The sequence below is a fragment of the Pelobates fuscus genome, chromosome 2, assembly GCF_036172605.1.
Source record: "Pelobates fuscus isolate aPelFus1 chromosome 2, aPelFus1.pri, whole genome shotgun sequence".
Taxonomy (NCBI): domain Eukaryota; kingdom Metazoa; phylum Chordata; class Amphibia; order Anura; family Pelobatidae; genus Pelobates; species Pelobates fuscus.
Window position 1 is genome coordinate 2473639 of NC_086318.1, and position 72089 is coordinate 2545727.

A 72089-nucleotide genomic window follows, 5' to 3' on the forward strand; every position below is an offset into this window, starting at 1 on the left:
CGGGCTAATAGTTCAGACAAGCCAGCTGTCAGACACTGGGCAAGGGGGTGACTTTCTGACATTGGCTTCTTACGCTCAAACATGTCCTTGACAGATACCTGACTGTGGGCAGATGAGCGGGAACTGCTCAAGGCGAGAGACGGAGTGGCGGATGGTTGAGAGGGGGCAAGGAGGACAGCAGTGGTTGACGTGGCTGAAGATGCTGGACCAGGAGGAGGATGGCGGCTTTGAGTTTGTGTGCTGCTTGTACTCATGTGTTGATCCCATAGGCGTTTGTGATGTGCGATCATGTGCCTACGCAAAGCAGTTGTACCTAGGTGGGTGTTGGACTTCCCACGACTAAGTTTCTTTTGGCACAGGTTGCAAATGGCATCGCAGTTGTCAGAGGCAGACACACAAAAAAAATGCCACACTGCTGAGCTCTGCCCGGGTGCCGATGCATGCTGTCTGACTGTGCCACTAGCTCCTTGTGATGACCTCCCCCTGCTTCCAACTCGTCTCCTCCTCCTCTCTGTCTCCCCATCTGAACTTTCGCCCTGTTCTTCTTCTTGCCGAGCGGGCACCCACGTGACATCCATTGACGCATCGTCATCATCAACCGCTTTACTTGTATCTGACAACTCAGCAAAGGAAGCAGCAGCGGGTACAACATCATCATCATCACATCGTACGTCCATGTGTGTAATGCTGCCTGCCTGAGACATATCCCTGCTATCTACATCCTCTGGCAATAATGGTTGCGCATCACTCATTTCTTCAAACGGGTGTGTGAATAACTCCTCTGACATACCAAGTGAAGCGGCTGTGGTGCTAGAGTTGGTGGTGGCGGCAGGCAGGTGAGTGGTGTCTTGAGAGGTGCCCGAAGCTAAGCTGGAGGAGGATGGTGCGTCAAGGTTCCGAACGGAAGCTGTAGAAGATTGGGTGTCCTGAGTTAGCCAGTCAACTATGCCCTCTGAACTTTTCAAGTTCAGGGTACGTGGCCTCTGAAAACTGGGCATTATTCTAGGGCAAAACGGAATCACAGCACCACAACCACGATGGCCCCTGCAGGGTGGCCTGCCTCTGCCTGTCATTTTTTTTTTGATTAGTGGTACTATGCGTGCAAGCTACTGTGAGACCAGATATGAGTGGCAATGTGCACTTGCAGAGGTTGGCAGAGTACACGCTGAAGGCCTGACACCCGCTTTAAGGACACTGACTGCTATTAGCTTACAGTGAAAAACTTTTTTTCTTTTTAAAGGCAAGCTATAGTGACACCAGATATGAGTGGCAAAGTGCACTTGCAGAGGTTGGCAGAGTACACGCTGAAGGACAATGACTGCTATTAGCCTAAAGTTAAATTGTTTTTTTCTTTTTAAAGGCACGCTATTGTGACACCAGATATGAGTGGAAAAGTACACTGGCAGAGTACACGCTGAAGGCCTGACACCCAGACGCTTGCAGACAACTAACTGCTATTAGCTTACAGTGAAAAACTTTTTTTCTTTTTAAAGGCAAGCTATAGTGACACCAGATATGAGTGGCAAAGTGCACTTGCAGAGGTTGGCAGAGTACACGCTGAAGGCCTGACACCCGCTTTAAGGACACTGACTGCTATTAGCTTAAAGTGAAATTGTTTTTTTCTTTTTAAAGGCACGCAATTGTGACACCAGATATGAGTGGCAAAGTGCACTTGCAGAGCTTGGCAGAGTTCACGCTGAAGGCCTGACACCCAGACGCTTGCAGACAACTAACTGCTATTAGCTTACAGTGAAAAACTTTTTTCTTTTTAAAGGCACGCTATAGTGACACCAGATATGAGTGGCAAAGTGCGCTTGCAGAGGTTGGCTCTCCCTTCTTTTCCTCTGCCTAAGCTCCCCCTGCTTCTCTTCTGCCCCAAGTACGTATATGTATGTGTAATATGTTTAATTACACACACAGATAAACGTACACACACATTAAATCATACAGATATGAACACTGACATACATACAGATACACACACTGACCCCCCCTTTTTTGGGCAGCCATCTTTATACACCTTGGATCAGACTCCCAGTAATCCTAGCTAATACTCATACTTTTACAACCATTGGTTGCTCTTGAGAATTGTGTGCTCAGTCCTCCTGCAGCCGTCTCTGTCTGACGAGTATGAAAAGCAATGGGCGGTTACAAAATAAAGATAGCTGGACCCAAGGTGCGGTATGGATGGCTGACGGAAAGGTAGGCAAAGAATTTATTTAGAATCTTTATACGTGAATTAAAAACATTTAAGATATTTTTTGCTGATGCTACTAAGATATGTAACATGGTTGATGTTCCAGGAGGGATAAGCCAAATGGCAAATGATTTAGGTAAACTAGAAAAATGGTCAGAGTTGTGGCAACTGACATTTAATGTGGATGTTACGGTTACCCCCAGGCTAGCTGGAAGCTGGACCGCTTGGATAGTCTGGATCCAAATGCAGAGAGAGAGAGAAGCCGCTTCAGCTAGTCGACCAGAAGAATCCTGTAAATGTAGAACAATCCCACTAGCTATTGTACAGCTAGGATACCCTTTTCCCCACAAAACGAGTCAAGGCTGCGATTTGTAGGTCAAGCAAGAACTGGCTTTAATGGCACACAGGGATCGGTATTTATGCAAAATCTCAGCTCCAGGGACAGCCCCCTCTGGACCTGATGGGATACAGGGATAATACAAGTGGTAAACCAATAAGAATACATTGTATCGTTTGAATTTGTTAGCGCCCAGCTTGGAGATAATGAATCCAACGGCTATGACAATACAATTATCTCCAAGCACCCAAAATACCATGTTTTCATGCCACATTAAAAAACAGGTTAAAAATATATGACTTCAACATTTTCAGCTACAATTCGGGACTTCCACCATTCATTCTGTAGTCCAGGTCTGGGTGCAATAGTTAACCGAAGAGCGCCCCAAATCCACGAACCATACGCTTGGTTTCCTCGTTACAAAGTCTGTTCGTATATTTGGTCCCGAGCTTGAGATGGCGGCCATGTTTTTAAGTGAGTCAATAGGCAGCGGGACCTCGGCATCAAACTCGTGGAACGAGTAACGGCCAGAGTTGTGTGCGAATCCCCGCTCTCTCACTGGATGTTTCAGTTGTTCGGGAGACGAATGTAGACCGCCGTGAAGGGGGTACTTAACCTGCGGTTAACCGCAAAACCCAACGTTCTAATTGAGGCCACCTGCCAGGCTGTAGGTGGTCCTAGTTCGTGACCCTTTCGGTAGTTTGAAGATCGGGAGATAAGGCACGAACGGGAATGCCCTGAGGCCATCAATTAGCTTGCGGTTAACCGCAGACCGCAACTCCCTGGGCGATCAATTGGAGACACACTCCCCTCGCATGGTGGTCGGTCGTTTGACTGTTAGAAAGGTGACCGGGGTTAAGTGGCGGCACACGCCAGGGACCGGGTGGTTTAACGAAAAGGTGCAAGTAATCCGTTCGTGAGTTGGGTACAAAATTAGAGTACCGAAGCAAAACATAGCAAGGAAACAACATAACGCTTGTCTGTAGGGATTTTGTAACAGTGGATAAGTGCAAGATAATGCATCTTGGACGTAAAAACAGAATATTTTATAGAGTCCTAACCTCAACATCTGAGGAAAGGGATTTAGGGGTGATTATTTCTGATGACTTAAAGGTAGGCAGACAATGTAATAGAGCAGCAGGAAATGCTAGCAGAATGCTTGGTTGTATAGGGAGAGGTATTAGCAGTAGAAAGAGGGAAGTGCTCATGCCATTGTACAGAACACTGGTGAGACCTCACTTGGAGTATTGTACGCAGTACTGGAGACCGTATCTTCAGAAGGATATTGATACTTTAGAAAGAGTTCAGAGAAGGGCTACTAAACTGGTTCATGGATTGAAGTATAAAACTTACCAGGAAAGGTTAAAGGAACTTAATATGTATAGCTTGGAGGAAAGACGAGACGGGGGTGATATGATAGAAACATTTAAATACATAAAGGGAATCAACACAGTAAAGGAGGAGACTATATTTAAAAGAAGAAAAACTACCACAACAAGAGGACATAGTCTTAAATTAGAGGGGCAAAGGTTTAAAAATAATATCAGGAAGTATTACTTTACTGAGAGGGTAGTGGACGCATGGGACCGCCATCCAGCTGAAGTGGCAGAGATTAAGAGATGGCATGTGTATATAAATAGATTAAGATATTACTGTTATTGTAATTCTCTCTGGTACGCACTTTCCATGAAAAATAGACACCCAGCATTGTGTGGTCCTCACACCAGAACGTTCCCTTGGAGTCAGAACACGGAGACCCGTAACAGCCTGACCAAGTTTATATTATACACAGAATCCAACAACCTGTATTAAACAATGTTACTTTTATTAACAGTGAGCAAATCCACTATCTTGTTTTAATATATTAACTAGACTTGAGCATTCGGTTTCAAATGAAATCCTGGAACTACCGACAAACCATGGAACAAAGGATGTGGTTTATGGATGGACTGTTTCATGATTTGGAGTTCTGCCTCGACGTGAGCAAGCATCTTATAGATTTTATAAATATACAGATATTTCACAGCTTTCTTTTCCCCTCTATTGATTACTTCTCACTTGATACGTGTGCACCTGATAAACATACGTAATGTTTTGAATTTGCAGTACATTGATTGGCCCACTATCACACCTTTTTGGTTTATCTGAATCGGTCTTTCCATTATGATTGCATGGATTAAATTAGTCTGAACCAAAAGACCGCATTAACGAGTCCTGAATCGACTGGACCACATTTTGTAGTCATTTACAAGTCGAATATAGACTAAAGAGTGCGAGAGGAACTTATAATCCAACATTGTTTCAAATGGAAGCATTTTATAAACGATTATATACGGACATTATTTAGATATTTTCCTCTCCATTTTGCTTTATGATTTAAGAACAGAATATGTTTTTCGCGCTGTAGGAAGGCATGATGCAGTTCTGTTACGGAAACAGTTTGTCTACGATTTATTGAGATCTTTACCAAAGCAGTTTTACTGTAAGTATGAGGCACAGAGTGTCACTGAAAACCCCCCCTTTCTAGTGATTCAAATATAGCAAACTTTCATATTCAAACTCTTCAGCTCAGACTACAAGCAGATCGCCGGACACAGCCCTTCATTAACACAACTGGGGGAGAACAGAGACCATGGTATTAGAAATCCCAAAAAGGAGGAGATTTTTATTGATGTTGATGTAAGAATCCCGAACAGTTCCCCTGGGTTTACTGCTCCACACTCTTAACTCGAAGGACTACAGGTACAGAGGTACAGGGTATCATTCCCAAATCAGTGATCACCAGATCTACCAGGTCGGGAGGAGTAACGTCATACACCAGATTCAGAAGCCGCAGGGATGAGTTTTTCTCCCACTGCTTCAAGGTACATTGACCCTTCCTGGTTAGAATCAGGTCATCGGGATCATCTGAAACACAATACAACAAGTGAGGAGAAATATAGCATGCAGCAAACTAACATCTGGAATGATACCACAAGGACACGTACATCAAGCAACTATTTATCTGCATGTGCTAAAGCTACGGACAAGCAAATAATTCTGGGAAAATCTCACCTAGTTCGTTGGATACAAAGGAGTCTGTTTGCACCTTCTCACAGAACTTATAAGTTTCACAGCAAACCAGAACTGGCACATTGTGGGCTCTGGCTACCAGGGCAATCTGGGATGTGCCAACTCGGGACATCACATACCCATTGGCCAACAGAGCATGAGCCCCAAGGAACACCTTAGAGACCTGCCGGGACAAAACATCACACATTATACAGATACAGCCTGTTTTACTGAATCTCAGTATCTATGGCATCCTTAGTTTTACCTGTTTGCCACTCTACCTGACCAGCAGCAACCCCAAACCTCAATCTCACTCTTGCTGTCCTCTAAATCCAGCCACTTCCTTTAATCTCACTCTTGCTGTCCTCTAAATCCAGTCACTTCCTTTAATCTCTCTACTGTCCCCTAAATCCAGCCACTTCCTTTAATCTCACTCCTGCTCGCCCCTAAATCCAGTAACTTACTTTAATCTATCTGCTGTCCCCTAAATCCAGTCACTTCCTTTAATCTCACTGTCCCCTAAATCCAGCCACTTCCTTTAATCTCACTCCTGCTCGCCCCTAAATCCAGTCACTTCCTTTAATCTCACTGTCCCCTAAATCCAGCCACTTCCTTTAATCTCACTCCTGCTCGCCCCTAAATCCAGCCACTTACTTTAATCTCACTCCTGCTCGCCCCTAAATCCAGCCACTTCCTTTAATCTCACTCCTGCTGTGCCCTGAATCAAGTTACTTCCTTTAATCTCAATCCAGCTGTCCCCTAAATCAAGTCACCTTTTTCAATCTCACTCCTGCTTTCCCTAAATCCAGCCACTTCCTTTAATCTCACTCATGCTTTCCCTAAATCCAGCCACTTCCTTTAATCTCACTCCTGCTGTCCTCTAAATCCAGTCACCTTCCTCTTTACGCCATCCCACATCTAAACACTTCTACATTACTTCCATACTTTTCCTCCAAATCCAGTCACTGTTAGTGGTCTTGAGATGAATTAAATATTAGTGCTTTATTCGTCCCATTGCGGCCTCACCTCTGGTAGGATGTAGGAAATTGCTGTAATAAGGACGTATGTACAATGAATACCGCAGCTCACGAGTCGTCGAAGGGTTTCTTTCCCCTCCAACCGTGGACGGCTGTCGGCAACAATGACGCGGAACTTCTTCCCATTCTTATGTGCTTCACAAAGTGTGAAGGTTACCAGCGAGGAGCTGACAAAGGATAGTCTTGTTACTTATATTTGCCTTGAGTGTCCCTGCCTTGCCCACCACCCCGGTGAATCTGGCTCTCTGGGCACATACCATCCGTACACCAAAATGACATCATCCTCACTGATCTTCTCAGCTGCATATTTGGAGATGGCCTCAGCTGCCAAGTGGATCTTCTCATGGATGTAACGGTCAATACAGGAGAGCAATAACTCCTTTGCCTGAAACCAAGAGTGGACGATAAGTATATTGGCGAGGCTTACATGCCACTCATTAAATCAGTCAAAACCCACTTACCTCCTCCTCTCCTTTGGACCTGCTGATATTAGAGATTTCCTTTTTAATATATTTAATGGCATTTCCCATACTGGCTGAGAGGGGGCGACATTGATTCAGAAAACTGAAATAGAACCAAAAAAAGAAACACTAGATCACGTTCCCCTAATACTTCCCCACCTACCCGTCACCTCCTCCTAATACACAGACATCAGGACACCTACCTCTCACCTCCTCCTAATACACAGACATCAGGACACGTTCCTCTCACCTCCTCCTAATACACAGACATCAGGACACGTTCCTCTCACCTCCTCCTAATACACAGACATCAGGACACGTTCGTCTCACCTCCTCCTAATACACAGACATCAGGACACGTTCGTCTCACCTCCTCCTAATACACAGACATCAGGACACGTTCGTCTCACCTCCTCCTAATACACAGACATCAGGACACCTACCTCTCACCTCCTCCTAATACACAGACATCAGGACACCTACCTCTCACCTCCTCCTAATACACAGACATCAGGACACCTACCTCTCACCTCCTCCTAATACACAGACATCAGGACACGTTCGTCTCACCTCCTCCTAATACACAGACATCAGGACACGTTCGTCTCACCTCCTCCTAATACACAGACATCAGGACACGTTCGTCTCACCTCCTCCTAATACACAGACATCAGGACACGTTCGTCTCACCTCCTCCTAATACACAGACATCAGGACACGTTCGTCTCACCTCCTCCTAATACACAGACATCAGGACACGTTCGTCTCACCTCCTCCTAATACACAGACATCAGGACACGTAGCTCTCACCTCCTCCCAATACACAGACATCAGGACACTTACCTCTCACCTCCTAATACATGGACATCAGGACATGTATTTTTCACCCATCCTAATACACAGACACTTAGAAAGATACCGCTCACTTTACAATTAATTTAAAGGATATATCACCTAATATAAGGCTTCAGTTTGTTCACAAGGTCCCGTGAAAGCTCCTCGTGTGGTGGAGTAGTGTAATCTTTAATTACCTGGCAGAGAACAGGAAGGAGTATGAGAGATTTATCTTTCTTTGTATCCATCAACCTAAAATTATCCAATTCGACTTGTACGCCTCCATCTCCCTATCCATCACTCTCTGTATACACATTTATTTTTATCAACAATGGTTTCTGACCTTCTTTTGTACTTTCATATCAATAACTTCCTCCCAATCCCATCTCCAGGACTTCTCTCGTATTGCCCCTAACCAGCTCTATCATCACTCCAGCTCTGTGATTACTTCCTCCTGTGACGAGAGCAATCTTGCCACATTGCATTGGAGAAGCCTGGTTGCCCGCCTGCTGCCTTTGGACTATGGCCCTGGGAGATTGAGCCCTTTAAAAAACGTATTCGGCCCTAACAGAGTGCATGTCACTCATTCTGGCCCTTTAAATACAGTGGGGTCATTCGGTACTTGCCCTGTGTGAGCGGTGATACCCCCAGATAGCTATGCCATGGAGCCCATTCATATAATGAAAGACTATGGGAAAGACTTTAGCTCCATGGCAATTGAACTGTATATGTGTGTGGTCTGAGCGCCATTCAATAATATGCGCTCAGATCTAAGCTATCTGGGGATATGTTGCATGTCTTTATTTTATGTAGTAAATGTAACCTTGTGTATTTTATTGTATTTTATGTCTTTTTGCAACCATGTGCTCAATGGAGTCTGCCTCTATCCCTGGATATAATTGGATTATTTTCCAGTCCCCAGGAAAGAGGGCTCTGTAAAACCGGTCTGGGCCAGATAGCCATGTGCCAGCCAGGCCCAAAATATATTTTACTAACTTTTGAACCCCTGGTCTGATTCATGCCATTTTTTAATATGTTGTTCCCCTGAATGGATTGATTGTGAATATGTAAAATGTGATGTATGGTTTTAGAGTTATGAAAGTTGGGTAGAAAGTATGTTTAACTGTATGTGTAATTGAGTTTCCTCTCAGGATAAGGGGAGGGAATATGTGGGATGTAACTGTGATGTGATTGGTTGTTTTATACCTCCCTGTGGGCGGTCCTGTATTTGCAACAACTGTAATAAAAACCAGGCTGGGTGTGCCAGCACCTCAGATTCTGCTTGACCCTCAAAACGAAGTGTCGTCTCGTTATTGGGGGGGATTCACTGTATGCTGATAGGGACTGACTGCCAGGAGTGTAAGCCGCTTGGGAGCTTTTCCTGTTCGTCTGCTAGCAGCTATTCGTGAGGTTCCAGTTCGGGAGTTTGGAGTGCGACCTTATTCCCTTGTATGCAGTTCGGGAGTTTGGTGCATTCACTTATATCCAATTCGTGAGTTTTGGTGATTCTACAGTAGCTGTGCCTGTCTTTGAAAAGGGGATTATCGCCTAAACGATTTTAACCCCTTGTCTGCTGAAACGGTCCGTTACACCTCCCATCTCCAGGACATCTCCCGTACTGCCCCAGTCTAACTAAATCATTACTTCCTCTCGTTTCCAGGATTCTCTAGTATTGCCCCTATCCAGCTGTTATTACTTCCTCCCATCTCGAGGTCATTTCCCATGTTGACCTAACCTGCTCTATCACTACTTCCTTCTATCTCCAGGACATCTCCTGTACTGCCCCAGTCTGACTCAATCATTACTTTCTCTTGTCTCCAGGATTCTCCCGTACTGCCCATATCCAGGACTTCTGCCGTGCTGCCCTAACCAGCTCTATCATTACTGCCTGCCATCTCCAGAACTGTCCCAGTCTTACTCTAGCATTATTTCCTCTCATCACCAGGACATTCCCAGTTATGCCCAAGTCTAGCTATATTATTACTACCTCTTGTCTCCAAGACTTTTCCCATACTGCCCAAATTCAGCTCCCATCTCCAGGACTTCTCCCATGCTGCCCCAACCAGCTCTAACACAACTTCCTCCCACTCCAGCCTTCGAGGACTTCTCCCAGTACTACCCCAATCTAGCTCTATAATTACTTCCTCTCATCTCCAGAACTTCTCCCATGCTGCCCCTAACCATATCATTACTTCCTCTAGTCTCCAGGACTTCTCCCATGCTGCCCCTAACCATATCATTACTTCCTCTAGTCTCCAGGACTTCTCCCATGCTGCCTCTAACCATATCATTACTTCCTCTAGTCTCCAGGACTTCTCTCATGCTGCCCATGACCAGCTCTATCATTACTTCCTCCCACACCAGTCTCTAGGACTTCTCCCATACTGCCCCAATCCAGGTTTATCATTACGTCCTCTCGTTCCCTGGACTTCTTCTGTACTGCAACAAACCATCTCTATCACTATTTCCTCTCATCTTCAGGACTTCTCCTGTACTGCCTCAATCCAGCCCTCTCAGAAAGGGGTAGTGAAAAAGTACAGGAAGTGCAGGGACTGTATAAAGGGGGATATATGTCTGAAAGAGGAAGCAGGAAGTACCTGTTTGAAGCAGTGCAGCAACGCGATGCAGCGAGAGTTGGAGCCGCTGATGATTCCCTGAGAGTACTGGAGGCCAAGTCTTACAACCACCGGATGGATCACAGACGAGGGGATACTGGGGACAAAAGCCAGAAATAACCAAAATAAAATCCTGTATGTTTTATTTAGTAAATAGCTTATAATAATCTGGGGATTATGTATTGCCTGGCTACAGATACACATTAAAGGATCACTGCAACTTGCATGTCAGTGGTTATGGTGTCACTGGTTATGTAGTGATTATTTTAGAACATGTACATAGTGTTTATCTTATAATAACCGGAAGTGTATAAATTCCACAGATTTAGATACGTAACAAGATCCTGAATGAAACCGATATATGTATGGTAGGCAATATTTGTATAAATAAAATGAGAGCACACAATAACCACAGACAACGTTTAATTACTTTTCAATTGGCTTGGTTTATTTAAAGCTCAAGGGGCCCACAGCCATCATTATGTAACCATAACCAGATTTCATATGGTTCAACAGCTTTTAAAACTTTTAACTTTATCAAAGGGACACTCCAGGCACCCAAACCACTTCTGCCCATTGGGGTGGTCTGGGTGCCAACTCCCACTACCCTTAACCAGTTTTCATAAACTGCAATATTTACATTGCAGGGTTAACTCCTCCTCTAATGGCTGTCTACTAGACAGCCACTAGAGGGCACTTACGTGATTATAGCACTGTGCTCTAGCGTCGCTGGACGTCCTCACGCTGTGTGAGAACCTCCAGCGTCGCTTAAATCCCGATAAGAAAGCACTGAAAGCATTTTTCAATGCTTTCCTATGGGGAGGTCTAATGCGCGTGCGCGGCATTGCCGGACATGCGACTTAGGTCTCCCTGCCGGTTGACTTCAGCAAGGGAGGAGCATGGGCGGACCCGGACTCAGCGCCAAGGGACATCGTCATTGAAGGGGTTTTAAACCCTTCAGCAACCTGGGATGGGAGGGAGAGGGGACCTGCAGTGCCAGGAAAACGGATAACCACCAAATAGCCAGTCAGTCCTAACTAACCTGACCGCCTTTTATTTAAACCCTATAACTTTATCAACCGCCATATTGCCAGTCAGTCTTAACTAACCTGACCGCCTTTTATTTAAACCCTATAACTTTATTAACCGCCATATTGCCAGTCAGTCTTAACTAACCTGACCGCCTTTTATTTAAACCCTATAACTTTATTAACCACCAAATAGCCAGTCAGTCCTAACTAACCTGACCGCCTTTTATTTAAACCCTATAACTTTATTAACCGCCATATTGCCAGTCTTATCTAACCTGACCGCCTTTTATTTAAACCCTATCACTTTATTAACCGCCATATTGCCAGTCAGTCTTAACTAACCTGACCGCCTTTTATTTAAACCCTATCACTTTATTAACCGCCATATTGCCAGTCAGTCTTAACTAACCTGACCGCCTTTTATTTAAACCCTATAACTTTATTAACCACCATATTGCCAGTCAGTCTTATCTAACCTGACCGCCTTTTATTTAAACCCTATAACTTTATTAACCACCATATTGCCAGTCAGTCTTATCTAACCTGACCGCCTTTTATTTAAACCCTATAACTTTATTAACCGCCATATTGCCAGTCAGTCTTATCTAACCTGACCGCCTTTTATTTAAACCCTATAACTTTATTAACCGCCATATTGCCAGTCAGTCTTAGCTAACCTGACCGCCTTTTATATAAACCCTATAACTTTATTAACCGCCATATTGCCAGTCAGTCTTAACTAACCTGGCCGCCTTTTATTTAAACCCTATAACTTTATTAACCGCCATATTGCCAGTCTTATCTAACCTGACCGCCTTTTATTTAAACCCTATCACTTTATTAACCGCCATATTGCCAGTCAGTCTTAGCTAACCTGACCGCCTTTTATTTAAACCCTATAACTTTATTAACCGCCATATTGCCAGTCAGTCCTAACTAACCTGACCGCCTTTTATTTAAACCCTATAACTTTATTAACCACCAAATAGCCAGTCAGTCTTAGCTAACCTGGCCGCCTTTTATTTAAACCCTATAACTTTATTAACCGCCATATTGCCAGTCTTATCTAACCTGACCGCCTTTTATTTAAACCCTATCACTTTATTAACCGCCATATTGCCAGTCAGTCTTAGCTAACCTGACCGCCTTTTATTTAAACCCTATAACTTTATTAAACGCCATATTGCCAGTCAGTCCTAACTAACCTGACCGCCTTTTATTTAAACCCTATAACTTTATTAACCGCCATATTGCCAGTCAGTCTTAGCTAACCTGGCCGCCTTTTATTTAAACCCTATAACTTTATTAACCGCCATATTGCCAGTCTTATCTAACCTGGCCGCCTTTTATTTAAACCCTATAACTTTATTAACCGCCATATTGCCAGTCAGTCTTAGCTAACCTGACCGCCTTTTATTTAAACCCTATAACTTTATTAACCACCAAATAGCCAGTCAGTCTTAACTAACCTGACCGCCTTTTATTTAAACCCTATAACTTTATTAACCACCAAATAGCCAGTCAGTCTTAACTAACCTGACCGCCTTTTATTTAAACCCTATAACTTTATTAACCGCCATATTGCCAGTCAGTCTTAGCTAACCTGACCGCCTTTTATTTAAACCCTATAACTTTATTAACCGCCATATTGCCAGTCAGTCTTAGCTAACCTGACCGCCTTTTATTTAAACCCTATAACTTTATTAACCGCCATATTGCCAGTCAGTCTTAGCTAACCTGACCGCCTTTTATTTAAACCCTATAACTTTATTAACCGCCATATTGCCAGTCAGTCTTAGCTAACCTGACCGCCTTTTATTTAAACCCTATAACTTTATTAACCGCCATATTGCCAGTCAGTCTTAGCTAACCTGACCGCCTTTTATTTAAACCCTATAACTTTATTAACCACCATATTGCCAGTCAGTCTTAGCTAACCTGACCGCCTTTTATTTAAACCCTATAACTTTATTAACCGCCATATTGCCAGTCAGTCTTAGCTAACCTGACCGCCTTTTATTTAAACCCTATAACTTTATTAAACGCCATATTGCCAGTCAGTCCTAACTAACCTGACCGCCTTTTATTTAAACCCTATAACTTTATTAACCGCCATATTGCCAGTCAGTCCTAACTAACCTGACCGCCTTTTATTTAAACCCTATAACTTTATTAACCGCCATATTGCCAGTCAGTCTTAACTAACCTGGCCGCCTTTTATTTAAACCCTATAACTTTATTAACCGCCATATTGCCAGTCAGTCTTAACTAACCTGGCCGCCTTTTATTTAAACCCTATAACTTTATTAACCGCGATATTGCCAGTCAGTCTTAGCTAACCTGACCGCCTTTTATTTAAACCCTATAACTTTATTAACCGCCATATTGCCAGTCAGTCTTAGCTAACCTGACCGCCTTTTATTTAAACCCTATAACTTTATTAAACACCATATTGCCAGTCAGTCCTAACTAACCTGACCGCCTTTTATTTAAACCCTATAACTTTATTAACCACTAAATAGCCAGTCAGTCTTAACTAACCTGACCGCCTTTTATTTAAACCCTATAACTTTATTAACCGCCATATTGCCAGTCAGTCTTAGCTAACCTGACCGCCTTTTATTTAAACCCTATAACTTTATTAACCACTAAATAGCCAGTCAGTCTTAACTAACCTGGCCGCCTTTTATTTAAACCCTATAACTTTATTAACCGCCATATTGCCAGTCAGTCCTAACTAACCTGACCGCCTTTTATTTAAACCCTATAACTTTATTAACCGCCATATTGCCAGTCAGTCCTAACTAACCTGACCGCCTTTTATTTAAAACCTATAACTTTATTAACCGCCATATTGCCAGTCAGTCTTAACTAACCTGACCGCCTTTTATTTAAAACCTATAACTTTATTAACCGCCATATTGCCAGTCAGTCTTAGCTAACCTGACCGCCTTTTATTTAAACCCTATAACTTTATTAACCGCCATATTGCCAGTCAGTCTTAACTAACCTGACCGCCTTTTATTTAAACCCTATAACTTTATTAACCGCCATATTGCCAGTCAGTCTTAGCTAACCTGACCGCCTTTTATTTAAACCCTATAACTTTATTAACCGCCATATTGCCAGTCAGTCTTAACTAACCTGACCGCCTTTTATTTAAACCCTATAACTTTATTTACCGCCATATTGCCAGTCAGTCCTAACTAACCTGACCGCCTTTTATTTAAACCCTATAACTTTATTAAACGCCATATTGCCAGTCAGTCTTAACTAACCTGACCGCCTTTTATTTAAACCCTATAACTTTATTAACCGCCATATTGCCAGTCAGTCCTAACTAACCTGACCGCCTTTTATTTAAACCCTATAACTTTATTAACCACCAAATAGCCAGTCAGTCTTAGCTAACCTGACCGCCTTTTATTTAAACCCTATAACTTTATTAAACGCCATATTGCCAGTCAGTCCTAACTAACCTGACCGCCTTTTATTTAAACCCTATAACTTTATTAACCGCCATATTGCCAGTCAGTCTTATCTAACCTGACCGCCTTTTATTTAAACCCTATAACTTTATTAACCGCCATATTGCCAGTCAGTCCTAACTAACCTGACCGCCTTTTATTTAAACCCTATAACTTTATTAAACGCCATATTGCCAGTCAGTCTTAGCTAACCTGACCGCCTTTTATTTAAACCCTATAACTTTATTAACCGCCATATTGCCAGTCAGTCTTAACTAACCTGACCGCCTTTTATTTAAACCCTATAACTTTATTAACTGCCATATTGCCAGTCAGTCCTAACTAACCTGACCGCCTTTTATTTAAACCCTATAACTTTATTAAACGCCATATTGCCAGTCAGTCTTAACTAACCTGACCGCCTTTTATTTAAACCCTATAACTTTATTAACCGCCATATTGCCAGTCAGTCCTAACTAACCTGACCGCCTTTTATTTAAACCCTATAACTTTATTAACTGCCATATTGCCAGTCAGTCCTAACTAACCTGACCGCCTTTTATTTAAACCCTATAACTTTATTAAACGCCATATTGCCAGTCAGTCTTAACTAACCTGACCGCCTTTTATTTAAACCCTATAACTTTATTAACCGCCATATTGCCAGTCAGTCCTAACTAACCTGACCGCCTTTTATTTAAACCCTATAACTTTATTAACCGCCATATTGCCAGTCAGTCCTAACTAACCTGACCGCCTTTTATTTAAACCCTATAACTTTATTAAACGCCATATTGCCAGTCAGTCTTAACTAACCTGACCGCCTTTTATTTAAACCCTATAACTTTATTAACCGCCATATTGCCAGTCAGTCCTAACTAACCTGACCGCCTTTTATTTAAACCCTATAACTTTATTAACTGCCATATTGCCAGTCAGTCCTAACTAACCTGACCGCCTTTTATTTAAACCCTATAACTTTATTAAACGCCATATTGCCAGTCAGTCTTAACTAACCTGACCGCCTTTTATTTAAACCCTATAACTTTATTAACCGCCATATTGCCAGTCAGTCCTAACTAACCTGACCGCCTTTTATTTAAACCCTATAACTTTATTAACCGCCATATTGCCAGTCAGTCTTAACTAACCTGGCCGCCTTTTATTTAAACCCTATAACTTTATTAACCGCCATATTGCCAGTCAGTCTTAGCTAACCTGACCGCCTTTTATTTAAACCCTATAACTTTATTAACCGCCATATTGCCAGTCAGTCTTAACTAACCTGACCGCCTTTTATTTAAACCCTATAACTTTATTAACCGCCATATTGCCAGTCAGTCTTAGCTAACCTGACCGCCTTTTATTTAAACCCTATAACTTTATTAACCGCCATATTGCCAGTCAGTCTTAACTAACCTGACCGCCTTTTATTTAAACCCTATAACTTTATTAACCGCCATATTGCCAGTCAGTCTTAACTAACCTGACCGCCTTTTATTTAAACCCTATAACTTTATTAACCGCCATATTGCCAGTCAGTCTTAACTAACCTGACCGCCTTTTATTTAAACCCTATAACTTTATTAACCGCCATATTGCCAGTCAGTCTTAGCTAACCTGACCGCCTTTTATTTAAACCCTATAACTTTATTAACCGCCATATTGTCAGTCAGTCCTAACTAACCTGACCGCCTTTTATTTAAACCCTATAACATATAAACAGATTAACTCCTTCACTGCCACCGTACATATAAACAGAGTAACTCCTTCACTGTCACCGTACATATAAACAGAGTCACTCCTTCACTGCCACCGTACATATAAACAGAGTAACTCCTTCACTGTCACCGTACATATAAACAGAGTCACTCCTTCACTGCCACCGTACATATAAACAGAGTAACTCCTTCACTGTCACCGTACATATAAACAGAGTAACTCCTTCACTGCCACCGTACATATAAACAGATTAACTCCTTCACTGCCACCGTACATATAAACAGATTAACTCCTTCACTGCCACCGTACATATAAACAGAGTAACTCCTTCACTGTCACCGTACATATAAACAGATTAACTCCTTCACTGCCACCGTACATATAAACAGAGTAACTCCTTCACTGCCACCGTACATATAAACAGAGTAACTCCTTCACTGTCACCGTACATATAAACAGATTAACTCCTTCATTGCCACCGTACATATAAACAGAGTAACTCCTTCATTGCCACCGTACATATAAACAGAGTAACTCCTTCACTGCCACCGTACATATAAACAGAGTAACTCCTTCACTGCCACCGTACATATAAACAGATTAACCCCTTCACTGCCACCGTGCATATAAACAGAGTAACTCCTTCATTGCCACCGTACATATAAACAGATTAACTCCTTCACTGCCACCGTACATATAAACAGAGTAACTCCTTCACTGTCACCGTACATATAAACAGAGTAACTCCTTCACTGTCACCGTACATATAAACAGATTAACTCCTTCACTGCCACCGTACATATAAACAGAGTAACTCCTTCACTGTCACCGTACATATAAACAGATTAACTCCTTCACTGCCACCGTACATATAAACAGAGTAACTCCTTCACTGTCACCGTACATATAAACAGATTAACTCCTTCACTGTCACCGTACATATAAACAGAGTAACTCCTTCACTGTCACCGTACATATAAACAGATTAACTCCTTCACTGCCACCGTACATATAAACAGATTAACTCATTCATTGCCACCGTGCATATAAACAGAGTAACTCCTTCACTGCCACCGTACATATAAACAGATTAACCCCTTCACTGCCACCGTACATATAAACAGATTAACCCCTTCACTGCCACCGTACATATAAACAGAGTAACTCCTTCACTGCCACCGTGCATATAAACAGAGTAACTCCTTCACTGCCACCGTACATATAAACAGATTAACGCCTTCATTGCCACCGTGCATATAAACAGATTAACTCCTTCACTGCCACCATACATATAAACAGATTAACTCCTTCACTGCCACCGTGCATATAAACAGATTAACGCCTTCATTGCCACCGTGCATATAAACAGATTAACTCCTTCACTGCCACCGTACATATATGCCACAGTGCTTAGTGCCTGGGGCTTCTATATTGTACATTGCTATAATAATACAGAATAATAACGTGGCTGGACTCACCTCATCTGCTGGGTAAGAGGAAGGTTTCGGCTGTACTGGTGGAGGTGAGAAAACAGACTGACCTTAGGAGCGTAATCCTGGCGGAGAGGAACCTGAACGGAGAATGGGGAGTGTGAGTGAGTGTAATATAGAAAGTCTAGGTTACACTACAGAAAACACCGCAAACAGACAGCCGTGTCCGAGCTCCCCACTACACATTGTACATAATGGCATCGACCTCGGAGATCTGTGCAGGGAGCGGGAGGTGGAGGCATAACCTCTACATACATCAATATAATATATGAGAGAGAGAGAGAGAGAGAGAGAGAGAGAGAGAGGAGGAGCTAATACAGAGAGAGAGAGAGAGAGAGAGAGGAGGAGCTAATACAGAGAGAGAGAGAGAGAGAGAGAGAGAGAGAGAGAGAAGAGAGAGAGAGAGAGAGAGAGAGAGAGAGAAGAGAGAGAGAGGAGGAGCTAATACAGAGAGAGAGAGAGAGAGAGAGAGAGAGAGAGAGAGAGAGAGAGAGAGAGAGAGGAGGAGCTAATACAGACAGAGAGAGAGAGAGAGAGAGAGAGAGAGAGAGAGAGAGGCTAATACAGACAGAGAGAGAAGCTAATACAGACAGAGAGAGAGAGAGAGAGAAGCTAATACAGACAGAGAGAGAGAGAGGCTAATACAGACAGAGAGAGAGAGAGAGAGAAGCTAATACAGACAGAGAGAGAGAGAGAGAGAGAGAAGCTAATACAGACAGAGAGAGAGAGAGAGAGAGAGAGGGAGCTAATACAGAGAGAGAGAGAGAGAGAGCTAATACAGAGAGAGCTAAGAAGAGAGAGAGCTAATACAGAGAGAGAGAGCTAATACAAGAGAGAGAGAGAGACTAATACAGATCGAGATAGAGGACTAATACAGATCGAGATAGAGGACGAGCTAATACAGAGAGAGAGAGAGAGGACGAGCTAATACAGAGAGAGAGAGAGAGAGGGGAGCTAATAGAGAGAGAGAGAGAGAGAGAGAGAGAGAGAGAGAGGAGCTAATACAGATCGAGATAGAGGAGGAGCTAATACAGAGAGAGAGAAAGGAGGAGCCAATACAGAGAGAGAGAGGAGGAGCTAATACAGAGAGAGAGAGAGAGAGAGAGAGAGAGGAGGAGCTATTTGTCAGGATCGGGACAGGGATCCAACACGCAGAGTCCAAACAGTAGAAAGGTACGTGTACCGGGCCTTAGAATGGCCGGACTAACGTACAGAGAATAACAGAGAATGGTCAGAGACAAGCCGAGGTCGAGGGAACGAGAAGACAGGTAAGCGAGAGACAAGCCGGGTCAGAGGGATAACAGAGATAAGCAGAATAGTACAACAAGCCGGGTCAGAACCAAAGAGAATACTAGAATACAAGAGCACTGAGTGACTAGACAAGCTAGAACCACGACAGGGCAATGAGCTGAAGAGAGAAGCAAGCTTAAATACCCTGACTCCGGAGAGTAGACACGCCTCCGACAAGTCCTGATTTGATATCGGACAATTGAGTGACAGGTCACTCGGGATGGGCGTCATGACGTCACGTACTGAGCGTCATGTTAGAAAAGGAAACGGATCCCTCGCGGCCAGCGTTTAAGTGACTGGATGGACCGCGAGGAACGGAGGAAACGGCTCGTCTAGACGGATAAACGACTAAGTCTCTACCTCTCTCAGAGGTAGAGACCTCAGGTACCCTGACAGTACCCCCCCTCTCAGATACGCCCACCGGGCGGAAGGAACCGGGACGAGATGGAAAGCGGGAGTGAAACGCCCTGCGGAGGCGAGGGGCATGAACATCCTCCTGAGGTACCCAACTCCTCTCCTCAGGACCATATCCCTTCCAGTTGACTAGATATTGTAGCTTCCCCCGGGAGACTCGGGAATCGATAATGGAGTTGACCTCGTACTCCTCCTGACCCTCCACCTGAACTGAACGAGGTGAGGAAACCGTAGAGGAAAATCTGTTGCAAATTAGCGGTTTCAGCAAAGACACATGGAAGGAGTTGGGGATGCGTAAGGCAGATGGCAGAGCTAGGCGATACGCAACCGGGTTGATACGAGTCAGAACCCTGTAAGGACCTATGTAACGAGGAGCAAACTTCATAGAGGGAACTTTTAAACGAATGTTCTTAGTACTCAGCCATACTCTATCCCCAGGAACAAAAACTGGAGCCGCCCTTCTGTGCTTATCAGCGTGTTTTTTGAACAACATAGAATTATGCAGAAGAATTTGACGAGTCTGATCCCACAACTTCTTCAGATTGGCGACATGATCATCAACCGACGGTACTCCTTGGGAAGAAGAGACCGAAGGAAAAATGGAAGGATGAAAGCCATAGTTCATGAAGAAGGGGCTAGAACGAGTAGAATCACAAACGAGATTATTGTGTGCGAACTCCGCCCAAGGAATCAAACCGACCCAATCATCCTGGTGTTCGGAAACAAAGCAGCGCAGATATTGTTCAATCTTTTGATTGGTACGTTCAGCAGCCCCGTTAGACTGGGGGTGATAGGCAGAGGAAAAGTTCAATTTGATGCCTAATTGAGAACAGAAGGATCTCCAGAATCGTGAGACAAATTGAGAACCTCTATCAGAAACAATTTCAGAAGGTATCCCATGTAAGCGAAAAACCTCTCTCGCGAAAATCTCCGCCAATTCAGGAGAAGTCGGGAGTTTAGGTAACGGCACAAAATGAGCCATCTTAGTAAATCTATCAACCACCGTGAGAATAACAGTCTGTCTCTTGGAAGCAGGTAAATCCACAATAAAGTCCATGGCCAAGCAGGACCATGGTTTCTCAGGAATGTCCAAAGGGTGTAATAGACCACATGGCGATGTGTGAGGCTGTTTAGTCTTGGTACAAATCTCACAAGCTCCGATGAACTCCTTAATATCCTTTCGTAAGGAAGGCCACCAGAAATCCTTGGAGATCAGGGAATAAGTCTTGCGAATGCCAGGATGACCAGCCACCTTACTTTCGTGGAAACACTGTAAGAGCTCCAATTGGAGTTCAGGAGGAACAAAGTTTCTTCCCTCAGGAGTCTGTCCAGGTGCCAGATGTTGTGACTTCATGATCTGGGCAAGCAACGGAGAATGGATTTTGAGACTTGTGTTAGCAATAATATTGCATTTAGGTACAATAGAGGACAGAACCGGTTCAGATGAAGCAGAAGGTTCATATTGGCGAGATAGGGCATCGGCTTTAGAATTTTTCGAACCAGGCCTATAAGTGAGAACGTAATTGAAATGGGTGAGGAATAACGACCAACGAGCTTGCCTGGAGGACAATCGCTTGGCCTCTCCAATATAGGACAAGTTCTTGTGATCCGTTAAAATAGTAACAGGATGTAATGTCCCTTCCAATAAATGTCTCCATTCTTTTAAAGCCTTGATAACAGCTAGTAGTTCTCTGTCACCAATGTCATATCTGCTCTCAGCACCAGACAATTTTTTAGAAAAAAATCCACATGGGTGTAACGGTTTATCCACACCTAGCCTTTGGGATAGGATAGCACCTATGCCAGTCTCCGAGGCGTCAACCTCAAGTAGGAAAGGAAGAGTGGTATTAGGGTGAACTAAAATTGGGGCGGAAGCAAAAAGCTCCTTGAGAGTTTTGAAAGCAAGGAGAGCTTCCTTAGACCAATTCTTAGTATCAGCCCCCTGTTTGGTCATATTGGTAATGGGCGCAATAATAGAAGAATAACCCTTAATAAAGCGCCTATAATAATTGGAGAACCCAATAAATCTCTGAACGGCCTTAAGACCCTTGGGTAGAGGCCAATCTAGAATGGACTGGAGTTTATCCGGGTCCATCTTAAATCCTTCCCCAGAGATCACATAACCGAGGAAGTTTACTTGGGATTGATCGAAACTACATTTCTCCAATTTGCAGTACAGACCATGTTGAAGAAGTTTGTGCAAAACCCTTCTGACTTGTTCGTGGTGAGTCTCAATCTCTCTAGAATGTATGAGTATATCGTCCAGGTATACAATAACACACTCATGCTGAAATTCCCTAAGAACCTCATTTATCAGATCCTGGAATACAGCCGGTGCATTACATAACCCAAAAGGCATAACTGTATATTCATAGTGACCGTATCGAGTATTGAACGCCGTCATCCACTCGTGTCCCTGCTGGACTCTCACCAAGTTATATGCCCCTCTGAGATCTAACTTGGTGAAAATGTTAGAACCCTTTAAACGATCAAAGAGTTCGGTAATCAAAGGAATGGGATAAGCATTCCTAATGGTTATCTTGTTCAAACCTCGATAATCAATACAAGGCCTAAGTGTACCATCCTTCTTTTTAACAAAAAAGAATCCAGCCCCGGCAGGGGAGGAGGATCTCCTAATGAATCCCTTGTCTAAATTCTCGTGAATATACTCCTCTAGAACTGAATTCTCTTTAGTAGATAACGGGTATACATGACCCCTGGGAGGCATAGTACCAGGAAGTAGGTTAATCTTGCAGTCAAAGGATCTGTGTGGAGGTAAGGTATCGGCTCTCTTTTTATCAAATACTGCCTTTAAATCCAGGTACTGAGGCGGTATTTGTGTCTCTGTAGGATTAGAGGAGTTAGCCGACGTGTTAGCCAGGCAAAGAGGCGAGACCCTCCGCAAACATTTCTCTTGACAATTCTGACCCCATGAAACTATCTCCCCTAACTCCCAATTAAAGATAGGGTTATGTCTCTTTAACCAGGAGTACCCCAGGACTATGGGAATAGAAGGAGAGGAAATGATCAACAGGGATAGGTCTTCCTCATGCAAGATACCAACAGTTAAATTAACAGGTATGGTCTCACGGAAAATAACAGGCTCAAGTAAAGGTCTACCATCTATGGCCTCAACGGCCAGGGGTGTCTCCCTTAACTGGGATGGGATAGTATGCTTGTTAACAAAAACTTGATCGATAAAGCTCTCAGCGGCTCCAGAATCGATCAAAGCCATGGTTTTTACTACTCCCTTCTCCCAAGTCAAAGAAACGGGTAACAGAAGCCTGTGATCTTTATAATTGTGAACAGAGGACAAAATAGATACACCCAAGGCCTGTCCTCTAGAGAAACTTAGGTGCGAGCGTTTCCCGAACGAATGGGACAATTTAGGCGTAAATGACCTCTGACTCCACAGTACATACATAAACCCTCCCTTCTCCTGTACTGTCTCTCCTCCTCTGTGAGGTGAGTATTACCTATCTGCATAGGCTCTGGGAAACGTGAGGTTTTGATCTCAGAATTTTGAAATGCAGGAGCTAGTTTAAAGGAGGGTCTACGAGTCCTATCTCGAGTATTCTGCCTCTCTCTTAAGCGTTCATCAATGCGAGAGATAAAAGAAATTAAATCCTCCAAATTCTCAGGGAGCTCTCTAGTAGCGACCTCGTCAAGGATTACATCTGATAACCCATTTAAAAATACGTCTATATAAGCCTGTTCGTTCCACTTAACTTCTGCCGCCAAGGATCTGAACTCTAGTGCATAATCCACAAGTGTTCGATTTTCCTGTCTAAGGCGCAACAGTAATCTAGCTGCATTGACCTTCCTACCAGGGGGGTCAAAAGTTCTTTTAAAAGCAGCTACAAAGGCATTATAGTTATACACTAACGGGTTATCATTCTCCCATAAAGGATTAGCCCATCTCAGAGCCTTCTCAATGAGTAACGTAACAATAAATCCAACCTTCGCTCTATCTGTAGGATAGGAGCGGGGTTGTAATTCGAAATGGATGCTGATCTGGTTCAAAAAGCCACGACACTTCTCAGGAGAACCGCCATAATGTACTGGTGGAGTAATACGAGAAGAAGCACCTACAGTAGCTACTTCTAGACCTGAACTTACAGGAGAGATCGAAGGAGTACGTGTCTCCTCTGGTGGGTTACTAGCACGAGACAATAGCGCCTGTAGTGCTAGGGCCATCTGATCCATCCTGTGTTCCATGGCATCAAACCTGGGGTCGGAAGAACCAAGCTGACTGTTTGTACCTGCAGGATCCATTGGCCCTGTCGTAATGTCAGGATCGGGACAGGGATCCAACACGCAGAGTCCAAACAGTAGAAAGGTACGTGTACCGGGCCTTAGAATGGCCGGACTAACGTACAGAGAATAACAGAGAATGGTCAGAGACAAGCCGAGGTCGAGGGAACGAGAAGACAGGTAAGCGAGAGACAAGCCGGGTCAGAGGGATAACAGAGATAAGCAGAATAGTACAACAAGCCGGGTCAGAACCAAAGAGAATACTAGAATACAAGAGCACTGAGTGACTAGACAAGCTAGAACCACGACAGGGCAATGAGCTGAAGAGAGAAGCAAGCTTAAATACCCTGACTCCGGAGAGTAGACACGCCTCCGACAAGTCCTGATTTGATATCGGACAATTGAGTGACAGGTCACTCGGGATGGGCGTCATGACGTCACATACTGAGCGTCATGTTAGAAAAGGAAACGGATCCCTCGCGGCCAGCGTTTAAGTGACTGGATGGACCGCGAGGAACGGAGGAAACGGCTCGTCTAGACGGATAAACGACTAAGTCTCTACCTCTCTCAGAGGTAGAGACCTCAGGTACCCTGACACTAATACAGAGAGAGAGAGAGAGAGAGAGAGAGAGAGAGAGAGGACACACAGCGGGACATGTAGTGTGCGGGCAGGACAGACAGCGGGACATGTAGCCAGTAAGTGGGTAGGGACAGAAGGTAGGTATGATGGTTGTATGAGTGGGAGGGCACTCCTGGAAAAAAAATCTAGAGTGAAGAAGATGGATTCTCACCTGCTGTCTTTCCAGTTTTTTTGCCAACTTCTTCTGAGCTGCTGGGTCATCCACCTGGACATGTTCTGGAAGGCGTTTCACTAGGGTAGGAAAGACTAGCATTAAGATAACATAAGTAGAAGTGCCAATCATTCTGAAAACCCAAGCAATACCCGCTCACCTATCTGACCCTCAATCTGTGTTGTCTTAAGTTTTGCCTGACCCAGGCCTGCACCAAGATCAGACTTTTTCAGCAGTTTCTGCGCTCGTTCTGCCTCCTGCTTTGCTCTTCTCTCAGCTCGAAGCTCTGCTTTACTCTTCCCTCCGCCAGATGGACCCTCAGTAACTTCCACTTTACAAGGTACAATGTCGGTAGCTGCTGTGTTAAGTGTGATGGCTGGAACGAACGCGTCGCCCCGTGTGATGGCTGGAACTGACGGATTACCAGGTACGATGGCTGGAACTGGCACTTTACCAGGTGCGATGGCTGGAACTGGCACGTTATCAGGAGTGAGGGCTGGAACTGGCGCGTTACCAAGAGTGACGGCTGGGACTGACTCGTTACCAGGTGTGAAGGCTGGAACTGACGGGTTACCAGGTTTGACTGCAGGTGGCTGGGAATCTAACACAGAGAGCACCAGAGAAATCAATACATTAACGGTGTAGACCCCATTCCAGGACATCCTGACCCTACTCCAGTATGGTAATCTCTGGCAGACCAGGACATACCCTAACGTTCCAATATAAATTATATGGAACAGTGAAGTTTGCATAAGGGGAAATAATGCCACAGACCATCGTTTTGGTTGTTTATGGTGATGGAAGTGCCACCTCAAATGGTAATGAGTCACTGCTTATTGAGTGCCCTCCGGGAGTGCAAAGCTTGACGTCACAGTGGTTATGTACGGCTTGTACCCTACGTTCCAAATTAGGGTATTAGCATTTGTGGAGAGAGTGACTAACCAGGTATTGTCCCATCCAATGAGTGGATCTATGGCATGTCAGATCAACGTTCACCTTGCAAACCTATTCTTATCTGTGCTGTGAAGACGACCTCAGGGGCCTCTTCTATTGTATTACAAATGGTGCCCAGACTAGTACATTCTTACCTACGGTTTCTCCCATGGTCTGTGTGAACTACGATGTTCTGAATATGTGATTGCTGGCTGTATATCTCAATTATTAAAAGTATGTGAATTCTTTGCAATCCCCACAGGTAACTCAGGCTACGTGCTCTTCTACCTCTTCCCTCTTAGTAACCTTTGCAAAACCACCCCCCACCTCCTATAACCCACATAACCTGATCAGCACGCTCACTGCAGCTTCCCACACCTCCTATAACCCACACTACCTGAGCAACATGCTAACTGCAGCTCCCCACACCTCCTATAACCCACACTATCAGAGCAACACGCTCACTGCAGCTCCCCACACCTCCTATAACCCACACTACCTGAGAAGCACGCTCACTGCAGCTCCCCTCACCTCTTATAACCCACACTATCTGATCAACACGCTCAGTGCAGCTCCCCACACCTCCTATAACCCACACTACCTGAGCAGCACACTCACTGCAGCTCCCCACACCTCCTATAACCCACACTACCTGATCAGCACGCTCACTGCAGCTCCCCACACCTCCTATAACCCACACTACCTGAGCAGCACACTCACTGCAGCTCCCCACACCTCCTATAACCCACACTACCTGAGCAGCACGCTCACTGCAGCTCCCACACACCTCCTATAACCCACACTACCTGAGCAGCACGCTCTCTGCAGCTCCCCACACCTCCTATAACCCACACTACCTGAGCAGCACACTCACTGCAGCTCCCCACACCTCCTATAACCCACACTACCTGAGCAGCACTCACTGCAGCTCCCCACACCTCCTATAACCCACACTACCTGGGCAGCACACTCACTGCAGCTCCCCACACCTCCTATAACACACACACTACCTGAGCAGCACGCTCACTGCAGCTCCCCACACCTCCTATAACCCACACTACCTGAGCAGCACATTCACTGCAGCTCCCCACACCTCCTATAACCCACACTACCTGAGCAGCACACTCACTGCAGCTCCCCACACCTCCTATAACTCACACTACCTGAGCAGCATACTCACTGCAGCTCCCCACACCTCCTATAACACACACTACCTGAGCAGCACGCTCATTGCAGCTCCCCACACCTCCTATAACCCACACTCACTGCAGCTCCCCACACCTCCTATAACCCACACTCACTGCAGCTCCCCACACCTCCTATAACCCACACTCACTGCAGCTCCCCACACCTCCTATAACCCACACTCACTGCAGCTCCCCACACCTCCTATAACCCACACTACCTGAGCAGCACACCCACTGGACCTCCCCACACCTCCTACAAGCCACACTACCTGAGCAGAGCTCACTGCAGCTCCCCAAACCTTCTATAACCCTCACTACCTGAGCAGCACACTCACTGCTGCTCCCCACACCTCCTATGACACACACTACCTGAGCAGCACACTCACTGCAGCTCCCCACACCTCCTATAACTCACACTACCTGAGCAGCACGCTTACTGCAGCTCCCCACACCGCCTATAACTCACACTACCTGAGCAGCACGCTCACTGCAGCTCCCCACACCTCCTATAACCCAAACTACCTGAGCAGCACACTCACTGCAGCTCCCACACCTCCTATAACCCACACTACCTGAGCAGCACACTCACTGCTGCTCCCCACACCTCCTATGACACACACTACCTGAGCAGCACACTCACTGCAGCTCCCCACACCTCCTATAACTCACACTACCTGAGCAGCACGCTTACTGCAGCTCCCCACACCGCCTATAACTCACACTACCTGAGCAGCACGCTCACTGCAGCTCCCCACACCTCCTATAACCCAAACTACCAGAGCAGCACACTCACTGCAGCTCCCACACCTCCTATAACCCACACTACCTGAGCAGCACACTCACTGCAGCTCGCCACACCTCCTATAACCCACACTACCTGAGCAACACGCTCACTGCAGCTCCCCACACCTCCTATAACACACTACCTGAGCAGCACACTCACTGCAGCTCCCCACACCTCATAACTCACACTACCTGAGCAGCACACTCACTGCAGCTCCCACACCTCCTATAACCCACACTACCTGAACAGAGCTTACTGCAGCTCCCACACCTCCTATAACACACACTACCTGAGCAGCACACTCACTGCAGCTCCGCACACCTCCTATAACCCACACTACCTGAGCAGAGCTTACTGCAGCTCCCCACACCTCCTATAGCACACACTACCTGAGCAGCACACTCACTGCAGCTCCCCACACCTCCTATAACTCACACTACCTGAGCAGCACACTCACTGCAGCTCCGCACACCTCCTATAACCCACACTACCTGAGCAGAGCTTACTGCAGCTCCCACACCTCCTATAACACACACTACCTGAGCAGCACACTCACTGCAGCTCCGCACACCTCCTATAACCCACACTACCTGAGCAGAGCTTACTGCAGCTCCCCACACCCCCTATAACACACACTACCTGAGCAGCACACTCATTGCAGCTCCCACACCTCCTATAACCCACACTACCTGAGCAGAGCTTACTGCAGCTCCCCACACCTCCTATAACACACACTACCTGAGCAGCACTCACTGCAGCTCCCCACACCTCCTATAACACACACTACCTGAGCAGCACACTCACTGCAGCTCCGCACACCTCCTATAACCCACACTACCTGAGCAGAGCTTACTGCAGCTCCCCACACCTCCTATAGCACACACTACCTGAGCAGCACACTCACTGCAGCTCCTCACACCTCCTATAACACACTACCTGAGCAGCACACTCACTGCAGCTCCGCACACCTCCTATAACACACACTACCTGAGCAGCACACTCACTGCAGCTCCCCACACCTCCTATAACCCACACTACCTGAGCAGCATGCTCACTGCAGCTCCCACAACTCCTATAACATACACTACCTGAGCAGCACACTCACGGCAGCTCCGCACACCTCCTATAACACACACTACCTGAGCTGCACACTCACTGCAGCTCCCCACACCTCCTATAACTCACACTACCTGAGCAGCATACTCACTGCAGCTCCGCACACCTCCTATAACACACACTACCTGAGCAGAGCTTACTGCAGCTCCCACACCTCCTATAACATACACTACCTGAGCAGCAGGCTCATCCAAGCTTTACATGCACATGCAGTTATTGAAGCACACCAACCTTTTTTAGAATTCTTTGGTTTCTGGGTTTCTCCCTTTTCCTTATTCTTTTTTTGCTGCCTTTTCTCTTTTCGAAGACGAAGTTTCTCCTCCTTGGAGAGCTCAGAACCATCCATCTAATACAAAGTGATACAAATCACAGTGATACAACACGTATCTCTGTATATTACTCAAATCTATTCTGTGATTGGTCAGGAACATTCCCACGGGGAGAACCTTTAATACATTGTGACCCTCGACAAAACACATCTGTCTACTTTACGCATCCATCTGCACTGTACATACCTTCACATGACCTTGCTCTGACTTTTTCACTTTAACCGAACCTGTAACAGTGAGAAATATTATACATACATAAAAAATATAAAATGTACATACAAATTGTATGGGGCAGAACACAGAGGGGGATTATATGCCTTCTCTCTCTCTAACACAGGGGTAGGTATATAAGATAGATGTCGGCCTCGGGGTAGGTATATACAGTCGGTTTCAGGGTAGGTATATTGTAACGGAGCTCCAGTACTCCGACCGAGTACCACCAAGTCTGATTCCTTGTAGCTATCAGGGGCCCTGAAACACTTCAGACCCAGACGCCGAGGCTTGACTGGGATCACTTAGGGCCTTTTCCACCCTGGACCAAATACCAGACGACACATGGTGAAGGTTAAACAGCAACTCTTTAATGAATACAACACACAGTGTTGTAGCCCCCAACAGCCTCATTTACATACAATAGGTTACATAGATTACTATAGTACAAGATGGGGTGGGGTCAGACAATAGCAAGGGCTAATAGGAGATTGAGGAGGGACAGAGCAGCAAGTTTAAACTGGTCTGGCAGTGTCCCTGGGACAACGCCCTGCTGGGGAAACAATAGGACAGGAAAAAGGGGGAAAGGGAGAGGCACAGACCAGCAATACATCCAACATACTCTGCACAAATAATAGGCACAATGTGACAAAACAAAAGGAATTTGGGAGCCCACCCATTGTGTCTGTGTTCCATCAGCAGTGATGGTGACTACCGTCACATATATAAGGGAGGTGTTGGAGTAGGTATATATACAGTAGTTGTTGGTCTCGGAGTAGGTATATATGGTAGGTGTTGGTCTCAGAATAGGTATATGCGGTAGGTGTCGGTCTCGGGGTAGGTATATACAGCAGGCGTTGGCCCACAGGCTAGGTATGTACGGTAGGTGTTGGTCTCGGGGTAGGTATATACACAGTAGATACTGGTCTCGCGGTAGGTATATACAGCAGGCGTCAATCCACTGGGTAGGGATATACGGTAGATGTCAGTCTCTGGGTAGGTATATACGGTAAGTGTCCGATTCGGGGAAGATATACGCGGTAGGTGTCAGTCTCGGCGTAGGTGTATACGGTAGGTGTCGGTCTCAGGGTAGGTATATACGGTGTCGGTCTCGAAGTAGGTATATACACGGTAGGTACTGGTCTCAGGTTAGGTGTACATGGTAGGTGTCTGCCTCGGGGTAGGTATATACATTGTAGGTACTGGTCTCATGGTAGGTCTATAAGGTAGGTGTTAGTCTCGGGGCAGGTATACACGGTAGGTGTCGTCCTCAGGGTAGGTATATATACGGTAGGTGTCGGCCCACGGGATAGATATATACGGTAGGTGTTGGCCCACAGAGTAGGTATGTATACGGTAGGTTTTGCTCTCGGAGTAGGTATATACGGTAGGTGTCGGCCCACAGGGTAGGTATATACGGTAGGTGTAGGCCCACGGAATAGGTATATGCGGAATAGGTATAAGCGTAGGTATATATGGTAGGTGTCGGTCACAGGTCGGTATATATGATAGATGTCGGTCTCAGGGTAGGTAAATATGGTAGACGTCAGCCTCGGGATAGGTGTATACGTTAGGTACTGGTCTCGTGGGTAGATATATACGGTAGGTGTCGGCCCACAGGGTAGGTATATACGGTAGGTGTCGGTATATATGATAGGCGTCTGTCTCGGAGTAGGTATATACAGTAGGTGCTGGCCCATGGGGTAGGTAAATACGGTAGGTGTCTGTCTCGGAGTAAGTATATACAGGAGGTGTCGGCCTATGGGGTAGGTACATATGGTATATGGTAGGTGTCGGTCTCGGACTAAGTATATATGGAAGGTGTGAAAAGGGAAGACGAGGCTGTCCTTCTGAAATACCTAATATGAGGATGTAGGTTAAAGACAAGATCTTCCTAAATAGTTAGGAGCCACAAAACATTTGGGGTAATTGTGGTGTATTAGAGCTAAAAAAGCGTTAAAACAATACTTTAATAGGGAAATAAACAATCCTAACTAAAACAGTCACCAATTTAAATAGCAGTAGTGTGATGATTAGCTAACAACTAGCAATCAGACTTCCTAGCATAGGAAAAATCGGGATGGATAGGTAGGGGGGGTAGACATAGAGGGGAAGACACAACTTAAAAAGTGGACACAGGCTGTGTAATGATCCAAACCTGTGTGCACAGATATATATACTATTGGTACCTAGTGGAGGTCAACACGTAGAATATCGGGCTACACTATAGGTAGAGACAAGTGTCAAAAATGGTGTAGCGTGTTAAACTTATAACTAGGTAAATACTCCAATGGATAATTAGAATAAGGTAATGTATCAAAAGAACCTCTTCTCAAGAACAGATATGCTGCTTATTACTAGCTACTTCCGATAGGGGGGATAACCGTGTGTACCCTGTATACCGTGGTAAGTATACGGTACAGTTACCCTATCCACAGGAGTTATAAGTGCGTGGATGCTGCTGTACTCCGTGCGGTAAGAGACAAATTACTGACAAAATTAGAGTGACTGGGGAAATGTATTAGTTTCCCATAATAAGGCACTGGGTGGAAGATAAAGTGCCGCTCCGCAAAGCGGTAGAAGCGATGCTCGTTGTCTCCCGATTCAGAGAGACTGTGAGGTAAGTAACCACTTCAGTGCTGATGGGTGTTTGTCCCCGTGATGGACCAGTCACGGAAAGAAGTCGGCACTCAAGGGTATCCAAATGTGAAATCTGGTATATGTTCTATAGCGCCAGCTCGTTTACCTCTTTGATTAGTGCTTAATGATGGAGTGTCAATTTCCCACAGCTAAGCCCTGTGGGGAAATATGACCCTCAGTTGGGCCGCACGAGAGGCAATAACGGTCTACCGAGTCGGAGAGACCTGAACACACGGTGGCTGCTTTGTTGCTGAGCGGGTTACACTCTATTGGGCAACTCGGGAGGTATATAGGTCTCCCGGGTCGGAGAGACCTGAGTACCTGAGCACTCCGTGGTAGCTTTGGTGCTGAACAGGAGCTCGTTTACCTCTTTGATTAGTGCTTAATGATGGAGTGTCAATTTCCCACAGCTAAGCACTGTGGGGAAATATGACCCTCAGTTGGGCAGCACGAGAGGCAATAACGGTCTCCCGAGTCGGAGAGACCTGAACACACCGTGGCTGCTTTGTTGCTGAGCGGGTTACACTCTATTGGGCAACTCGGGAGGTATATAGGTCTCCCGGGTCGGAGAGACCTGAGCACTCCGTGGTAGCTTTGGTGCTGAACAGGAGCTGCTATCCGTAATATATTGTAATATAGTGATAGCGGCTAGGAAGGGCGGCCCAACTCCTATCGTTAGATAATTTTCTAATTATAGTATTTAGAGGTAAGGAGCAGAGAAAAGTCAGAAAGATGCCTTCAAGGGCATCGGTTATAGTAAAGCAGAGGTGAAACTGATTTGCTAACAAGGGAAGTAGCGTTAAGTACAAGTAGCCGAATAAGTAGATTGATCATACAGTGTATAAGAGACAACGGTCTATCTATCACTAATCATACACCGTGTAATCGCTTAACCAAAAGCGGTCTGATGCCTTGGTCGGAATCTCGAACAAAGAGTAATTTGTAGCGAGTAGTGACAGGACCACTTAGGTATCTATTGCAGTCTAGACTGGTGTCGGAAGGACCCGACGCGCGTTTCGCCCTGTTTAGGGGCTCGTCAGGGGAAGGTGTAATCTGGGGGTAGATATATACACGTTAGGTACTGGTCTCGGAGTAGGTATATACGGTACGTGTCCGTCTAAGAGTAGGTGTGTGGCGGATTAGCCACTGTTTGTGTTTTCATAAAGATGTGTATATACCCTTAAGAACAAGTATAGGTATGCTGTATAGGTTCCATGCGAACAATAGCGTTCGTATGCTGGCGGCATGAAAAACCGCCAGCATTCATACAATTGTTTCACGAACAGTGAATTTCAACACTGTTCGTGAAACTAACAAACTACCGAAGGGAGACCACACACAGGAGGTTGAGTGGCTCCCATTAAGGATTGCAACATTGTTGCAATCGGTAATTAGAAGGATTCAGGGTGGCCGCCGTTCAGCTACTGACCATGCGGCGGTCGGCCATCTTGGATCCTTTGTTAGCCCAGCGGTATTTTGTCGCCGAGCGCCTGGAACTAAAATCGGCTACTCGACGGCACGAATATAGCAGGACTTCCAAGCCGTTCGGGAGCCCCGGTCCATCGGTAAAGTGGGTCCCTAAAGTCAATCGGTAGTTTGAAGGTAACTTTAATATAATACTTGTTTCGTGCGGCATTCGGTTATTTAGGCTGGGATCTGAACGGTACTTTCATGAAATGTGCGCTCAGACTCCAGCTATCTACCGAACGCCCATTCGTTTAAATGTGAGGAATATTATAAAAGTGTTACAAATCGCTATTTGTAACTGGCCCTTTAAATGAGAAATTGCCCTGCTTCCCTGGATTGTGGAGAAGCATGTTTGCCAGCCTCCTGCCTCATGACTATGGCCCCTGGAAGATTGTGCCCCTGAAAACTTATTAACATTTATTGGGTGTGTATGGCCCTTTAAGAACCGTCTGGGGACATATTGTGACTTTGCTGAACAATGTCCCTTTAAGACTATGTCCCCAGACCTGTAAAATAACTTGCCCCTGGCTTTCTCCCACTTGGTTCAGTAAATAGGGCTTACTGAACCAAGTACCACACAGGCGGACCACCCAGAAGTTAAAGTGTGCAGGCAATTTACCTCCCAGGCTGTGAGGTTACTGCAGGTTAATTGCCGAGCACTGGGTGGCCGCCATTCGGCAGCCGAACACGTGGCGGCAGCCATTTTAGTCATTCGAATGCGGTCAGCGGTGTATGCTAAAGATTCTGTGGAACTAAAATCGGCTACACATTCTGCCGAACACCGCTGACCCTTACCTTCTTCCATACTGAACTTGCAGCTCCAGAGACTAAGTCCCGTTCGAAATGGGACTTAGTCGTTTTTTCGCATGAAATTGACCGACCGCACAGCCCAAATCTATGGAACTGTTTTGGGCAGGAAATTGTGCTTGCGGTCGGTCATAAAGGGACTTCCAGCTAACTTTTGATCCACTGGAGGGATTTGGCTGATTTTTGGAAGTGTTTATGTTTGATGTATGCTGAGTCTGAATATGTAACTTTTATTGAAATTGAATGTATGGTTTTAAAGTTACAGTGTGTATGTGAAAACTGTATTTTTATTGTATGTAATAATTGGTTTAACTGTTTATCTGAGGGGAGGGAACCTGTGGGCTGTACTATGCTGTTATTGGTTAATTTCATCCTCCCCCTGGGAGTGTCCTGTGTGTACCTTATCCTAATAAAAAGCAGGCTGGGTGTTCCAGTCCTCAGACCTCTTCTGACCCTCAATACGTAGCCTTGTCTCGTTATTGGAGGGAACTGCTATATCTCACTGGGGACTGCTATGCGCTGCATATTCCCCTGAGCTCTTATCACTTAGCTCTTTTAAGAGCTTGTTCCGGATACGCTCTCCAGGAGGAGAGATCTTCCCCACACGGTCCTGAATGCTGAAGGTTCATTCCAGGGTGGAAGGAAGACGGCGCGGCTCCAGTTAAGCTACGGCGGTTGTGGAGTCTGCGGTGGTTGTAGTGTCGTCTGCAGTGCTTGGAGTCCTCTGAGAGCGCTAGGAGCATCCATCAACGGAGGGTACTCGGTCGGAGTACACGGAGCTCCGTTACAAAAAGTTATGTATTTTAGTATAAAATGCCGGTTCTGCTGCACGGAGGGATAAACCACTTAACTGTATATTTTAGTGGGGGTATCCCTCTCGTCCAGCAGTGCCTGATGGGAGAAATGTGCAGAATGCCCCTGTTATGTCAGTAGGGAAACCCCTTGCATGGGGACTTGCATAAATACTGGAACTGTGAATAAAGACTTCAGTTGACTCCCAGCCTATGCGTCGTCTAGTTCTTGGGAAGGAAGGATTCTTGCAACGCTACCGGGATTATTGTCTGCTGTATTTATTTGCCTGGATTATTCTATGTTGTTCCTGTTACCCAGAGGAGATACTGTGGATTATACTACCTCTCCGCTACAAGGTGGATACGGTACGTGTCCGTCTCGGAGTAGGTGGATACGGTACGTGTCCGTCTCGGAGTAGGTGGATACGGTACGTGTCCGTCTCGGAGTAGGTGGATACGGTACGTGTCCGTCTCGGAGTAGGTGGATACGGTACGTGTCCGTCTCGGAGTAGGTGGATACGGTAGGCGTCGGCCCATGGGGTAGGCATATAACGTTGCAGAACGGACCTCGCCACGTGTTCTTGGAGGGGGCTGCTTGCCCGCCTCCTACCTTCTGACTATTGCCCTGGGATATATGGCATTTGAAAACACTATTTGTGCCCTGTGACAAAACTGGAGATTGTGCACAAATATGACTATTGTCCAAGTGTGTTACCAGGAGAGGAGAGTGTCATCCTCCATCTCCAGAAACCAGGTGTGTTATTGGGAGAAGGGACAAACGGTCCCTCTCCCCAGCAGCAGAGTGCTTTACAGGGAGGGGAGACAACCGGTCTCAATCCCCAGCGGCTGAATGTGATAGTGGAAGGGGAGACGGTCGGTCTTCCTTCCCCGCAGGACAGTGTATTGGGAGAGGAGACAGTCGGTCTCCCTCCCCAGCGAGGGGAAGTGTTTCAGGGAGAGGAGACAGTCTCTCTCACCAACGGTCAAGTATAGTACCAGGAGATGAGACTGTCGTCCTCCATCTCCAGAAACCAAGGGTGTTATTGGGAGAAGAGACAGGCGGTCCCTCTCCCCAGCGGAAGAATGTCTTACATTAAGGTTAGACAGCAGGACAATTTATTGGAAGGGGAGACAGTCGTTCCCCTCCCCCCCCCCCCTTCAACAAGGGAGAGTGTTACCCCTTCTCCCAAGCGGCAGCGTAGCCCACCAAGGGGAGACACTAAGCTCCCCACCGGCGCAGATGGGACCGTGGTCTCTGCACCCAAGCTACAGGGAGTACCGACAGTCAGTCCTGCTCCCCAGCGGCAGAGTTTTCGACCGGGAGGGGAGAGCCTTGTTCCCCCTCCCCAACGGCAGCCTAGCACACCAAGGGGAGATAAGCCCCAACACCGGTGCAGATGTGGTCTCTGTGCCCAAACCACAGGGGGTAGGGACGGTCGGTCCTGTCCCCCAGCAGCAGGGCTGTTTATCCAAAGGGGAGACAGCCTGGCTTCCCCTCCAGCAGCAGCCAGGTCCGGAGTGAGGAGCCTACTACGCCGTTCCCTCACCTGGGCTCCAACTAGGCTACTCCTGTGGTAGCGCTGACAACAGGGCAGAGTACCGCTGGTCTCTGCCCACTCAGCAACCCACCGATCCAGAGTGCTAGTACACCCCAGAGCCGAGATGGAGCTCCTGGACATGGACAAGCAACCCACAACCCAAGGTGTAGTAACCAATTTTCGTGGGTGGGTTATACTGAGGATTCTGTTTTGCGGGTGGGTTGCTGGACTAACCAGGGCACTGACCGGCAGGAGGTCAGATACCCTGTTAGTCTGGTGGGTAAAGCGGAGAAATGTGGCGGAACAGACCTCGCCACGTGTTCTTGGAGGGGGCTGCTTGCCCGCCTCCTACCATCTGACTATGGCCCTTGAAAACACTATTTGTGCCCTGTGACAAAACTGGAGATTGTGCACAAATATGACTATTGTCCATATTTTTTATGATTCCCTTCGTTTGTTGCACTGTTCCCCATGTGTTTCATCTGTTGGTTCGGCTGGATAGACTACCAGACAAACTGTGGAGTTACTGGGTGGTCACCATTTCATGTATCAGAGGCACATGGTGAGAACAATGGATGAAGCACATGGTGAGAACAATGGATGGCGGCCATTTTAACTCACAGACACTGTTTTGACTTTTCTACACAGTGCCATCTCGCCGGTATTTGATGCACAAAGACAACGTTCAGTAGTTTTAAACTACAGAACAGGGGACACATTTAACAGTAATTATTTTTCATATAGCCTGTATATGTTCTGCGGAATCTGCATTAAACCGTATCTTCCAAACTACTGAACGGATCTAGGTGAATTTTTTTTGGGGGGGGATATTGCATTTTTTGGGGTCCCTGTCATATATATTGTGACGAGACCAATCTCGCCACATTGCATTGGAGGAGCCTGGTTGCCCGCCTGCTGCCTTTGGATTATGGACCGGCAGTTAAAGGGTTAATTTTACTGTGCAGAAGGATTTATTTCTCCTTTTCTGCACAGCCATTCGGTAGATGCTATCTACCGAACAAACAGCATTTTTCAGCCTCCCCAGAGCCGTGGGGAGCCGGCAGGCGCCGTTAATTGGCCACCCAGAAGCTGGAGTGTGCCCTCCATTTACCTCCCTGAAGCTGCGGTTAACCGCAGCTTAATTGATTGTTACTGGGTGGCCGCAGTTACACTTAGCGGCCGCTAGATGGCGGTGTTCTGGAGCTCCCCGGGCAGCCAGCGCTTTTCTGCCCGGCTTTCATGCACCAAACCCGGAAACTTTTACGTGCAGGCACCGCTGAACCTCCAGCCCCTGGTTCTCATTCGTACGGATTTGACGAATGTATGTAAATTCAGTATTTTATGCTGGGGGAATGTTTTAACCCAGATAGCTATGCCATGGAGCATATTAGTGTAATTAAAGACTTTGGCTCCATGGCAATTAAACTGTATTCGTGTGGTCTGAGTGCCATTCACCTAATAATGTGCACTCAGACCTAAGCTATCTGGGGATATGTTACATGTCTGTGTTTTATGTGCAAAACTTTGTGTATTTTAAAGTGATAGTCTGTCTTTGTGTCCCCATGTGTGTAACGGAGTTTTGCCTTTGTCCTGGGAGATAATGGAATTACTGCTGTATGTCTGTAATTGGAACTGGTCTGTCTTTTGTTACAGTCTTCCATCTGGTCCCCTAGGGGAGTGTCCACCAGGTGGGAGACCTGCATAAATACAGGGGCAGGTAGCCCTGAATAAACAGACCACTGCTTGACCCTCAACACGGAGCCTTGTCTCGTTCTTAGGGGGATTCACTGTATGCTGATAGGGACTGACTGCCAGGAGTGTAAGCCGCTTGGGAGCTTTTCCTGTTCGTCTGCTAGCAGCTATTCGTGAGGTTCCAGTTCGGGAGTTTGGAGTGCTACCTTATTCCCTTGTATGCAGTTCGGGAGTTTGGTGCATTCACTTATATCCAATTCGTGAGTTTTGGTGATTCTACAGTAGCTGTGCCTGTCTGTGAAAAGGGGATTATCGCCTAAACGGATTTTAACCCCTTGTCTGCTGAAACGGTCCGTTACATATATGTTTTATAATACTGTATTTTCCTGCCTGTGATAATTAAGTTAGTCTATTGTGTTGAGATAATTGTATCACAGGCAGAGGGGAGGATTTCTGATGTAATGAATGGGAGTGTTAGCTGTTTTGATTGGTTGTTCTTCAAAACCCTGTGGGCAGTACTATGTTTGTAGAATGTGAAAAGAGGCTGTATGTGCCAGTACAGACAGTTCTACTTCACCCTCAATTTGGAGTGCCGTCTCTTATTGAGGAATCTGCTACAAGGGATTGATATGCTCTGCATACTTTTTTGCTGTATTCACTGCTAAGCTCTTGTAAGAGCTTGTTCCTGTCCTGCTCTCTGAAGGAGTCCACGGTGGTTATGGTGTCGGCTGGAGTGCTTGGAGCCCTCAGAAAGCGCTAGGAGCATCCTTCAATGGAGGTACCCAGTCGGGTTGCCAGGTGATCCGTTACATATACGGTAGGTGTCGGCCGAATATCGTCTGTGAGTTTCTTTTTACATAACCTGCACCACTAAGTGCTAGGACTTATCTTTGGCAGCGTTTGAAGGATATACTGCACTGGTGTCTGGTTACTATTGCCTCGTTTCCACTGAGCGGATCGGTTCGGTACAGTTTGCTATTTTGGGTGTTTCCATTATGAAAGTGGTCCATACAAGCGAACCGTACCAATCCATTCAGGGTCCTGCTTCAGATGTAGGGCCATAGAAAATGGAACGGTTCGGTTAGGGCGGAACTACTATACAATCCATTGATTGGTGGACAGGAAGAGCATTTTTTCTAAACCCCGTATGGCCCTGAAGGTCTGACTTGCAGTGGAAACGCTCTCCAGAATGGGCTGGTCTATTCTAAACCTTCCAAACTGTACCAACCCGAACCGATCCGCTCAGTGGAAACGAGGCATTAATGACCTATCCATTTAGCCCTCTGACAATACTCTTATTAGTAATTACTTAGGAATTTCTGTTCAGTATGATAGGTGTAACGGATCGACGGGCACCTCCGTTGAAGGATGCTCCTAGCGCTTCCTGAGGACTCCAAGCACTGCAGCAGACACCACAACCACCAAACCGGAGCAGCATACAAATGCTCTCAAGCATATGAATGCTGTAAACAGCTGAACATGGAAAGCATACAATCAGCTTACACTCCTGGCAATCAGCATACAATCCAATAACGAGACGACACTTCGTTTTGAGGTCAAGCAGAACTGATTGTACTGGCACATACAGCCTCTTTTATTCACAATCCACAAACATAGTACGGCCCACAGGGTTTTGAAACAACCAATCAATCCGTACAATACACACAGACACTCCCACACAAAATCCTCCCCTCTGCCTGTGATATGATTACTGAGCACAATGGGTAATATAATTATCATACAAAATATTAATAACTTCCAAAATATACATGCCACAAACCTAAAAATCACATATTCGAACTCCGCACACTTTAATTATAAACATAGTCAAACTTCAGCCAATTCCATGCAGGGGTTAAAAAGTTAGCTGGAGGTCCCTTTTTGACCGACCGCAAGCACATTTTCATGCCCAAAAGAGTTCCAGAGAATCAGGCTGTGCGGTTGGTCTATTTCCCATGTTAAAGTCAGTTCAAACAGACGAACGACAACCATTCGGAATTGTTGAACTGTCGAATGAACTGTCGAACAGCGTTCGAACTGTCGAATGCATTGAAGTCTGGAGAAGGTAAAACTTCAGCTGAATTAAAGATGGCCGCTGCCATGTATTCGTTTGTCGAACGGCGGCCACCCAGTGTTTGGCAATTTACCTACAGCAGGCTCCCAGCCTGGGAGGTAAATTGTCTGCACACTTCCACTTCTGGGTGTGGTACTTGGTTCAGTAAGCCCCATTTACTGAACCAAGTGGGAGAAAGTCAGGAACACAGTATATTAACAGTCTGGGGACACTTGGGACCCCGTCTTAAAGGAGCATTGTTCCCAAAAGTCACAGTATGTCCCCAGATGGTTCTTAAAGGACCAGCAGCAGCATAATAAAATACAATATGCCCAAATACTGTAATTAAAGGGCCAAATCTCCCAGGGGCCAAAGTCAGCAGGCGGGAAAACAGGCTTCTCCAATGCCCAGTGGCGAGGTTGGTTTCGCCACAATAGGCGTTATGTATTTTTGCTGCTGTTGTGAATAGAGATATTTTCTGTACCTGGAGATAGTTGGCTTACCACACCCAGTTAAGCCAATTATCTCCAGGATGGAGGACTCAATGGAACTGGTTTTGGGCAGAAAAGCCATGCTTCATTTGATCACAAAGGACCAATGGAAGGAATCGCCTGATTTTTGAGTAGATTTGTATTTGGAGTATGCTGATTCTGAAAATGTATGTGAATGTGATGTATACTTTTAAAGTTATGAATATTGTGTATTATAACTATTTTCCAGCCTGTGATAATTACGTTAGCCCCTTGTGTTCAGTAATTATATCACAGGCAGAGGGGATGATTTTGCTGGAATGAATGGGAGTGTTTATCTGTGTTGTATGTTTTGATTGGATGTTCCACAAAACCCTGTGGGTGCGACTTTGTCTGTAAAGTGTGTATATAAGGCCAATAAAGACACAGCTCAGTCTGTTCATGTTTGACCCTCAACACAGAGCTTTGTCTCGTTCTTGGGGGGGGGGGGGGGGGGTTATTGTATGCTGTTCCAGTTCGACTGCTAGGAGTGAACCTTTCGTATGGTTTTTCCTATTCGGCTGTTTACAGCATGCATGCATTCATCTTCGGCGGATTGGCGTCTTTGGTAGCTGCCTGTATATCTGGAAGGGAATATCTCCTAAACGGCTTTTAAACCCTTTTATGCCTGGGGTGCCGTTACACAGGGCTTGACAAATTTGCTTTGAATCTAGGAGCCAGCTAAAAATGTTAGGAGACAGATTTTTTTTATATGACAGAGACATACACAATGTAGCGGACCGTGTTTTGCTACTGGAAATTGGACCGTAGAAAGGATGCTCCTAGCGCTCACCAAAGGACCATCAGCACTGTAGACACCATAACTACTGCGTAGACACCATAAGTAAAGCAGACTCCACGAACCGCCGCTGCTGGGCTAGGATCTCGACGTCTGCTATCCACCCTGGACCTACGACCAGGCTCCAGTAGGGGAACCTCTTCCTTCTGTAGAGCGAAGCAGGATCAAGAACAAGAGCTCTCACAAATGCTCATTAGCTAAGGGAGTATGAAGTGATTATAGCTGTCCCCTACAAACATGAGTCAAGGGTGCAAGTTAGAGGGTCAAGTCATTCTGATTTCTTTTTGGTGTTGCGGAACTGCCTGCGGTAAGTGTCGGGCGTCACCGCGTACCGTTTCAGCAGGGTGTCCTTTACTAGCGTGTATTGGGCCACCTCTTCGGTGCTGAGAGCCCTGAAGGCCTCCATCGCTCGCCTGGCTAGTTTCCCCGCCAGGATACGAGGCCATGCTGCTGTGGGGATTTGATGAAGGGCACATTGCCTCTCAAAATAAGCAAAAAAAATCGTCAATTACCATCTCGTTTTCCACGAACGGCTTAAATGCTACGAACGGGAAATTCTGTTGCTCCGCAAGTTCCATGGAGCTGCTGTGTGCAGTTGCGGTAGGACCATGCTGGGCGGTCAGTACGCTGAGCTTGTGGGCTCTGGCTCTTTGTATACCCGCCTCTGCCTCCGCCATCAATTGTTGTACCACTTCCACGGAAGAGTTCGGTCCATATAGGGGAAGCCTTTCCCTGACAATCCTTGTCTTCTCGTCGCTGGGCATTACCGTGGGTTCTGTCATGGTGAAGCCCTGGTCCAACTGTTAGGTCAGCAATCAATTTTCTCCTTGGCCGGTTGCTCGCGTTCCCACCTCGGCTTTCGAGCAAATCCTTTAACGTGGTGCGCTTCAGCTTATCGTAGTTGCTCTCCATCTGTTCTATACCTCTCTTAGGAAATCCAGGATGATCCCACCGCTGCCACCAATTGTTACGATTGCCTCCGGTCTAGCAGGAGGTTGGATCGCTTGGATGTCCTGGTTCCCAAAGTTGGAGAGTCGAACGGTGCTTCAAATCGGTAGAAATCTGCAAATGTAGAATATCCCACTAGCTATAATAAAGCTAGGATTCCCGGATCCCTACAACATGAGTCGAGGCTGCGAGTTGAGGGTAAAACAAACTGGCTTTAATGGCACACAAGCATGGCAATTTATGCAAGTCCCCAGGTCCAGGGACAGACCCATATGGATGAAAAAGAAAAAATGCACAAGACAAAAAAATGTATATACAAAAGTACACCTAACCAACTCAATGCTAGGAATATGCAGAGGTACATAACTGCGTATAAGATGGATACAGCTTCCCAAGAGGTTTCCCCCAAACGAACCTCAAATACAGATGTGTATGGACAAAAATGGGATACAGCTGAATAACTAGAAAAAAAAGAATACATAGCACATAGTGAAGTACATTAACAATAATTGGATTTAACCCACAAAGATTGCACTCACGAGATGGTGTAGGGTAATGCGCTTTTAAGCCCACAATGGGCTGAAATGGTATTTCCCTTCCACGGGTAGGTTGCTCTGTCTTTCACAGGAATGGAAGAATGCCAATTGAAATGTAAAAAAATTCCTTTATTCAAAAGGCAGTAAATAGCCTTGAAGAATCAATCGATAAAATTTAAAAATAACTGCAATCTAACGCGTTTCGTCCATACAACTTGGACTTCATCAGAGAAAATTCTGCAGTTTAAACAATCACATAAAATACAAAGCATGCATAATCCCACCCCCAACAGAGTCCCTTAAATACAACCAGTCCGTGTGTTGATTGGAGAATTCTCTCCTGGAACCACTTCTCCCATCAGGGTATATTGCCTCCAGATGGCTCTCATTCTGTAAATTCGCGGCAAAAAACTTAGCCGTTGTCCGTCCGTCTTTGTCATCTTGGTTTGCGTTCCAAATGTCCGTTTCCGGTTGCGTTCCATGCGCATATTTCCGGTTGCGGACGGCAACGCACGTCATGACGCTAACGTTGCGTTCCAAATACGGTATATGCGTTCCAAGCATGAAACAGCCACTCAAGTGGCTGAATAACTGAAAATAATCTCAAAGTAATAACAGTAATCAGTCATCAGACTTCCACATTAAAAGTAAGGACTTATAAACAACAAAGAAATATATCATCATCCAATTGAACTGTAGGACTTTCATCTTCTGCCAATTGCTAACCACTATAGTATAAATTTATACATGAACTACGAAAAATATATAATTGAGAAAAAATGCAAAAAATAAAAATAAAAATGAAAATACATATAAAAAATATATATAAATGCAATATATATAAAAAAGTGAATATAAAAATAAAAATAAATATAAAATTAAAGAAATAAATAGATGAAAAATAAATAAAAAAATAAAATATAAATATAAATATAAAAATGAAAAAATAATATTTAATTTAAAAAGAAAATATATAATAAATATAAAATAAAATAAACGACATTTTGTAAAAAGTACCACTCCATCATTAGTGATTAATACCCCCATCAATCTTAGAACTAACCATAATGTTATTTCATCGCTAACATCCAATCCATCTACTAGTCTAAAAACTAATTCAAGTACAGATAATAGTTTTTTGAAGTTTAAGCCAAAATCTAAATTTTATCCTGTCCAAAGCAAAGGTTCCCATCTAGAAACCTTTGAGAATATGGTCTGCCAGGATTTCAAAAAGATAAATAGCAACCAACAAAAGAATTATAATATGTCAAAGGAAGAGTCCATGTGTTTAAAAAAATCTAACTAAAAGGGAGGCTGCAGAATATTACCATCAAGAATCCCTAAACATCTTAGGTCAAACAGAAACATATGTAGAACTCCATAGAGATCCGACAGGAACATTTAACTCTCTACTAAAAAGTTTGCTACTAAGAGCCTTAGAAAATAATGTAATATCTCAAAAGAATTTCCAATTTTTGTTTAATAATTTTCCCGTCATCCCCATTTTCTACTTTTTGCCAAAGTTACATAAAAGTTTGTTTTCTCCCCCTGGACGCCCAATTATCAGTGGCATCAATTCCATCACAGCAAATCTTTCAGCCTTTATTGACTCAAAGCTCCAAAAATATGCCCAGGGTGCTCCTTCATACATCAAGACACTACAGCCATTTTACATGAGTTTGAAGATATAGATTGGAAGGAGGAATACAGTTGGGCAACATTGGATGTGACATCATTATATACCGTCATCCATCACCAGCTAGGTATTGAGGCAGTTCATTTTTTCATAGAAAATGATTCTGAGGTTGATGATGCACTTCAAATTTTTATTTTAATGGCAATTAAATTTATATTGGAACATAATTATTTTTTTCATGAGGGTAAATTTTACCTACAGTTGACAGGGAGCGCCATGGGGACCAGGTTCGCCCCTAGTTATGCCAACATCTATATGCGCAGATGGGAGGACCTATTTGTTTGGTGCGGGCATGACTGGCGGGCGAGCCTGGTCCTATGGCGGAGATTTGTCGATGACGTGATTGTCATCTGGAAGGGTACTCGAGGATTTTTTATTGTTTGTACAGTATTTAAATTCTAATTATTTTAATTTGAAATTTACACCGGAGTGGCACAAAGACACTAAATTTTTTGCACTTAAGTTTATATTGAGAAGGAGATAAAATTAGGTCCAGATGTTTCTTTAAGAAAACCGATGGGAACAGTTATGTCCACAAGTCAAGCTGTCACCATCAACCTTGGCTGAGAGGCATTGCCAAAAGTCAACTGACAAGGGTACGTAGAAATTGTTCTAACGCTCAAGATTTTGAAGCTCAGGCGAAACATATAAAAAATAAATTGGTGAATAAAGGTTACGATAAAAACACGATTGAAAAAGAAATTAGAATACTAAGGAATAAAGATAGAAGTGATTTACTGACTAAACATCCAAAAAATAATTCAAATGAACACTTTAGACATTCATTCATAACGAAATATAACACAGACCATTGGAAAATGAATAGGTGCCTTAAAAAACATTGGCCCATATTACTCCAGGATCCAGTTCTTGGAAGTATTCTTCCAGACCGTCCATCTATTATTTATAAGAAGGGTCAAAATCTTAAAGATCTAGTTGCTCCCAGTTTCCCTAGAAAGGATATCCCTAAAAAGAAAGTTCTCATATACAAAAGGGATCTAAGGGATGCCAAATGTGCCGGGCTTGCTCAAGAATGAACCTAGGTCTAACTCTTCAGTTTACAAGCTATATCTCTGGAATTACTTTTCCAGTGAAGTCGAGTATTGGATGCCACACGGATTTTGGGATTTATTTATTGCAATGTCCGTGTGGCAAACAGTACGTGGAAAAAAACAAAAAGACCCATGAAAGTACGCCTTATGGAACATAATAATATAAGGAAAGGCATAACAACTCATTCAGTGCCAGTTCACTGCAATACATGCCAGGCCTTTAATTGGAAAGATTTTAAGGGTTGTGGTATAGAACATGTACCCTCCCACTGGAGAGGAGGAAATAGGGAATTGAAATTAGCACAACGGGAGACCTATTGGATATACCAATTGGATACCTTAATACCCAAGGGTTTAAATATAGATGTGGATTTGGCCAGTTTCATGGTATAATGGTATTATCCTTCGTTTTTTTTAAAGATGTTCTTTGATCCAAGGGGGGATTTCCACCTTCTGCCATATAGTTTTTTCTTTAGATTGATATATTATTTTTATTTATATTACCATTATATCTATTATTTTTATCATTTATTATTATTATTATTTTTATTTCTCTTTTTTTATTTTATTTTTATTTTTATATTTTTTATTTTATATTTATTATATATTTTCTTTTTAAATTAAATATTTTTTCATTTTCATTTTTATATTTATATTTATATTTTATTTTATTTTTTTTATTTTTTTTCCATCTATTTATTTCTTTAATTTTATAAATATTTTTATTTTTATATTCACTTTTTTATATATATTGCATTTATATATATTTTTTATATGTATTTTAATTTTTAATTTTTTGCATTTTTTCTCAATTATATATTTTTCGTAGTTCATGTATATATTTATACTATAGTGGTTAGCAATTGGCAGAAGATGAAAGTCCTACAGTTCTATTGGATGATGATATATTTCTTTGTTGTTTATAAGTCCTTACTTTTAATGTGGAAGTCTGATGACTGATTACTGTTATTACTTTGAGATTATTTTCAGTTATTCAGCCACTTGAGTGGCTGTTTCATGCTTGGAACGCATATACCGTATTTGGAACGCAACGTTAGCGTCATGACGTGCATTGCCGTCCGCAACCGGAAATATGCGCATGGAACGCAACCGGAAACGGACATTTGGAACGCAAACCAAGATGACAAAGACGGACGGACAACGGCTAAGTTTTTTGCCGCGAATTTACAGAATGAGAGCCATCTGGAGGCAATATACCCTGATGGGAGAAGTGGTTCCAGGAGAGAATTCTCCAATCAACACACGGACTGGTTGTATTTAAGGGACTCTGTTGGGGGTGGGATTATGCATGCTTTGTATTTTAGGTGATTGTTTAAACTGCAGAATTTTCTCTGATGAAATCCAAGTTGTATGGACGAAACGCGTTAGATTGCAGTTATTTTTAAATTTTATCGATTGATTCTTCAAGGCTATTTACTGCCTTTTGAATAAAGGAATTTTTTTACATTTCAATTGGCATTCTTCCATTCCTGTGAAAGACAGAGCAACCTACCCGTGGAAGGGAAATACCATTTCAGCCCATTGTGGGCTTAAAAGCGCATTACCCTACACCATCTCGTGAGTGCAATCTTTGTGGGTTAAATCCAATTATTGTTAATGTACTTCACTATGTGCTATGTATTCTTTTTTTTCTAGTTATTCAGCTGTATCCCATTTTTGTCCATACACAGACCCATATGGACCTGATGGGATACAGGTACAGTACAAAGATTCAACCAATCATAATACAATGTATCATTCAAACTAGTACCCGCCCAGCTTGGAGATAATGAGTCCAACAGTTATACAATCTAATTATCTCCAAGCGCCCAAAAGAAAACAGCATAAAAATACATAACTTCAACATTTTAATGGTGTAACGGCACCCCCAGGCATTAAAGGGTTAAACCGCCATTTAGCAGATCTTTCCTTCCAGAGACACAGGCACAGCTACTGTAGACACCAATACACTGAACCGGAGAAGCATATGAATGCCATAAACAGCTGAACCGGAACCATACGAATGCTGTAAACAGCCAAATAGGAAAATCCATACAAATAGGTTTACACTCCTAGCAGTCAAACTGGAACAGCATACATTAAATCCCCCCAAGAACGAGACAAAGCTCTATGTTGAGGGTCAAGCAGTGAACAGACAGAGCTGTGGGTTTATTGTTCTTATATACACATTAGTACCACCCACAGGGTTTTGGAAAACAACCAATAAACACGTACAATACACTCAGACACTCCCACACAAAATCCTCCCCTCTGCCTGTGATACAATTACCTTGCACAATGGGTAATGTAATTATCACAGGCAGAGAAAATACAGTTTTTCAACATTATTCATAACTTAAAAAGTATGCATCACATTCACATAAAACACTTACATTTTCAGAACCAGCATACTCAAAATACAAACATACATCAAAATCATACAAATTGGTCCAGTGGTTCAAAAGATAGATCGTAGTCCTTTGTGACCAAATGAAGCATGGCATTTCTGCCCAAAACCAGTTCAACAGAGTCTTATATCCTGGAGATAATTGGGAAGTAATCCAATTATCTCCAAGGACAGAGGCTGTGACGAAACCAACCTCGCCACTGAGAACTGGAGAAGCCTGGTTGTCCGCCTGCTGCCTTTGGACTATGGCCCTGGGAGATTGGGCCCTTTACAAACAGTATTCGGCCCTAACAGAGTGCATGTCACTCATTCTGGCCCTTTAAATACAGTGGGGCCATTCGGTACTTGCCCTGTGTGAGCAGTGATACCCCCCCAGATAGCTATGCCATGGAGCCTATTCATATAATGAAAGACTATGGGAAAGACTTTGGCTCCATGGCAATTAAACTGTATTTGTGTGGTCTGCGTGCCATTCACCTAATAATGTGCACGCAGACCTGAGCTATCTGGGGATATGTTAAATGTCTGTGTTTAATGTATAAAAAGTGACTTTATGTATTTTAAAGAGTTTTAGGTTGTTTTGCAACCATGTGGTTAATGGAGTCTGCCTCTAGTCCTGGATAATTAGATTTCCTCTCCAATTATCTCCAGGGCAGAAGGGAGGAAGCCAGGATGCATTGTGGGGATGTTTTACTTTTACTGTTTGAGCCAGAAGGAACAAAAGATACTTTTAGTAACTTTTTAACCCCTGGTCGGATTCATGCCATTTTTTAATATGTTGTTCCCCTGAATGGATTGATTGTGGATATGTATTTTTATGTGAATGTGATGTATGGTTTTAAAGTTATGAAAGTTGTGTAAAAGTATATTTTGAACTGTACACATAATGGGATTAAGTGTCACACTAAGGGGAGGGGATGTGTGGGAGGTAACATCTATGTTATTGGTTATTTTATGCCTCCCCCTGGGTGTGGCCTGTATGTGTACTCATGTAATAAAAACCAGGCTGGGTGCCCAGCACCTCAGACCACTGCTTGACCTTCAACACGGAGCCTTGTCTCGTTCTTGGGGGGATTCACTGTATGCTGTTGGAGATTTGACTGCTAGGAGTGTAAGCTGATGTCTGCTTTTCCTATTCATCTGCTAGCAGCTATTTGTGAGGTTCCAGCTGGAGTGCTACCTTATTCACCTATAGCCAGTTCGTGAGTTCTGATGTTCTGCAGCAGCTGTGCCTTTCTGAGAAAAGGGGATTATCGCCTAAACGGATTTTAACCCCTCATATGCTGAAACGGTCCGTTACAATTGGTGGCAGCGGCGGGATCGTTCCTACAGCCAGAAGGACAGCTACAGAACACCATTTCTTTGGATTTACAATTTGAGGACAACGCATGTCTGAGTACAGCGACCCTGACAGCACCAGGATGGAACCAGCAGTGGAGTACAATAAGGGTGACATGGATGACCGGGATGCAATAAGGAAAGGCATCTGGTACCAGGCCCTGGATAATGTACAATACCAGCGGGGTGAGAGTCTCCCCAGTGAAGAGCAGCGGTTGCAGAAGCAAGTGGCCCTGCGGATGCCCTTCCTGGGAGAGCAGCCCCTGGAGGAATGGGTGAAGGAACTAGAGCACCGGGTATGGCAGGAGCTATGGCTGGAGGATGCCTACCAGGCGCTCTGGTGGTATATGGCACAGTATATACCCTGGACAGCCGAACATGACAAGCCAGAAGGAGAGGAGTTTGATGGTCCTGGCTTGTTATGGGAGTCCTTTGCAGAGCCTGGCTTCGGGAGCCCTGCGCAAACCAGACTACAGGACATTTTCTATGAGAGGGAGGCTAGGCATGAGTGGGATGACCCCCATGAGGTAGAGCAAGACCTGGCTCACCTAGCAGCCCTGGAGTGGGAACTGGAGCAAAACTACCAAGATCTCTTCCGCTTCATTGGGAAGGCTCAGCAGGACAGTAAGGTGACAGACCCAGATCCAGACCCCTTCCGCTGGGAAGATATTGTAGAGATTTACTGGGAAGAACCCCAGGTGGCCTGTAGAGATGGGACCGAGGTCTCTCCACCGGCCCTGCAGGGAATTGGGAGCCCAGTCTCCATTCCCCAGCGGCAGGCTGAGTTACAGGGGGCAGAGGTAGTTGGTCCCACCCCCCAGCAGCAGAGTGATATGCCGGGAAGGCAGTGTGAAGTGCAGGGAGAGGAGAGCAGCGTCCTCCCTCCCCAGCGGCAGGCTGAGTTACAGGGGGCAGAGGTAGTTGGTCCTACCCCCCAGCAGCAGAGTGATATGCCGGGAAGGCAGTGTGAAATGCAGGGAGAGGAGAGCAGCGTCCTCCCTCCCCAGCGGCAGGCTGGGTTACAGGGGGCAGAGGTAGTTGGTCCTACCCCCCAGCAGCAGCATGATTTTTTGGGAATTGGGAGCCCAGTCTCCATTCCCCAGCGGCAGTGTGAAGTAGAGGGAGAGGAGAGCAGCGTTCTCCCTCCCCAGCGGCAGGCTGAGTTACAGGGGGCAGAGGTAGTTGGTCCTACCCCCCAGCAGCAGCGTGACTTTTTGGGAATTGGGAGCCCAGTCTCCTTTCCCCAACAGCAGGACACTGTATTAGGAGAAGAGACAGTCGGTCTCCCTCCGCAGATGATGGAAGTATGCATGGGAGAGGAGCTTATTACCACCTCTCCCCAGCAGCGGATTATTAATGGGCAGAGTGTTCTATCGGGAGAGGAGCTTGTTACCCCCTCTCCCCAGCGGCAGTTTAATGTACCAGGGGGAGACTGTAAGCCCCCCACCGGTGCAGATGGGACCGTGGTCTCTGCACTCACCACACAGGGGGTAGGGATGGTTGGTCCTACCCCCCCACGACAGAACTATGTATCCAAGGGGGAGACAACCGGTCTCCCCATTCAGCAGCAGAGCTATGCAACGAAGGGGGAGACAATCCGTCTCCAGCAACCAGGCTCCAACCAGACTACTCCGGTGGTAGTGCTGGCATCAGGACAGAGTACCGCTGGTCTCTGCCCACTCAGCAACCCACCAAGGCAGCCTACCAGTCCCCTGCACAGCTGGGGTGAGGCACCTGGACATGGACAACTTTCACCTCTACCCAGGTGTAGTAACCATTTATTGTGGGTGGGCTGTACTGATGTTTCTGCTTTGTGGGTGGGTTGCTGGACTAACAAGGGCACTGACCGGCAGGAGGTCAGGTACCCTGTTAGTCTTTTTGGAAAGGGGGAGAGATGTGACGAAACCAACCTCGCCACTGAGAACTGGAGAAGCCTGGTTGTCCGCCTGCTGCCTTTGGACTATGGCCCTGGGAGATTGGGCCCTTTACAAACAGTATTCGGCCCTAACAGAGTGCATGTCACTCATTCTGGCCCTTTAAATACAGTGGGGCCATTCGGTACTTGCCCTGTGTGAGCAGTGATACCCCCCCCAGATAGCTATGCCATGGAGCCTATTCATATAATGAAAGACTATGGGAAAGACTTTGGCTCCATGGCAATTAAACTGTATTTGTGTGGTCTGCGTGCCATTCACCTAATAATGTGCACGCAGACCTGAGCTATCTGGGGATATGTTAAATGTCTGTGTTTAATGTATAAAAAGTGACTTTATGTATTTTAAAGAGTTTTATGTTGTTTTGCAACCATGTGGTTAATGGAGTCTGCCTCTAGTCCTGGATAATTAGATTTCCTCTCCAATTATCTCCAGGGCAGAAGGGAGGAAGCCAGGATGCATTGTGGGGATGTTTTACTTTTACTGTTTGAGCCAGAAGGAACAAAAGATACTTTTAGTAACTTTTTAACCCCTGGTCGGATTCATGCCATTTTTTAATATGTTGTTCCCCTGAATGGATTGATTGTGGATATGTATTTTTATGTGAATGTGATGTATGGTTTTAAAGTTATGAAAGTTGTGTAAAAGTATATTTTGAACTGTACACATAATGGGATTAAGTGTCACACTAAGGGGTGGGGATGTGTGGGAGGTAACATCTATGTTATTGGTTATTTTATGCCTCCCCCTGGGTGTGGCCTGTATGTGTACTCATGTAATAAAAACCAGGCTGGGTGCCCAGCACCTCAGACCACTGCTTGACCTTCAACACGGAGCCTTGTCTCGTTCTTGGGGGGATTCACTGTATGCTGTTGGAGATTTGACTGCTAGGAGTGTAAGCCGCTTGGGAGCTTTTCCTGTTCGTCTGCTAGCAGCTATTTGTGAGGTTCCAGCTGGAGTGCTACCTTATTCACCTATATCCAGTTCGTGAGTTCTGATGTTCTGCAGCAGCTGTGCCTTTCTGAGAAAAGGGGATTATCGCCTAAACGGATTTTAACCCCTCATATGCTGAAACGGTCCGTTACAGAGGCAAAACTCCATTGAACACATGGCAGCAAAAGACAATAAAATACATAAAAATATATAACTGTGCAGCCATTGCATAAAACAGGTACATTCAACATATCCCCAGATAGCTTAGATCTGAGCACACATTATTACTGAATGGCGCTCAGATCACACACATACAGTTTAATTACCATGGAGCCAAAGTCTTTCATTATACGAATGGGCTCCATGCCATAGCTATCTGGGGTATCACCGCTCAAACAGGGCAAGCACCGTATGACCCGGCTTTCGTGTCTTTGCAGGGGAAAATCAAGCTTTTTAACATGGGGCCATAGTCCAGAGGCGGGCAACCAGGCTCCTCCAATGAAATGTGGCGAGATTGGTCTCGTCACAAATGGGAATATAGTTTATTCAACTATTCATTCGGTAGCTCAGATCTGGACGTTTCAGGTATACAAATTGCGCCCAGATCCCACGAACAGAATGGGGAGTTTCGGCCATATAGAGTCTTATTCGGTACTTTTGTCACAAACCCCTGATGGCGGCCATGTTTTAAGGCTGGTCAATGGACAGCGGGATCTCGACCTAACACTCATGGAGCGTGGGTCGGATACATATTTACACGAATCCCCGCTCTCAGTATGGTTGTCCCGGCCGTTCGGGAGACGACCGGAGACCTCCTGCGGTTAACCGCAAGATCAATGTTCTAATTGAGGCCACACGCCAGAATGTAGGTGATCCCCGTTCATGAATTTTCAGCAGTTTTCCCTTCGGGAAAATGCATACGAACGTGGATCCCCTGTGACCGTCAATTAGTTGGTGGTTAACCGCAGACCGCAGCTCCTTGTGCAGTTAATGAGAGGCACACTCTGCTCGTAGGGTGGTCGGTTATTCGGTACTATTAGAGGTGACGGGGGTTAAGTGGCAGCACACGCCAAGGGCTGGGTGGCCCATCGTTCGTACAGACGAATGTGTATTTCGAACGGTTCATGGAGTGAGTTCGTACAGTCTGAATACCGACATAATATGGGTTTTAACGAAAAGGGGTTATTTTGTAACAGTGCATAGAGTCCTTGTAACAGCTACGAAGCACCTTCCTTAACTTTGGCTGTCCATAACTTTGATTGTTACAGTATTATACATTATTTGTCACGGTTCGTTAAGAATATAGCATTCGTCTGGTTGTTCGGTAGTAATCCAATTGCAAACATATTAAATCTTACCGTTCTACAAATGAACAAACTACCGAACATCCAGGCCACCCCGGAGAGTGGCGTGGCTCTAACTTTCCCACCCCCCCCCTATCGTTAGTCACACTACCTTGATTGCTAACCACAAGAACGCACTGGGTATTCCCTGGGTGTCCGCCGTTCTGCGTACGAACACGTGGCGGCGGCCATCTTTCCATACGAACACACCAGCGGTGTTTGGTCGCCGAGTGTCTGGAACCCAAATCGGACACTCAAAAGCGCGAACACCGCACAGACCTCCATACTCCAACCCATTGGTGGAAAATAAAGAGAAACGAATGACGTTCGGTGAAAAGAATCATACAAACAAGGGGAATCATACGAACCCTGACAAAACCCATTCTGTAGACCTTTTCGTGATTTTCAACCACACGAATGGAGACAGACCGCAAGGCCAAAACACATGGAACTATCTTCGGCTTACACCTCATGTGCGGTCGGTAAAACTAAGACCTCCATAAAACTTTCGATGCCTGAACCGATCTGGGTGATTTTTCAGTATGTTGCCACCCCACCAGATCGGGGCTATCAGGGGATATGTAAATTATGGGTGTATGGTACATCTGAGAATTGGGGAAAAATTTGTTCAAAAACCTCTATGTAATTAAGTTATCCCTCATGCTTTGCTGTAGTAGATAGCATGTAGACTTGCTGGCTCTCAGTACAAAATGTAACTTGATTAACCCACAAAATAAATTTCACACCTGTCTATACCCCCCGTATCGTAGGTACCAGTCTTGGGGGAAGTATATACAGTAGGTGTCGGTCTCTGGGGAATAATATACAGTAGGTGACGATCTCGGGGTAGGTACATACAGTAGGTACCAGTCTTGAGTAGTTATATTAAGTAGGTGTCTGTCTCAGGGTAATAATATACAGTAGGTAGATAGACAGATGTAGGTAGATACAGCAGGTATGTAGATCTTGGCATATACAGTAGGTATGTACAGCAGGTAGCTATATACAGTAGGTGGATATATACAGAAGGTAGGTAGATATACGTATATACAGTAGGTAGGTATATAAAGCAAGCAAGTAGATGTAGGTATATCGAGTAGGTAGGTAGATACAGGAGGTATATATGGCAGGTAGGTCTGTACACATATATGGAAGGTAGGTATAGGCATATATAGTAGGTAGGTATAAACGGGTAGGTATAAACGGGAGATAGGTAAAGGTATGTAGGTACATACAGTTATCCAGTGAGTGTAGGTGGCTGGGTGTTACAGGGGGCCGGCGGGTGGGTGGCTGGGTGTTACAGGGGGCCGGCGGGTGGGTGGCTGGGTGTTACAGGGGGCCGGCGGGTGGGTGGCTGGGTGTTACAGGGGGCCGGCGGGTGGGTGTTACAGGGGGCCGGTGGGTGGGTGGGTGTTATAAGGGGCCGGTGGGTGGGTGTTATAGGGGGCCGGTGGGTGGGTGGGTGTTATAAGGGGCCGGTGGGTGGGTGTTATAAGGGGCCGGTGGGTGGGTGTTATAAGGGGCCGGTGGGTGGGTGTTATAAGGGGCCGGTGGGTGGGTGTTATAAGGGGCCGGTGGGTGGGTGTTATAAGGGTCCGGTGGGTGGGGTCGGTGTTATAAGGGGCCGGTGGGTGGGGTCGGTGTTATAAGGGGCCGGTGGGTGGGGTCGGTGTTATAGAGGGTCAGTAGGTGGGTGGGTGTTGTAACGGACCGTTTTGCACAAAAGAGGTTAAAAACCGTTTAGGCGATATTCCCCTTTCCAGATGCACCGACAGCTACTGTAAGCACCAATCGCCCAAACTGCAAACACATGAATTCACCAACTCCCGAACAAGAAACATGAATACTGGAAACAGCTGAACAGGAAAAGCATACCATCAGCTTACACTCCTGGCAATCAGCATACAATCCAATTCCCCCCCAAGAACGAGACAACACTTCGTTTTGAGGGTCAAGCAGAGTCTGGTTTACTGGGGCTACCTGTCCGGCTTTTATGGTGGACACTCCCCTAGGGGACCAGATGGGAAACTGGGAAACATATTGGACATTGACCAATCACAAACTTACAATCCCACAATGCATCACAATCCCTCCTCTCTGTCCTGGAGGTAATTAGGAAGTAATCCAATTATCTCCAAGGACAGAGGCAAAACTCCATTAGCCACATGGCAGACAAAGGACAATAAAAGACAAAAAAATACATACTGTTACATTTATCACATAGAACATACACATTCTACCTATCCCCAGATAGCTTAGATCTGAGCGCACCTTATTACCGGATGGCGCTCAGATCACATACATACAGTTCAATCGCCATGGAGCCAAAGTCTTTCAGTATACGGCTGGGCTCCATGGCGTAGCTATCTGGGGTAGAATGGCTTTAACAGTCTGCAGAAAGGCATGAACCACTTTCTGCAGGGAAAAAGAACAGGGGCCATAGTCTAAAGGCAAGAGGCGGGCGACCAGGCTCCTCCAGTGGACAGTGGCGAGGCTGGTTTCGCCACAGGTGTTATAGAGGGCCGGTGGGTGGCCGGGTGTTATAGAGGGCCGGTGGGTGGCCGGGTGTTGAAGGGGGCCGGTAGGTGGCCGGGTGTTAAGAGGGGGCCGGTAGGTAGGTAGGTGGCCGGGTGTTAAGAGGGGGCCGGTAGGTAGGTAGGTGGCCGGGTGTTAAGAGGGGGCCGGTAGGTAGGTAGGGGGCCGGGTGTTAAGAGGGGGCCGGTAGGTAGGTAGGGGGCCGGGTGTTAAGAGGGGGCCGGTAGGTAGGTAGGGGGCCGGGTGTTAAGAGGGGGCCGGTAGGTAGGTAGGGGGCCGGGTGTTAAGAGGGGGCCGGGTGTTAAGAGGGGGCCGGGTGTTAAGAGGGGGCCGGGTGTTAAGAGGGGGCCGGGTGTTAAGAGGGGGCCGGGTGTTAAGAGGGGGCCGGGTGTTAAGAGGGGGCCGGGTGTTAAGAGGGGGCCGGGTGTTAAGAGGGGGCCGGGTGTTAAGAGGGGGCCGGGTGTTAAGAGGGGGCCGGGTGTTAAGAGGGGGCCGGGTGTTAAGAGGGGGCCGGGTGTTAAGAGGGGGCCGGGTGTTAAGAGGGGGCCGGGTGTTAAGAGGGGGCCGGGTGTTAAGAGGGGGCCGGGTGTTAAGAGGGGGCCGGGTGTTAGAGGGGGCCGGGTGTTAGAGGGGGCCGGGTGTTAAGAGGGGGCCGGGTGTTAGGGGTGGCCGGGTGTTAGAGGGGGCCGGTAGGTAGGTGGCCGGGTGTTAGAGGGGGCCGGTAGGTGGGTGGCCGGGTGTTAGAGGGGGCCGGTAGGTAGGTGGCCGGGTGTTAGAGGGGGCCGGTAGGTAGGTGGCCGGGTGTTAGAGGGGGCCGGTAGGTAGGTGGCCGGGTGTTAGAGGGGGCCGGTAGGTAGGTGGCCGGGTGTTAGAGGGGGCCGGTAGGTAGGTGGCCGGGTGTTAGAGGGGGCCGGTAGGTAGGTGGCCGGGTGTTAGAGGGGGCCGGTAGGTAGGTGGCCGGGTGTTAGAGGGGGCCGGTAGGTAGGTGGCCGGGTGTTAGAGGGGGCCGGTAGGTAGGTGGCCGGGTGTTAGAGGGGGCCGGTAGGTAGGTGGCCGGGTGTTAGAGGGGGCCGGTAGGTAGGTGGCCGGGTGTTAGAGGGGGCCGGTAGGTAGGTGGCCGGGTGTTAGAGGGGGCCGGTAGGTAGGTGGCCGGGTGTTAGAGGGGGCCGGTAGGTAGGTGGCCGGGTGTTAGAGGGGGCCGGTAGGTAGGTGGCCGGGTGTTAGAGGGGGCCGGTAGGTAGGTGGCCGGGTGTTAGAGGGGGCCGGTAGGTGGCCGGGTGTTAGAGGGGGCCGGTAGGTGGCTGGGTGTTAGAGGGGGCCGGTAGGTGGCTGGGTGTTAGAGGGGGCCGGTAGGTGGCCGGGTGTTAGAGGGGGCCGGTAGGTGGCCGGGTGTTAGAGGGGGCCGGTAGGTGGCCGGGTGTTAGAGGGGGCCGGTAGGTGGCCGGGTGTTAGAGGGGGCCGGTAGGTGGCTGGGTGTTAGAGGGGGCCGGTAGGTGGCCGGGTGTTAGAGGGGGCCGGTAGGTGGCCGGGTGTTAGAGGGGGCCGGTAGGTGGCCGGGTGTTAGAGGGGGCCGGTAGGTGGCCGGGTGTTAGAGGGGGCCGGTAGGTGGCCGGGTGTTAGAGGGGGCCGGTAGGTGGCCGGGTGTTAGAGGGGGCCGGTAGGTGGCCGGGTGTTAGAGGGGGCCGGTAGGTGGCCGGGTGTTAGAGGGGGCCGGTAGGTGGCTGGGTGTTAGAGGGGGCCGGTAGGTGGCCGGGTGTTAGAGGGGGCCGGTAGGTGGCTGGGTGTTAGAGGGGGCCGGTAGGTGGCTGGGTGTTAGAGGGGGCCGGTAGGTGGCTGGGTGTTAGAGGGGGCCGGTAGGTGGCTGGGTGTTAGAGGGGGCCGGTAGGTGGCCGGGTGTTAGAGGGGGCCGGTAGGTGGCTGGGTGTTAGAGGGGGCCGGTAGGTGGCCGGGTGTTAGAGGGGGCCGGTAGGTGGCCGGGTGTTAGAGGGGGCCGGTAGGTGGCTGGGTGTTAGAGGGGGCCGGTAGGTGGCTGGGTGTTAGAGGGGGCCGGTAGGTGGCTGGGTGTTAGAGGGGGCCGGTAGGTGGCTGGGTGTTAGAGGGGGCCGGTAGGTGGCCGGGTGTTAGAGGGGGCCGGTAGGTGGCTGGGTGTTAGAGGGGGCCGGTAGGTGGCTGGGTGTTAGAGGGGGCCGGTAGGTGGCCGGGTGTTAGAGGGGGCCGGTAGGTGGCCGGGTGTTAGAGGGGGCCGGTAGGTGGCTGGGTGTTAGAGGGGGCCGGTAGGTGGCCGGGTGTTAGAGGGGGCCGGTAGGTGGCTGGGTGTTAGAGGGGGCCGGTAGGTGGCCGGGTGTTAGAGGGGGCCGGTAGGTGGCCGGGTGTTAGAGGGGGCCGGTAGGTAGGTGGCTGGGTGTTAGAGGGGGCCGGTAGGTGGCTGGGTGTTAGAGGGGGCCGGTAGGTGGCCGGGTGTTAGAGGGGGCCGGTAGGTGGCCGGGTGTTAGAGGGGGCCGGTAGGTGGCCGGGTGTTAGAGGGGGCCGGTAGGTGGCTGGGTGTTAGAGGGGGCCGGTAGGTGGCCGGGTGTTAGAGGGGGCCGGTAGGTGGCTGGGTGTTAGAGGGGGCCGGTAGGTGGCCGGGTGTTAGAGGGGGCCGGTAGGTGGCTGGGTGTTAGAGGGGGCCGGTAGGTGGCCGGGTGTTAGAGGGGGGGCCGGTAGGTGGCCGGGTGTTAGAGGGGGCCGGTAGGTGGCTGGGTGTTAGAGGGGGCCGGTAGGTAGGTGGCTGGGTGTTAGAGGGGGCCGGTAGGTGGCCGGGTGTTAGAGGGGGCCGGTAGGTGGCCGGGTGTTAGAGGGGGCCGGTAGGTGGCTGGGTGTTAGAGGGGGCCGGTAGGTGGCCGGGTGTTAGAGGGGGCCGGTAGGTGGCCGGGTGTTAGAGGGGGCCGGTAGGTAGGTGGCTGGGTGTTAGAGGGGGCCGGTAGGTGGCTGGGTGTTAGAGGGGGCCGGTAGGTGGCTGGGTGTTAGAGGGGGCCGGTAGGTGGCCGGGTGTTAGAGGGGGCCGGTAGGTAGGTGGCTGGGTGTTAGAGGGGGCCGGTAGGTGGCTGGGTGTTAGAGGGGGCCGGTAGGTGGCTGGGTGTTAGAGGGGGCCGGTAGGTGGCTGGGTGTTAGAGGGGGCCGGTAGGTGGCCGGGTGTTAGAGGGGGGGCCGGTAGGTGGCCGGGTGTTAGAGGGGGGGCCGGTAGGTGGCCGGGTGTTAGAGGGGGCCGGTAGGTGGCTGGGTGTTAGAGGGGGCCGGTAGGTAGGTGGCTGGGTGTTAGAGGGGGCCGGTAGGTGGCCGGGTGTTAGAGGGGGCCGGTAGGTGGCTGGGTGTTAGAGGGGGCCGGTAGGTAGGTGGCTGGGTGTTAGAGGGGGCCGGTAGGTGGCCGGGTGTTAGAGGGGGCCGGTAGGTGGCTGGGTGTTAGAGGGGGCCGGTAGGTGGCTGGGTGTTAGAGGGGGGGCCGGTAGGTGGCCGGGTGTTAGAGGGGGGGGGCGGTAGGTGGCTGGGTGTTAGAGGGGGCCGGTAGGTGCTCACCCGCTGGGTCGCCGCTCTCCATGCTGGGTTTCCTCTGGAAGCTCCGCCCACTCTCTGACGTCCTGTAGACCGAGCGGCCAATCAGTGAGAGGGATTGCTGTGTGCGGTTAGGTTGCTGTCAGACATGCGCCTTGCGGCCACCGTACCTCATCCTCCTTAGCCGGAATGACGTCACCGCGCACGGTGCGTACAGTAGGCGGGCAGGTCTCTCCGAGCTCTTTCATTCATTTCATGAGTGACATCACTGAACCATTCCTTGTACTCCCCGCGTACCGGAAGTAGGCTTTCCGCCATGTTGAAAGAGGGCAATGTTTGGGAAAGGGAGATAGCAATAAGAGTGAGATGCATCGGGCTTCTTTCATGCGAGTGGTTGGGATATCCTTTCTCTATGTTCCTGCAACGTTCCGCTATTCGGGTTCTTAGTCGCCTGATGGTACGTTCGATGTATTGGAGGCCACATGGGCGCACCCACATATAAATCCCATGTTTGCTATTGCAGGTGATGATATCTTTGATATTATATATTTTACCAGTATTGCTTTATCTGAAAGTGGTTCTCAGTCTTTCTGTTGGATTGTTGGTGTTTTTAACATGCTATGCATGAATTACATTGGCAAAAACCTTTACTTCGGGACATGAAATTGTCAATGTTTGTTTTGTTGTCTTCGGTATAGTTTTTTTGTGAGGTGCATTTTTAAATCTGGTGCACCTCTAAAGACTATTTTTGGTCTCTCTGGAATTAGATTTTTTTTTAAGAATATCGCCCTCCTTCCATAAATGCCAGTGTTTATTCAGGATCTTTTCTAATTGTTTATTTTTATTAATATAGTCCAGCACTATGAGAAGTGAATAATGCTCTTGTCTTTGAATTTTTTTCTCTTTGTGTATAAGGTCTCTTTGGTTTATTGCTAGTGTCTGATTTATAGTAAGCTCTATAGTTTTGGTGTCATATCTTTTTTTTTTTTTTTTTAAATGAATCTCTTTTTAATATCTTCTGCCTGTGTTGTTTTTTTTGTTTTTTTTTTTAACAAACAAACAGTTTCTTCTTAGTCTAATTATTTGGCTTTTGGGGATGCTGTCTAACCATACTTATTTATGGCAACTTTTTGTATCTATGTATTTATTAACATGTACCTCTTTAAAGTGCATCCTTGTGTTTATTTTGTTATCTTTAATATAAATATTGCGGTACAAGTATGTGATTTCACTATAGCTAATATCTGCAGTTAAAAATATCCCCTCTTTATTGGAATTAAAAAAAAAAAAAAGCTAAAAAATCTTGTGCTGCAGTAGTTGATCCTCTCCAAATAAAAAGATCATCAATATATCTTGAGTAGACACCAGGTTTTGCATCCAGCCATGTCCACCCCAAATATACCTCTCTTCCCCATTTTATTTTTGAGGTCAACTGTGTGTACAATTATCAAAAGAATTGTGTACGTATATATTTATATATATATTTATTATTTGGGGCGCGGTCTCCTACCATCTCTGTTTCACATTGCGCTAAGTATAGAACAGGGGTAGGTAACCTTTGACACTGCATAATGCACTTACTGCCTTAATGCTGGCAAAGCATCAGGATCAATGTAGTCCACGACATCTGGAATGCAGGAGGTTGCCTACCACTGGTCTAGAATATTAAATGGCGGATGGTACTCCTTAGCCACTGTTTTGGATAGAAAGTTACAAAATAAGCAGGTATAGGGAAGCCAACCGAAACAAGTATGGAAAGAGTTTATCTATCCGGCTTGTGGAACATGAGTCCAGTACCCAGTGGTTCAGCTATAACAGTCCACGTGTAAGATGGGGTGAAGAGTACCAGTACATGATGACAAACAGTCCTTTAATAAAACTCTCAAAGATAGACAACATCAACATATTGAACAAAGAAATCTGTCTCCTTTACAGTAATAAATAAATAAATAAATAAAAAATAGAAAGAATGTGTAGAGATGGGTGGGCAAGCAGCAGATTTGTAAGTGTTCAGGTAACTGTACTGTCGTTCACATGTGAAGGTAACAGGACACTCTCCTTGCACACTACAAGGTCAACCATTTGATGTCACGGAGTCTGGAGAACACTGCTTCTACATGACGGGCTTGATGAATCTAAAAGGAACAATGTTCGTGGACACAAGAGGTGAGTTAGTGAGACCAGAGAGAGAGAAAAAAAACAACAGAACATTAGATGATCGCTAAATTCATTGGAAATTTGAAAACAAATAGTTAGCATAGGACTGGAGTATCCCCTCAAAGAGCATTATATTTTAACCACTCTAAGCATCATAAAGCAGGGTTTTTTTGTTTTGTTATTACAGACTTTTTGTTATTCCATTTTGCCCATAGTGGCTATCAGCTTGAAAAGGTTTGACATTCGGGGTCATCAAGCACAGTGTGATATGCCGAACGCATCCAAACAGTGCGTTCTGTCAGTATATTTATATCGGCAGACATTTTGTGTTAAGATAGAAATTAAAAGTATACTGCCAATCACTCTCAGAACAGAGGACTCCATTTTGTCTAAGACAAACACAAGATTTCTCTGTAACTCTATTCATCCAAGTCTGAGCTAAGGAATGCGTTATGTAAACAAGATAAGTGATAAGGCATGAGGTCTAAAAGCAGAAGGGGGATGGAATACTAACCCAGAGACAAATGTATACATAATTATATATACACACACACTATCCACTTATAACTTAATACTAATTACATATGATTAAAATATGTATGTTAATAATATAGACTATTAATGGATAAATATCAATGAAGAAATATATTATTGAATAATGTTAGTGGAACATAATTAATCTTAAATACAGTTTCACACAAGAAAACCAGACACCAATGACAGATAACACTAAGTAATTAATTTTACTTTCTAAAAACGGAATCTTACAAAGCTCCATTGTAAGAATAAGGGTGAAATTAAGGTTAGGAGGTGTCAATTCTAAAAATACGCTTGAAATTGCAGACACCCAGACTGGGATAAAGCCTTTGAAATTGGCAGGAATTTAGATTTATAGTAGCCATAAAGATAGCTGAAAATTACGTAAAACACATCATCAATTTCAGTTAACCCATTATGCAAAAAGGCAAATGGAGACCATGACAAGAAATTTTGGTGATGTAATTGCGCCATCTACTAACCAATATCTAGATGATAGTCTGTAGGGAAGACACACCCACAGTTCCCTATTGGTCCTATCGACTAGTGACGTGCAGAGTTGGGCCCTTTAAAAAGTAAGGATAAAGGGAAGACAGGGGATTCAGACATTAAAACATTCAAACACTCAACTCTTTGGGACACTCATACGCCCTGAACCACACTTAATCTCTTTGAAACATTTGAACTGCACTCAAGAAACAACACCCCTGGACACCTACTTTTTACTATAATTTTTACAACTAACACCACTTTTATCTGTTGCATACAATTCTCCTCATACTTGCATACAAATTCCTGGGACAAATCTTCACATCTGATAAGAAAATCTACAACCTAACTGGTAATTATGCTGGTTTTATTGAATGAATTTAAATTAATTTTACTAATAGCAGGAATATATATCTGGATAAATATTGGTCAGCTTTCAATCATTAGCAATCTTAGTTAGCTAAGGAATATATGGTTATAACAATTCCATTCCTGCTGGTGGAATGAAGACAATATATTAACGGTAACATTTGCAGCGTGTTGGCATACCAATATTTTTATCCAGATGTATTGACTTGTTCTGAAATAAGAAAGTGAATCTTATTTAAGAAAGTAAAAATTCGGCAAATGTAAAATCTTGTAGAAATATTCTTATTGGATGGTTCTAGGAATGGTAAATGATCTGGTATGAACAGTACTTTAATTGTAAAGTTACAACATAAGATATATTGCCTATGAGGATTGTAGCCAGCAGTAAAAGGGTTACTCAGTGTGGTCTAACTGTTGGCCAGAGTTTTATTGCTTTAGGCTGTGCTCTGCGTTCTGTGGAGCTTTGTCTTCTGTCTGTGAATTTGGTTTATAAACAGTACCCGATCATAAATCTTATAACAACTGGTCGCTTTTAGATGCTGTATTGTGTTTAAACCATTGCCCAATTGTATGCCTATGTTATACCTAAATATTCAGTGATTGTCACGCATGTTACATATTATTGTCACAATAAATTATATTTTATAATGAAATTGTGATTACTGTGTTTAGTAAAATCCTCTAATGAACGTTCTCTAGGATCTAGGAGAATTAAAAATTGTGAGTAATTCTCAGCTTTATATCATCATTTTCGGGGAACCGCGCCAAGATATCAATTTTGATATAATAAAATGTATTAAATTAATTTTTGATAATTTTAATGAAAATATTATTTTAATATTTATCACCCCATAAATATCCTCACAGTTCAAGGTTTCCTATGAGAAGCAAGATTGGTGGAGAACGGAGAGTGCTGCGCATGTTCCCCGTGTCATCACTGCTTCTAAATATACTGGATAGGCAAGTGTTATCACTGATGATTTACTTAAAGGACCACTATAGGCACCCAGACCACTTTAGCTTAAAGGGAATCTCCAGTGCCAGGAAAACGATCCGTTTTCCTGGCACTGGAGGGTCCCTCTCCCTCCCACCACCAATCCCCAGGTACTGAAGGGGTGAAAACCCCTTCTGTCACTTACCTGGGACAGCGGCGATGTCCCTCGCCGCTGTCTCCTCCTCCGCGACGCTCCTCCTCTCCACTGCGTCGGCCGGTGGGCGAGACTGATCCCGCCCACCTGCCGAGGAGACCTAATGCGCATGCGCGGCAATGCCCCGCATGCGCATTAGCGCTCCCCATAGGAAGGCATTGAAAAATAATTTCAATGCTTTCCTATGGGGATTTGAGCGACGCTGGAGGTACTCACACAGCGTGAGGACGTCCAGCGACGCTCTAGCACAGGTTTCATGTGCTATAGAGCAGGAAATGACCTCTAGTGGCTGTCTAGCAGACAGCCACTAGAAGTGGAGTTAACCCTGCACGGTAATTATTGCAGTTTATAAAAAAACTGCAATAATTACACTTGCAGGGTTAAGAGTAGTGGGAGTTGGCACCCAGACCACTCCAATGGGCAGAAGTGGCCTGGGTGCCTGGAGTGTCCCTTTAATGAAGTGGTCTGGGTGCCAGGTCCAGCTAGGTTTAACACTTTTTTCTGTAAACATAGCGCTTACCTATGGGTTAATCCAGCCTCTAGTGGCTGTCTCATTGACAGCCGCTAGAGGGCTTCCGCGCTTCTCACTGCATTAGGTCTCCCCCGACGGCTGACGTGGGCAGGGGAGGAACATGGCCCATCGCCGAGGTACATTGGCGCTCGATTCAGGTATGTCACTGAAGGGGTTTTAACCCCTTCAGCAACATGGGATGGGGGGTGGGAGGCACTGCAGGGTCCTGCAGTGCCAGAACAACTTAAGACTATTTTCATTAATGTGATGCTCTAGCTTTAAGGCTGATAGAACCGAGTATATGCATTTGTCTGTATGTGATGCGAACGAGGGCATTCGTATGGAGGCGGCACGAAAGCCACCAGCATTCATACAGTAGTTTCACGAACAGTGAATTTCAACACTGTTCGTGAAACTAACAAACTACCGAATAGGAGACCACACACAGGAGGTTTTGTGGCTCCCATTAAGTATCGCAACATTGTATATTTCGGTAGTTATTGGAGGTTCATGGTGGCGGCCATTCGGATACCGACCACGCGGCGGTCGGCCATCCTGGATCCTTTGTTAGCCCAGCTGTATTTTGTCGTCGAGTGCCTGGAACTAAAATCGGCTATTCGACAGCACGAATACCGCTGGACTTCCAGGCCGTTCGGGAGTAGCGGTCTTTCGGTATTTTATCCCTGCGTGTTTATTCGTGCCTTTGATGCAAAATGTATGTTTAAGTGTAATTCAGGTGGCGTTCGGCTAACTGTGCTGGGATTTGAGCGGTACTTTCACGAAGTATGCGCTCAGACCCCAGCTATCTGCCGAACGGTCATTCAGTAATTTAGCATGAATAATGTTCAAGTTGTATATTTTTAGGTAAAAAGCAAGATCTGCTGCACGGAGGGATAATCCACTTAACTGGATATTCTAGTGGGAGTATCCCTCTCGTGCAGCAGTGTATGGTGGGAGAAAGGTCCTGGTTGTTTAGTTCCCCATGTAGTCCCCTACTGTACAACCTCTGTAAAGTCAGTATGGAAACCCCTTGCATGGGGAACCACATAAATACTGTGACCTGTGATTAAAAGCTCAGTTGACTCCCAGCCTGTGTGTCGTCTAGTTCTTGGGAAGGAAGGATTTATGCAACGCTACCGGGATTATTGTATGCTGTACTTATTTTGCCAGGATTATTCTATGCTGTTCCTGTCTACCAGTGGAGATATTGTGGATTATACTACCTCTCCGCTACACACTGGAAAATATAAATTGTCTGGCCCTTTTACCATATTTATTTTGTGTTTTAAACTGAGGGTTAGATACAGCCAAGGAGATCTGTTTAGGGCTTGTTCAAACTGCAGTTACAAAAATTCAGGATCATTTCACGACTCCATACTTTGAGTTTAGAAAAATTATTCACCGGAACTTTGCCAGCCTAGACGAAATCTTTAAAATTACTATTAACAGCGTTCCCAATGACGACACAAACTCCAAAAATCATTATCTCCTGGTGCTAGCAGCAACAGGCCCAGTTCAGCAGCCGATTCACTCAGTCAATAGAAATGAACAGATTTACACGGTCATTGCTGGTGGCGTAAAAACAGCGCATTTTATTGAGACATCGTTTCAGGCACGGCTTCGTCTGGATTGGCCAGATTACGCAGTTACCCATGGAAGGAACTGAAAATCTGAAATGGAACAGCTCCAGCCACTTCGAGAAGTAGAGATTTGCACAAGTGAGTACCTACCTGCACCAGGTTCCAAAGACTTCAAAACCAGCTCCAAAATCCTACATTGTGCTTGTACACAGACACCGTGATGACTACCCATAATATCCAGTGACTTCCATGGTTAATCAGCTACAATGCAGCAAAGACCTTTATAGAGAATGTATGACACAACCTTATCCAGAATTATAGTGCTGGTCTCACTGCGTCCCAGAAAGAAGACTGGGCTTATTCGAAAAACCTTCCTTCACATTTATAAGGCAATACAATTACAGGTTATTCTCCATACTAATATTAGATCTATGGCTCCTCTCTGCAGCCGAAGTTACCCCGGAATGGAAGGATCATATTTACGGTGCTAGCTGTAAAGATTACATGGACCAGGAGCAAACTCCAGCACATGAGAGAATACAAGACATAAACATAGCTACCCAAACAGGAGGAAAGAAAAATCGATAAAACAAAACAAGAGTGAAACGAACTAAAATCAAAATAGCTAAAAAGATTAAAATAATATAGATTACCAGTGGAATCAGCACCGTCCACCATAAAGCAGCTTGTAAATAAAAGAGAACACCATGTTAGACAGGAAACCCGTCAGCAGATGATCCAAAACCACTGGAATAATTCTGGTTTCGCAGAGGATTTAATTCAGTTAAGGCAGCTCTATCTGATTGACTCTGCACATATTAACCTGGAAAAGTTTTCATCTAGATCGTCAAACTCATCGTCGTCCTCCTCCTCCTGCAATAAATCAGAATTACTTTTATAATTACTTTTATAAGTCTGCACCATTCTAAAGGTTACATGGGACAAGTCCATCTCTACAACTGGAACTCAAACACAAAACAACCACAAACCACTCCTGAGCCACACATCGATCCTTCCCTGCTCCCAGCCCTCAACCGAACCTCAAACCAATCCTTCCCTGCTCCCAGCCCTCAACCGAACCTCAAACCGATCCTTCCCTGCTCCCAGCCCTCAACCGAACCTCAAACCGATACTGCCCTTCTCCCAGCCCTCAACCGAACCTCAAACCGATACTGCCCTGCTCCCAGCCCTCAACCGAACCTCAAACCGATACTGCCCTGCTCCCAGCCCTCAACCGAACCTCAAACCGATACTGCCCTGCTCCCAGCCCTCAACCGAACCTCAAACCGATACTGCCCTGCTCCCAGGCCTCAACCGAACCTCAAACCGATACTGCCCTGCTCCCAGGCCTCAACCGAACCTCAAACCGATACTGCCCTGCTCCCAGGCCTCAACTGAACCTCAAACCGATACTGCCCTGCTCCCAGGCCTCAACTGAACCTCAAACCGATACTGCCCTGCTCCCAGCCCTCAACCGAACCTCAAACCGATACTGCCCTGCTCCCAGGCCTCAACCGAACCTCAAACCGATACTGCCCTGCTCCCAGGCCTCAACCGAACCTCAAACCGATACTGCCCTGCTCCCAGGCCTCAACTGAACCTCAAACTGATCCTTCCCTGCTCCCAGGCCTCAACCGAATCACACACCCACACAGATCCTTCCCTGCTCCTGGAGCTCAACTGAAACACACACCCACACCGATCCTTCCCTGCTCCTGGAGCTCAACTGAAACACACACCCACACCGATCCTTCCCTGCTCCTAGCCCTCAGCCTCACCGATCCTTCCCTGCTCCTAGCCCTCAGCCTCACCGATCCTTCCCTGCTCCTAGCCCTCAGCCTCACCGATCCTTCCCTGCTCCTAGCCCTCAGCCTCACCGATCCTTCCCTGCTCCTAGCCCTCAGCCTCACCGATCCTTCCCTGCTCCTAGCCCTCAGCCTCACCGATCCTTCCCTGCTCCTAGCCCTCAGCCTCACCGATCCTTCCCTGCTCCTAGCCCTCAGCCTCACCGATCCTTCCCTGCTCCTAGCCCTCAGCCTCACCGATCCTTCCCTGCTCCTAGCCCTCAGCCTCACCGATCCTTCCCTGCTCCTAGCCCTCAACTGAACCTCACACGCCAGTCTCTCTAAACAGGCAGAGTTCCACCAATCGAACCTCTGTGTTACCTCCCAATATCCTTCACTTAACACCAACCTTCCACACTATATATGCCCCACTACCAGCCTTCAATGCAACATTCCACACTAACCGCTCCCATTCCAATTCTTCAAGTCAATCTTCCACACTGAAGCTCCATTGTCCTCCCTAAACCCAACCTTCCACATTTAGTCCCCTTTATTGCCTTGCTAAACACAGCCTCACATTTTGATCTTCCTGTTCTCTAACACCAGCAAATACTTTTTCAATGAGTTTGCTTTCTGCCTACCCCTGGTTGTGGTACATGTCCAGAATGCATGCCCTGCTGTAGAAGATCATCAGTCTCGATAGAGGACGACTGTTTGTCTCCTACACAAACTGCTGTAGATCCTGTAAAGAGAATATATTCAGGTAAGTCCAGCAAAGCAAAGGCTTGCATCAACAACTAATTTTAATTAAATGAGATACAGCACAATGCAAGAGACAGACACAGCACAATGCAAGAGACAGACACAGCACAATGCAAGAGACAGACAAAGCACAATGCAAGAGACAGACACAGCACAATGCAAGAGACAGACAAAGCACAATGCAAGAGACAGACACAGCACAATGCAAGAGACAGACACAGCACAATGCAAGAGACAGACACAGCACAATGCAAGAGACAGACACAGCACAATGCAAGAGACAGACACAGCACAATGCAAGAGACAGACACAGCACAATGCAAGAGACAGACACAGCACAATGCAAGAGACAGACACAGCACAATGCAAGAGACAGACACAGCACAATGCAAGAGACAGACATTTTTTGTTCTTGCTCTATTCACTGCCAGACCAAACTGTGGAATGCGAACACACTGACTAGAGATAAGACATCTCTAACAAAAGAATCAGATAAAAAGATATACTCCTTACCAGTAATTCATTTTACTTATGAAAGAAGTTTATATCAATGGAAGTTTCTACAAGACCCCATTGTAAGACGGAGTTGAACCAAAGTCCAGATACATCAAATAAATACTTTATACCTAAAAATGGTGACTGCTAGTCTGGCGTGAGCTACCAGAATCCATGGACATGTGACCGCCATCGATGACTGATTGGCTATAAAGAGAACGCTTTTCCACGTCATTTTCATCATGGATTTCAATGAACCCCTTAAACAAAGTGGTGATTGGAATTTGTGATAGAAATTTTCATGGAGAATGGACACCATCTTCTGGTCATAATCTATAAAGTTAACCCACTAGGATGAGATCAGCAAACATACACCATCTAATCCCATTGGTCACTTCAAAAAAAGAAGACGTGAAACATAGAGACAAGGAATTCTATAAAAGTTGAGACACTCCGAAAGAAAAAACAACAAGAAGAGACTTCTTTTTACACAGAAGAAGAGACTCTTAAAGGAACACACTCCTGGGAAGAGAAGTGTGTTTGAGTAAGTATTCCCATCTGGAATTCTGGGTTAGCCAGACCAATTTTACATAACTGCTATAACTTTATTCTCCGATTAAAACACTATAAATTGCATTCACCATCCATTGGATTATATCTCCAGAATACCAAAATAATATTCTACTATGCTGGTTTAATGTAACTGAAATAAAATTACTAAAAGCAGAAATATACCTGGATAATGCCGATCGGATTTCAAAACCATAATTAGCTAAAAGGAATCACACACACACACACACACACACACACACACACTATAGACAGACACACACACACACACACTATAGGCAGACACACACACACTATAGACAGACAGACACACACACACACACTATAGGCAGACACACACTATAGGCAGACACACACTATAGGCAGACACACACACACACACACACACGGCAAGCCATAAGACTTGCTTTTCCCACAGAAATCTCACTTTAACAGCGCTCTCACTACTGCAAGGAACCACATTTTTGCCTCATAATTCACAGATTTTACTATTTACATGACGTAAAGTCAGGATTTTATTAACGACACTGTCGCGACTAGTAATGTGGTCCAGCACGCAGAAACTATGTAAACATATACATAAGTAAGAAAAGGAAAATAATAGGATAGAGCGTAAACCGGACCTTAGAATGGCCGGACTAATACGCTAGAGACAGAGAATGGTCAAAGGGAAAGCCGAGGTCAAGGAAGCCAGAAAATACTCAATACCGATAAAACAAGCCAAGTCAGGGAAACCAGAGATCAGAATAACCAGGGAAACGCCAAGGATCAGGATACCAGGAAATCAGAAACACAGAATCAGCACTTTCAGGAAACCAGGAAACTGAAACCACGACATGGCAAAGTAATGGGGAAAGCTAGGGGTTTAAATACCCCTCTCTAGGCTATGATTGGTCAGAGGGCGACCTCTGACCCCAAAACGTGCGTGTGCGTTGACGTCGTGACGTCACGCACACGTTGGTATAATTCTCGGGGGCGGGGCTAGCAATAGACGCGACCACGCGGTCGGCGCCATCTTGGATCTGGGCGCGATGCCCGGAAGAACTACGTGCGCGGTTCCCGGCTCGCCGACGAGCAGGTAAGCTCGTGTAGTCGGAGCGGTCGTGCCGGTCGGGCACGACCGTGAGGCTCGGCGGGCCGGTGACCGCAACAGACACGGAGGCGAGTATTATTCTGCACTCTCTTTATTTCCCTCAGCAGGAAGGAAATTAACACAGGAAACAGTCAGTGACATATATTGTCCATGGCAACCAACAGCCAATCAGAATCAGCTTCCACTCTCCAGGCGGTATTCCCTGAACGATTTCCTCTTTTTTGCGATCCCGAATTTGTACCGCCATCCAAACGAAGCAGGAGGGGAACGATGCCATCAGTGGGTGAACTTCCAATTCAAGCTGTAGGAGAGAGTAGAATATGGCAATATCCAAGTATAAAAAAAACTGGATTTATGCATAAATAACACATTATACGTGACTAGGTAATATCTTATGTAACTAGTATTTAGTCAACATGTATGAGGTGGATACAAACATGAAGGGTTAAACTGAGTCACCTTACCAGTGAGCAAATCTGAACCAAAGAAACTTACCGT

At 46.0% G+C, this 72089-nt stretch overlaps 2 protein-coding genes across 3 annotated transcripts in view; both read right to left on the reverse strand.

Annotated features, from left to right (window-relative positions):
* Positions 1-5170: 5170 nt before the first annotated feature.
* EIF2B4 (eukaryotic translation initiation factor 2B subunit delta) lies at positions 5171-60213 on the reverse strand. 2 transcript variants are annotated; one of them, XM_063441846.1, is made up of 14 exons: positions 60121-60213; positions 29527-29567; positions 29243-29357; positions 25449-25592; positions 25152-25418; positions 24992-25071; positions 18231-18322; positions 10515-10629; positions 8038-8114; positions 7084-7186; positions 6880-7007; positions 6612-6789; positions 5589-5769; positions 5171-5441 (listed from the first exon to the last, which is right to left on the reverse strand). In XM_063441846.1, the coding sequence occupies exons 1-14, from the start codon at positions 60140-60142 to the stop codon at positions 5242-5244; spliced, it is 1743 nt and encodes a 580-aa protein (XP_063297916.1). In that variant the 5' UTR covers positions 60143-60213; the 3' UTR covers positions 5171-5241. The 2 variants fall into 2 exon arrangements, with proteins under 2 accessions (XP_063297916.1, XP_063297915.1); XM_063441845.1 differs by having other exon boundaries at positions 25152-25592.
* A 1736-nt stretch (positions 60214-61949) lies between these two features.
* Positions 61950-72089, reverse strand: part of LOC134585612 (low density lipoprotein receptor adapter protein 1-B-like) — a 32876-nt gene continuing 22736 nt past the window's right edge. Inside the window, exons 7-10 of the mRNA XM_063441057.1 lie at positions 69313-69413; positions 67711-67760; positions 67541-67572; positions 61950-62231 (exon numbers count right to left, since the gene is read on the reverse strand). Coding sequence (XP_063297127.1) covers positions 62185-62231; positions 67541-67572; positions 67711-67760; positions 69313-69413 — 230 coding nt within the window. The 3' untranslated portion in view covers positions 61950-62184. The remainder of the gene's footprint in view (positions 62232-67540; positions 67573-67710; positions 67761-69312; positions 69414-72089) is intronic.

Bases quoted from the DNA above. Each gene is read 5' to 3' on its own strand.
- EIF2B4 (XM_063441845.1), bottom strand. From the start codon at position 60,142: ATGGAGAGCGGCGACCCAGCGG. The intron at 29,358-29,526 runs GTATGTACAGTG...ACTTTGTATTAG, and splicing joins CAGAGCAAGGTCATGTGAAG to ATGGATGGTTCTGAGCTCTC. The intron at 8,115-10,514 runs GTACTTCCTGCT...GTTCTCTGCCAG, and splicing joins TGCTGCACTGCTTCAAACAG to GTAATTAAAGATTACACTAC.